The sequence below is a fragment of the Pleurodeles waltl genome, chromosome 2_2, assembly GCF_031143425.1.
Source record: "Pleurodeles waltl isolate 20211129_DDA chromosome 2_2, aPleWal1.hap1.20221129, whole genome shotgun sequence".
Taxonomy (NCBI): domain Eukaryota; kingdom Metazoa; phylum Chordata; class Amphibia; order Caudata; family Salamandridae; genus Pleurodeles; species Pleurodeles waltl.
The window spans coordinates 86,790,054-86,862,142 of NC_090439.1; positions in this window are offsets into that span (position 1 = coordinate 86,790,054).

A 72,089-nucleotide genomic window follows, 5' to 3' on the forward strand; every position below is an offset into this window, starting at 1 on the left:
TTCAAGCCCTTGGAGATTCTTTACAAGCAGGAATGCACAACAAAGTCCAGTCTTTGTATCCGTTCACAGGCAGAAACAGCAACTACAGGATAGCTCCACAAAGCACAGTCACAGGCAGGGCAGCACTTTTCCTCAGCTCTTAAGTTCTTCTCCTTGGCAGAGGTTCCTCTTGATTCCAGAAATGATCTAATTTTCAGGTGCCTGGGTGCTCTTCTTATACCCCTTTCTGCCTTTGAAGTAGTCCTACTTCAAAGGAAAGTCTCCCTTGTTTGTGAGATCCTGCCTTGCCCAGGCCAGGCCCAAGACACACACCAGGGGGTTGGAGACTGCATCATGTGAGGGAAGGCACAGCCCTTTTAGGTGTAAGTCACCACTCCTACCCTTCCTCCTAGCACAGGTGGCTCATCAGGATATGCAGGCTACACCCGAGCTCCCTTTGTGTCACTTTCTAGAGAGAGGTGCAAACAGCCCAACTGTCAAACTAACCCAGACATGGGATCCACAAACAGGCAGAGTCACAGAATGGTTTAAGCAAGAAAATGCCTACTTTCTAAAAGTGGCACTTTCAAACACACAATCTCAAAACCAACTTCACTGAAAGATGTGCTTTTAAATTGTGAGCTCAGAGACCCCAAACTCCATACTTCCATCTACTCCCAAAGAGAACCTGCGCTTTAATAATATTTAAATGCAGCCCCCATGCTAACCTATTAGAGAGATAGGCCTTGCACAGTGAAAACCGAATTTGGCAGTATTTCACTGTCAGGACATATAAAACACATTAGTAAATGTCCTACCTTAAACATACACTGCACCCTGCCCATGGGGCTACCTAGGGCCTACCTTAGGGGTGCCTTACATGTAAGAAAAGGGAAGGTTTAGGCCTGGCAAGTGGGTACAATTGCCAAGTCGAATTGGCATGTTAAAACTGCACACACAGACACTGCAGTGGCAGGTCTGAGCCATGTTTGCAGGGCTATTAATGTGGGTGGCACAACCAGTGCTGCAGGCCCACTAGTAGAATTTGATTTAGAGGCCCTAGGCACCTCTAGTGCACTGTACTAGGGACTTACTAGTAAATCAAATATGCAAAGCGGGGAAAGACAATTACACAATTATATTACATAGGAGCACTTGCACTTTAGCACTGGATAGCAGTGGTAAAGTGCCCAGAGTAACAAAAACAGCAAAAACAGAGTCCAGCACACATCAACAACCTGGGAAACAGAGGCAAAAAGTTAGGGGAGAACATACCAAGGATGCCAAGTCTAACAGGGTCCTGCTATGGGTGTGGGGTACCTTGAAACTCTAGACACCTCATAATACAGCTTAATCAAAATGCCCACTTTTACAAGACTGGAGTTGGTGCTAAATCTCAACTTCAAGAGACACACTGTCCCCACATAAAGGTACCTCCCGCTCAATAGTTGAGTTCTAGATCAATACAAAACAAAAGGCTTGTATTTCAAAATTCAAAAGTAAGGTGATACAGAGTCCATGACATGAAGGCTCTTAATGGAAAAGCAATACAAAATCAGGAATTATTTTAAGCTCCAAGTGGGCCGCAAAATCAGTAACGGACACTATCTCTAGAGGAATATGAAAGTCTTCTGGCTCAACCTCAAATTCAAGGTTTTTTATACATCATTTTGCATATTGAGTGGCCATAAACTGCAAAATCACTGTAGTGTGAGCAAATGTATAATTTCATCAGCAAATCAGAGCACATGAAAAATACATGTTTTGTTCTCTTAGCACCACCCCACTACATGAATAGTACTTCTGCACCTTCTATGCTAATGCTGTCTAGAGATAATGGAACAAACTAGATTAATGAACAATCATTTGTTATATGAAAGAGTAGGGTACAGTGAATCAGCAGAAAGACCTTGGGGTTAAAGCTTCAGTTTGTGACTGAGCCAGGGAAAGTTCATCAAGAGCAACATAAACAATGACAGTGGAAAGAAACAAGTACATTTCAGCTCAACTGAATGCTGCAGAAATTGGAAAGGAAGACATTGAGTAGGAGTTAAGACATTAGTGAGAAGGGTGACATCCATTCCAATAAGATGGCGCTAAGAGAGCAAGATTTGGCTGTGCCATTATGTCGCATAAATGTGAAATAAAGGAGTAGTTATTTTCCTATACAAATGTGTAAAATGGCTTTTCATATAACGTGGTGCACTGAAATGCTTACAAGTAAAGTGCATGTTATTTATCATTTTGCAAGTATGTTTTTGTTGAAGTATATTAGAAATGGTATTTCCATAATCATTTTATATTCACCATGAGAAACGTGTGGAAATCATTTAAACTAAAAGTGGATTCATGCTCATTTTAGCTTGGCCAAAGTGAAGGCCTGAGTTATTTTTGTATTTCTAACCTTCAACATGAAAGCTTGTTTTATTGCATATTTTCCTAAGCTGCAGGTGCCATGATATGAGTCTCAACGTTAATAAGGAGCCTATTGTGCGCAAGAGATTAGGGACCCTGAGAAGAAGCGTTACAAGGACGGAAGGAGTATCCTGAATTGGCAGCTGTAACTCTTCTGAAATTCCTCAGTGTGAGGGTGCACCAAGGTTGAATGCAGACATGAAAGGACTAAGATGTCAATTAAAAATTTTGAATAGTAACTTGGATTTTCAGTGGAAAGTTTTTATGATGATGTCAGCCCCTGAAAAAATAGAGATGTAAGTGTGGCTTAGTTAGTGGTAGAGTTAGATTCCCCTTTCCCCTTGATCAGAGCAGACCTTGAGTTACAAACCTCACACTTTATTTCCTGAGAAGCCTCATGCTACTCTAACCTCTCTTGACAGGGACTTTTCCAGAAGTTCTGATAGGCTGACCTTTTCTCTGTAATCCGTTTAGTTTCTAAAATAGTTAGGAATCTAGATTCAGTGGTAAGGCAGGAGTACTTGATTTTGGATTCAAGCTTCAGACGCTTTTTCTGATTTTCTGCTTTATCACTATTGAAATATTGATTCTGCACACGCTTATTAAATTCAATGTTGTGAGAAGCTTTCATTCTCTATTGGTGATTTTGTATCTATACAATGGTTTTGAGACTCATTTAAGTAAGCTTGACTTTGAGTCCGTCATAAAGCCCTCTGAACTTTAATTTCATTTCTCTGGGATTCTATGTCTGGCTCATTGAGTTATACTGTAATTAATTTGTACTGAGAAATTTTAATGTGTGTCTCCTTACCCCTCGGAACTGAGAAAGGAAAAGACTCATCAAAGTCAGATTTGGAAATAGTGCCTAGGGCCGGATCTTATACCTAAATTGAGGCCCTAGTTAACAAAGATCAGGAAAATACACTTCTCCGAGAATTCGTCCCAAATGCAACAGCACTATATCAGTGCATACATGTGTCAAACAAGCATGAAAATACATTCTGCATATTATTGCCACAAAAATATAAATATATAAAAATATTTAACACTACAATTCATGTTTTCTGACATAAAGGCCTGCCTACTAAAATTGATAGGCCTCTCCACGAAAAAATAACGCCTCCTAGATGCAGGCATTAACAAGAAATGCTTCCATTTTTCTTAACATAACAATTTGCATGTACGCTGCTCTACAGAGCACACATCCAATGCGTGCAAAGTTAGTCTAAGCATGGTATTTATTACTAGAAGTCTATCATTACAGTAGGAAACCTCTGCTACACGTCATGCACACATCATGTAAAAGGGTGCCTGGCGTGTGGCAGCCTGGTTGTGTGTCAGCAGTATGCCATATCTTCATAGCTCTCGCCCCCCTTCCAAAATCAGCGCCAGTTTATAGTAAATGTGTCCCTTCGCCTAAAAAGTAAAGCATTCTACATTAGCGGCAGAAAAACCTTTACCCACCTGCATGTTAAGGCAGACTGAAGCACCTTTTCCCTAAATATCCGACTTTCTGATGGAAATCTCGTTGAAATTTCTACAAACAACAATTCCTTTCGGCATTGAAATGTCTTCCGTCTTGTGCCTGTGAAGTGGCTTGAGGTGTCAATTTATTGGCAAGAAAAAGAACATTCCAACAGTGTCAATCTCGTATTAACTAAAAAGTTTGCAATAAAAAGTAGACAGTTTAGAGAGTCTGGCTGTAAAGTTAGAGCAGCAGTGGCAACGCTAATTAAAGATCTTTGTCCTTGAAGTACAGTTTTTCTAGTTTGCGTCTCCGAGCTAAGAATGCCATAAAGCAAATGTAATCTATATGTTCTCACTTTAAAAACCGGCAGGATGCGGTCTTCGTGTCCTTCCTCTTTTTTAAATTCTCTTGGGCTAATTCTGCTATTCATCCTGAAGCAAACTCGCGAGTCTTTCTCGGGTCAATGTCTGCTCCCTTGTGGGTTTCCCAGGAAAACCTCAAGGAAGGAGTACAATAAGTTTTGTGACACATGAAATGTAAAACCTTCAGGCCCGTATTTATACTTTTTGACGCTAAACTGCGCTAACGCAGTTTAGCGTCAAAAAATTTTGCGCCGGCTAACGCCATTCTGAAGCGCCATGCGGGCGCCGTATTTATTGAATGGCGTTAGCCGGCGCAAGCAGACCGGCGCTGCCTGGTGTGCGTGGAAAAAAACCACGTACACCAGGCAGCGCCGGTGTAGGGAAAAATGGCGCTAGGGCGTCTTAAAAATGGTGCAAGTCAGGTAGACGCAAAAAATCACCTCCACCCGATTTGCGCCATTTTTAACGACGCCCAGACGCCATTTACATGACTCCTGTCTTAGTAAAGACAGGAGTCATGCCCCCTTGCCCAATGGCCATGCCCAGGGGACTTATGTCCCCTGGGCATGGTCATTTGGCATTGAGGCATGTAGGGGGGCACAAATCAGGCCCCCCTATGCCACAAAAAAATATTTTAAAAAAAAATATTTATACTTACCTGAACTTACCTGAATGTCCCTGGGGTGGGTCCCTCCATCCTTGGGTGTCCTCCTGGGGTGGGCAAGGGTGGCAGGGGGGGTCCCTGGGGGCATGGGAGGGCAGCTGTGGGCTCATTTTGAGCCCACAGGTCCCTTAACGCCTGCCCTGACCCAGGCGTTAAAAAGTGGCGCAAATGCGGGGTTTTCTGCCACCGCCAACTCCCGGGCGTGATTTTTGCCCAGGAGTATAAATACGACGCATTTGCGTCGCAGTAATTTTTTTGGACGGGAACGCCTACCTTGCATCTCATTAACGCAAGGAAGGCGTTCACGCAAAAAAATGACGCTCTTTACTCATACTTTGGCGCTAGACGCGTCTAGCGCCAAAGTATAAATATGGCGTTAGTTTTGCGCCGAATTTGCGTCGAAAAAAACGACGCTAATTCGGCGCAAACGGAGTATAAATATGCCCCTCAATGTTTAATATACCGTTACCATATTCGTTAAATATTAATGAGGAAGCTATATGCTTTTCAGGAGTTCTGCTGCTGCAACTCAACAATAGGTCGCCAGAGCTTGACAAATAGCAGGTCATTTGAAAGGGCAAATTACAAAAGAGTGTCAAAAGGATGTTTCCCACTGCACTGGAATGATGCTGTAGAATACAAAGTATTTTCACCGCCTTTTGAGAGTAACTACTGCAAAGTTAGGAGTAAACAACTTATCCAGATTCGCAGATCTGGTTTTACGCAATTGCCTAAGCAAAATGGTTGCAAATAAACATTTCTATGATATTATTATTGATGTAAACATTCAGATGGTGATCTCAAGGCTGTCTTCTTTGACCAATTGGCATGTATTTTTCTTTGGCTTGTCCTTTCTCACTTACCTGCATCCTGTATTAAGTTACAGCGCTGCTGAAATATGTTATGAGATGTTGCCATCAAGCAGGGATGATGTAAGTGGATATATTTCGCTGTCTATTTATTTAAAGCACCACAAGTCGTCTATTGCCTACTTCGCACGGTTTGAATGCAAGTTAAGGGCAGACAGAAGCCAGTTGATTGAAAAGGATGTCACCTTTCAAACATGCCCTTTTAGGTCTCTGTCCTTGAGCCAAGCCCTCGGTCAGTAGGCTCCCAGAAGAATTCAGTTTTAACAAGTCGCCTGAACCCTAAAGGGTCGCATCACATAAACTAGGAAATGTTTACATTTTTGGGCTGATGTCTGTCTTAAAAAAGCTGAATAGTTGCAATAGTGCTATCTTGCCACCACAGACAGTAGTAAATGACTCACACAAAACGTGACGTGGCACAACACAACAAAACATTTAAAACAAACAGCACACAAAAATTAAATAACAAATGGGAATCAACACAATACAATATTATAGCACCAAACACAGTACATCACCACTACAGCAAACGCAACACAACATTCTTGTCTTATATTACCACCTGCACAAATCTGCTTTTAATTTTTGTTATAAAAGATGTTTGCACCAAGTCCCACCTTACGTATAAGCTAGGATATATAATAGCATCAGTCACATGTTCTTTGGTTTATCTTGATGATTATGATGGTTATGTTTTCTCAGGACGTAAGCAATAAGGCCCATATTTATACTTTTTGACACACAACAGTGTGCACAGTTTTGCCTCAAAAAGTATAGTGCCAGCTTGCGCCACTCCAGGATGCCAGCCGGGCACCAAATTTATGGAATGGTGCAATCCAGCACAAAGGATGGGCTAGCGTAAAAAAAAAATGATGTTAGCCGGGTGGGGGTGGCAGTATGGGAGAAGGGGGTTTTGCACAAAAAAATGAAGATAGGCTGGTTAGAGTAAAAAAGATGACTCTGACCCGCTTAGCGCCATTTTCTGTTGCAAAACCATCCATACCGCATAACTCCTGCCTTAGAAAAGACAGGAGAAATGCCCACCACCCCAATGGCCAGCACAGAGGACTGGTGTCCCCTGGGCATGGCCATTTTACCCTGTACCATGTAGGGGGCTCCAGGTTGGGCCCCTGATGGCACTTTAATAAAAAAAAAATACTTACCTATACTTACCCTACTTACCTGGGATGGCATCTCCTATTCTCCAATGTGTCTCTGGTGTGGGTGTGGGTGTTCCTGGGGCTTGAGGAGGGCACCTGTGGACCCATTCCATGGTGTTCAAATGTTGGAAATGGGTCCACAGGTCCCCTAACGCCTGGTCTGACCCAGGTGTTAAATAATGGTGCAATGCAAGCTTTGCACCATTATTTGGCCCCTTCTCCTACCTGTGCGTCATTTTAGCATGAGGGGATACATTTGGGGATTTAGAGGGGAAAGCCTACCTTGCATCTCAATGACACAAGGTAGGTTCATGCATCTAAAAAATGGTGCACACTCCAGTATTTTGGCGTTAGACGTGCCTAACATCAAAATATAAATATGGAGTTTGTATTGCACCGAATTTGAGTAAAAAGAAATGACGCAAATTTGGCGCAAATGGGGTATAAATATGCCTAAAGTGTCTATAGGAAAGTACCATCTTTCTTGGCATGTTACCCCCTATTTCTGCCTGTTTGTCAGGATGTTTTGTCTGTCTCACTGGGATCCTGCTAGCCAGGATCCCAGTGCTCATAGTTTGCGTCCTATATGTGTTGTCAGTATGATTTACTGTGTCACCGAAGTTCTGGTAACCAGAACTCCAGTGCTTATGCTCTCTCTACTTACCAAATTTGTCACTATACATTAGTGAATCCATATTCCAATTCTGATTGATACACTGGACCCCACTTGTAAGTATATGGTACCTAGGTACCCAGGGCATTGGGGTTCCAGGAGACCCTTATGGGCTGCAGCATTTCTTTTGTCACCCATAAGGAGCTCAAGCAAACCTTTCATCAGAACTGCCACTGCAGCCTGAGAGAAATAGTGCACACACTAGTTCATAGCAATTTTACACTGCACTAAGGGCCAGATGTACCAAAGGATTTTACCCATTCTGTGTCTATGGGAAATAGCTTTCGTACATATGGCCCTAAGTAACTTATAAGTCACCTATATCTCTAACCTTCCTTTACTGAAGGCTAGGTGCAAAGTTACTGTGTGTGAGGGCACCCTTGCCCTAGCAGAGGTGCCCCCACGTTGTCCAAGGATAATTCACCGGACTTCATGAGTGCGGGGACACCATTATAAGCGTGCACTACATATATGTGAAAACATATATGTAGCTTCACAATCGTAACTAAGGCCATGTGAGGAGTCTAAGATCATGGAATTGACCCCTCAACCTAAATCTGGCATTGGAGGACTAAACCCATGCACCCTGGGGGCTCCCCCATGGACCCCCAGTACTGCCAAACTAACTCTCCGAGGTTTCCACTGCAGCCCCAGCTGCTGCCACCTCACAAACAGGATTCTGCCCTCCGGGGGATTGAACAGCTCAATCCCAGGAAGGCAGAACAATGCATTTCCTTTAGGAGAGGGGTGTTACACCCTCTTTCATTGGAAATATCTGTTACAGGCATGGGAGGGGTATCCTCCCAGAGCCTCTGGAAATGTTTTGAAGGGCACAAACGGTGCCCTGCTTACATTATCCAGTCTACACCGGTACAGGGACCCCCAGTCCCTTCTCTGGCACAAAACTGGACAAAGTAAAGGGGATTGACCAGTCCCCTGTCAATCACCAACCTAGGGGTGGTGCCCAGAGCTCCTCCAGAGTGTCCCTGACATTAGCCATCTTGGATTCCAAGGTGTGGGGACCCTCTGACGACCTCTGAGTGGCCAGTGCCAGCAGGTGATGTCAGAGACCCCCTCCAGATAGGTGCATACCTGGGTAAGTAGCCAATCTCCCTCTCACAGCTACTTAGGGTCTCTCCTCTCGGTGTTTCCTCAGATTCGGTTTGCAAGATTCCTCCAGGACTCCTCTGCATCCTCTGCTTCAGCTTCTGGACGTCGGATCAACCACAGACTGCTCCAACCACAACAAAGTATCCAGGATGACTCCTGTTTCCTGCAACTTCAGCTCCAGCCAGCATTTGGAACAGTTTCCAAGGTGTGCACGCTCTGAGGATTGCCCGTCTTCACCCTGCACCAGAAGAACCGAAGGAATCTCCTGTGGAGTAACAGAGTCACTTTCCTGCTTCTGCAGGCACCCTTTTGTGATGGCAGCCAGTACTCTGGGCCTCCTCTCCTGACAACGAGTGTGCTTCCTGGAACACAGGTGGTGGACTGAAGTGACCCAGACTGTTTTAAGGTCCAGCTGTCCAAATTTGGAGGAGGTAAGAGCTTGCCTCCCTGTGCTGTGACAGTACCCCTGTGCACTGCGTTTTGCATGTTGTCCTGTGTTCTGAAACTCCCGTGGGTGGTGCCTGGTCTTCTGAGGGCTCTCTGAAGTGGTGAGAGCCCCCTCTGTCTCCTCAGTCCGAGTTGAGACCCCCAGGTCCCTCCTGGGTCCAGGCAGCTCCATTTTGATGCTAAACGCATACTTGCTTGAACCTAGGCTTGTTGGTGGAATCCAGCGACCCAAGCAGCCTGCATCCAACAACTCCACGTGGTACATTTCTTGCACCATGCAGGAACCCACAGCCATCTTCTTTGGTGCACTTCTGTACCTTTCTTCTGACCGGAGAATCCACTTTTGCAACTTCTTCTAGGTTGGCTAGGGCTTCTGTCCTTCATGGAATCTTCTTCGACTTCTGGACTTGGTCTCCTCTCTCCACAGGTCTTCAGGTCCAGGAATCCATTGTTTGTTGCTAGCAGTCTTGCTTGGTTCGTGCAAAATCCTTTATCACGATTTGTATTGTGTCCTGAGGAAACTTGCTGTACTTTACTCCTGTTGTCCTGGGCTCTGGGGTGGTGTACTTTACTTACCTTTTGTGTTTTTTTACACTCCCAGCACCCCTCTCCACACTATACTTACCTAGGGGGGGAAATTCGACATTCGCAGTCCACTATTTTAGTATATGCTTTGTGTTGCCCCTAGGCCCTTTGCAATCTATTATATTTTCTACTGTTTGCACTATTCTATGACTGTTTACTTACCTGATTTTGGTTACTAGTGTATATATTGTGTATAATACTTACCTCCAGAAGGAGTATTGCCTCCAAGATATTTTTGGCCTTGTGTCACTAAAATAAAGTACCTTTATTTTTGGTAACATTAAGTATTGTCTTTTATTGTTTATAAGTACAGTGTAACTATAGTGGTATTGAAGGAGCTTTGCATCTCTTCTAGTTCAGCCTAAGCTGCTCTGCTACAGCTACCTCTAGAAAGCCTAAGCTGCTGGACCACTGCCTACATTTCACATAAAACTGGACCTAGTATAAGGTGTAAGTACCTCAGGTACCCACTACAAACAAGGCCAGCCTCCTACATTAGTGGTGCAGAGATGGGATAAGTACTTGCAATTGCTTTACCACTTTGTTACTGGTGCTTTTCACAAGAAAAGTGTTCTCCAATACTTAGAGCTATATGCAATTAAACCTAGAAGTCATTTTTCACTTTCAAAACGTTCTTTCAAACTTTCTAAAAGTTTTTCAAAGTTCTGAAAAGTTTTTCTTTTCCTCTAAAAACTTAGGTTAAACAGTTTGACAATTTCTTACTCTTCTCCCCATCTTTTTTTTTCACTATCTTTATTGTTGATGCTGCCCCCAGGGTTGTTAAGACCAGTTATGAAAGTCTGAATTTCAAAAGTCTGAGGGGTCTCTGCTTGGAAAGAAGCTACGGGATTGGGAAGAACGTTAACAAGGAATTTCTCTTGAATCTCCTCATGCAAGATGACCAGGAGCATCCTAATGGTCAGGTAAAATCAGAAGGGGAGGTAGAGGGAGAGTCCACCCAGGAAGATTCAGGAGATGGTCCTGACCATGCATGGGAGGGTCCTTCCACAGATCTTTCCCTTAACAAACCCCTTAATGTAGCTGGTAGTGGGAAGGGGTCACACACAGGTAGAGCACCCGCCACACCTACAGTCCAGGTCACTAGAGAAACTCAAGTTATGGAAAGGTCTACCTCTGCACATTCCCATGTCACTTCTATATCAGAAGTGTCCCACACATCCAACCCTGAGGATAAATCCCTAGATAGGGAACTCAGAAAGCTGAGGTTGGAGGAGGCCAATCTGAGGCTGCAGCAGCAACGGTTGGTTTTAGATAGGGAATCCGTAGCTGTGGAAAGGGAAAGAGAGGGGTTTGGGTTAATTCCCCATGGTGGCAGCAGCAGCAGTAGTTTCAGAAGTTCCAGCGTTAGAGAAAAACATTTTATTCTAGAAACCTACACAAGATTGTTCCCCCGTACAAGGAGAAGGATGATATTTGTAAGTGGTTTGCTGCACTTGAGAGGGCCTGTAAAGTTCAGATGGTCCCCAAGGTGCAGTGGGCTGCTATCCTGGGGTTGTCTTTCTATGGAAAGGGGAGAGATAGACTCCTTACTGTTAGAGAAGATTACTCAGATATCTACAATGTTCTAAAAACTGCACTCTTGGATTGATTTGGCTTAACCACTGAACAATATAGAATCAAGTTCAGAGAAACCAGAAAAGAGTCTTCACAGGATTGTATAGATAAGGCCTTAGAAGGTTGGTTGCATGGCAGCAAGGTGTCTGACTATGAAAGCTTATATAATCTGATCTTGAGAGAGCATATCCTTAACAATTGTGTGTCTGATTTGTTGAACCAATATCTTGTGGACTCAGATCTGGCCTCTCCCCAAGAATTGGGAAAGAAGGCAGACAAATGGGTCAGAACAAGGGTGAGAAGAAATGCTCATACAGGGGGTGACAAGGACAGCAAGAAGAAAGATGGTAAGTCCCATGACAAGGGTGGGGATAAAGATATAAAATCATCATAGTCTTCATCAGGTCCACATAAATCCTCTGGGGTGGTGGGTCCAAATCCTCTTCTAATCATCAGAAAAAAGCTTTGGTGTTATTTATGTTACAACCAAGGCCATTGGGCAAGTGACCTCACTTGTCCCAAGAGAAACACCAAGCCTCCCACTACCGCAACCCCCACTGCTTCCACTAGTGTCTCTAGTAATAGCAGTGGTGGTGGGAAAAACTCTACAAATAGCCAAACAAAGGGTGTAGCTGGGCTCACTTTTGGTAATGTAGTGGGGGTTGGTCTAGTTAAGGACACCACTGAGGCTGTTTTATTCTCTGATGGTGACATTGACCTTGCCACCTTAGTTGCTTGTCCCCTTAATATGGATAAGTACAAGCTACTAGCCCTAATAAATGGTGTTCAGGTTGAGGTCTACAGGGACATAGGTGCCAGTGTCACTATGGTGATGGAGAAACTGGTTGCCCCTTAACAACAACTACTTGGTCATCAGTACAAAGTTACTGATGCCCATAACAACACAGTTAGCCACCCCATGGCTGTTGTGAATCTCAACTGGGGAAGGGGGGTTACTGGTCCTAAAAAGGTTGTGGTATCCACTGACTAACCTGTGGCGTGTCAATTGGGCAATGATGTGGAAATTCCAGGGCACATCTTTGCTCTAACCAAGGCTCAGGCCAAGAAGCAAAGAGGACAGGAAAACTTGGATCCTGGATGTTAGTCCTGACAGCCTTAGGGTGGTCACCCCTAACTTTTTGCCTGCCTCGCTCCACTTTTTGGACACTGTTTTTGCTGGTTTTTAGACTCTGCACACTACCACTGCTAACCAGTGCTAAAGTGCATATGCTCTCTCCCTTTAAACATGGTAACATTGGATCATACCCAATTGGACTATTTAATTTACTTATAAATCCCTAGTAGTGTGCACTCTATGTGCCCATGGTCTGTAGAATAAATGCTACTAGTGGGCCTGCAGCACTGATTGTGTCACCAACTTAAGTAGCCCCTTAACCTTGTCTCAGGCCTGCCATTGCAAGACCTGTGTGTGCAGTTTCACTGTCAATTCGACTTGGCATTTAAAAATACTTACCAAGCCTAAAACTCCCCTTTTTCTACATATAAGACACCCCTAAGGTATGCCCTAGGTCAGGGTTCTGCAAAGTTGGTCCTGGAAAGCTGGGTCCATGCCAGGTTTTTAGCATATCCACATTTAGAAAAAAGATGTTTCAGAAATCTACACTTTTCTAAATGTGGATATGCTAAAAATCTGGCATGGACCTGGCTCTCCAGGACTGACTTTGCAGAACCCTGCCCTAAGTAACCCATAGAGCAGGGTGCTGTGTAGGCAAAAGGCAGGACAAGTACCTATGTAGTTTATATGTCATGGTAGTGTAAAACTCCTAAATTCGTTTTTACACTGCTGTGAGGCCTGCTCCCTTCATAGGCTAACATTGGGGCTGCCCTCATACTTTCTTTGAGTGGTAGCTGCTGATCTGAAAGGAGTAGGAAGTTCATATTTAGTATGGCCAGAATGGTGACATAAAATCCTGCTGACTGGTGAAGCTGGATTTAATATTACTACTTTAGAAATGCCACTTTTAGAAAGTGAGCATTTCTCTGCATTTAAATCTTTCTGTGCCTTACAATCCACGTATGGCTGGGTTTAGTTGACAGCTCCTTGTGCATTCACTCAGACACACCACAAACACAGGATACTCGGCCTCACTTGCATTCATCTGCATTTTGAATGGGTCTTCCTGGGAGGGTGGAGGGCCTGCTCTCACACAAAGGACAACCACACCCCGTACTGGGACCCTGGCAGACAGGATTGAACTGAAAGGAGAACTGGTGCACTTGTAAGCCACTCTTTGAAGTCTCCCCCACTTCAAAGGCACATTTGGGTATATAAACAGGGCCTCTGCCACTTCCAACTCAGACACTTCCTGTAGAAGAAATTTGTAACCAGAACCTGCATACTGCCAAGAAGAACTGCCTGGCTGCCCAAAGGACTCACCTGGACCGGAAACGACGCAGCCCGACTTTGCAATGAGAAGATCGATGCAGCGCGAGTGTAGCGACCGGAAATTCAACGCACGGCCCACTGGATCAACGCATAGCCGAGCTGGAACGATGCAGCCCAACTTCCAGAGAGGAATCGATGCAGCCCCTGCCTTGCAGTAGACAATCCGACGCACCGCCCAACGATTGATGCAGCTCCTGTGACTTAGTCCTTCCAGGGCAGGAAATCTACGCACTGTCCCCCGGGCGTCTAAAAACCCCGCAACCCAAAGAGGATCCACGACCGAGTGTCGGAAATCGATGCACAGCCGTCCCTGTGTGAAAACTAAACAACACATCGTCATGTGCGGCCAGAGAAATCGACGCACACAACTTTGTTTCCACACATCTCCTCCTCTGCGGTTCTTTGCAGAGATGTTTCACGCGAACCAGGTACTTGGTGCTTAAAAGAGACTTTGTTTGCTTTTAAAAGACTAAAGACACTTGATATCACTTTTCAGTAATATTTCTACATTTACTTATTGCATCTTTGATTGTTTTGACCTGCATTTATCCAGATAAATATTATATATTTTTCTAAACACTATGGCCCTCATTCTGACCCTGGCGGTCAAAGACCGCCAGGGCGGAGGACCGCGGGAGCACCGCCGACAGGCCGGCGGTGCTCCAATGGGGATTCCGACCGCGGCGGTAAAGCCGCGGTCGGACCGGCACCACTGGCGGGCTCCCGCCAGTGTACCGCCGCCCCATTGAATCCTCCACGGCGGCGCAGCTTGCTGCACCGCCGCGGGGATTCCGACCCCCCCTACCGCCATCCAGATCCCGGCGGTCCGACCGCCGGGATCCGGATGGCGGTAGGGGGGGTCGCGGGGCCCCTGGGGGCCCCTGCAGTGCCCATGCCACTGGCATGGGCATTGCAGGGGCCCCCGTAAGAGGGCCCCTACATGTATTTCACTGTCTGCTGCGCAGACAGTGAAATACGCGACGGGTGCAACTGCACCCGTCGCACAGCTTCCACTCCGCCGGCTCGATTCTGAGCCGGCTTCATCGTGGAAGCCTCTTTCCCGCTGGGCTGGCGGGCGGTCTGAAGGCGACCGCCCGCCAGCCCAGCGGGAAAGTCAGAATTACCGCCGCGGTCTTTCGACCGCGGAACGGTAACCTGACGGCGGGACTTTGGCGGGCGGCCTATGTGGTGTATTTCTGTGGTGCTATATGGTGGTATTATATGATTTATTGCACAAATACTTTACACATTGCCTTCTAAGTTAAGCCTGACTGCTCAGTGCCAAGCTACTAGAGGGTGGGCACAGAATAATTTGGATTGTGTGTGATTTACCCTGACTGGAGTGAGGGTCCTTGCTGGACCAGGGAGTAACCTGACTGCCAACCAAAGACACCATTTATAACACTGGAACAATGGGCCAAGTGCTCCCAAAAACTAGGCGTAGAAAGGGCAAACCCTTGTCCACCATCCCTCCCTCTCCAGAAGATTCCCATTTTGATGAGGAGGAGTCAACTCTTTGTGCAGAACCTACACCAGAGGAGCTTCAAGCTGACACATCTGAGCTCTTGGTTGCAGGTTGGGCTGCCAGAGAGGAACTGAGTGTAGCACAGCCGACCTGTCCCACTCTAGAGGGTCTAAGACAGTAAGCTGTCAAACAGCAAAATGGGGATATCGGTGACTCACACAGAGGTTACGGGGAGAACAATCTCCTTTATACCGAGGGAAGGGACCACAAACCTGCCAGCAGACTGGTCATTCCCTTGCAGTATAGGGAATTCCTCCTATTTCTGGCACATGATATTCCCTTCGCTGGACATCTCGGGTGAAGCAAAACCTAGGACAGACTTGTCCCTCACTTTCACTGGCCTCATATTTCAGAAGACATAAAAGAGTCTTGTCGCTCTTGTGTGACTTGCCAAGCCAGTGGCAAGACTGGTGGCACCACAAAGGCCCCCTTAATCCCACTTCTAGTGGTTGGGATGCCCTTTAAAACGGTAGGGGTTGACATTGTTGGCCCCCTTGACCCTCCAAATGCTTCTGATAATAGGTTCATCTTGGTTTTAGTGGACCATGCCACAAGAAATCCAGAAGCCATCCCCTTAAGGACCACTACAGCACCTGCAGTTGCAAAGGCCCTCCTGGGAATATTTTCCAGGTTGGGCTTTCCTAAAGAGGTAGTATCAGAGAGGGGTAGTAACTTCATGTCTGCATACTTAAAAGCTATTTGGAAGGAGTGTGATGTAACCTAAAAATTCACCACACCCTGTCATCCACAAGCAAATGGACTGGTTGAGAGATTTAACAAACCTCTCAAAGGCATGATCATGGGACTCTTTGAAAAACACAAAGGAGATGGGATGTCCTCCTGCCATGCCTCCTTTTTGCCGATAGGGAGGTACCCCACAAAGGAGTGGGCTCCAGCCCCTGTGATCTCCTCTTTGGTCACCCTGTTAGGGGTCCCCTTGCTCTCGTGGGAGCAACCATTGAAGCTCCCTAAGCAAGCCATTGCGGACTATGTACTTGGCCTAAGATCAGGATGGCCGAGCATATGAAAAAGGCCACTAAGAACCTCCAGGACAGCCAAGAGCTTCAAAAGCATGTCATGACCAGAAGGCTTACCTGACTGAGTACCACCCAGGACAGAAGGTGAGGGTCTTGGAGCCTGTGGCACCAAGAGCACTCCAAGACAAATGGAATGGACCACATATTATTGTGGAGAAAAAGGGTGAGGTCACCGGTTTGGTAGACCTTGGCACTGCCAGAAGAACCTTAGGAATAAGGTTTCATGTCAACCACCTTAAACCCTACTATGATAGTGCAGATTTAACTCTACTCATGGCCACAGATGAGGGGCAGGAGGAAGAGAGTGACCCTCTCCCTGACCTCTTCTCCAACTCTGAAGCTGATAGCTTAGTGGAAGAAGTTGCACTTGTAGACTGTCTCACAGCAGAGTAGAGGGAGGACTGTAAGAATTTACTAGGCCACTTTTCTAACCTCTTTTCACTCACACCTGGTACCACTACTTGGTGTGAACATACCATTGATACTGAAGACAGTTTGCCTGACAAAAGTAGGATTTGTAGGCAGCCTCACCATGTCAGAGTCTATATTAGGTCTGAGGTTCAGAAAATGTTGGACCTAGGTGTTATTGAGCACTCGGATAGCCCATGGGCCAGCTCAGTGGTGCTTGTCCCCAAGCCTCATAGCAAAGAAGGAAAGAGAGAAATTTAATTTTGTGTGGACTATAGAGGGGTCAATACTGTAACTAAAACAGATGCTCATCCTCTTCCCAGGGCAGATGAGCTCATAGATACACTGGCCTCTGCCAAGTAGCTAAGCACCTTTGATTTGACTGAAGGGTATTGGCCGACCAAGTTATCAGAGAATGCTAAGCCAAAGACTGCATTATAAACAATTGGAGGGCATTATGAGTTTACAGTTATAGCCTTTGGTTTGAAAAATGCACCTGCCACTTTCCAGAGGCTGGTGAACACAGTCCTCCAAGGTCTGGAAGCTTCCGGTGCCGCATACTTAGATGATATTGCTGTATTTAGCTCCACCGGGGATGACCACCTGGTCCATCTGTGAAAAGTTTTGGAGGACCTGCAAAAGGCAGGCTTCACTATCAAAGCTTCAAAATGCCAGATAGGGCAGGGGAAAGTAGTTTATCTGGGCCACCTGGTAGGTGAGGAACAGATTGAACCACTACAGGGGAAGGTACAGACTATTTTAGACTGGGTTCCCCCTACTACTCAGACCCAGGGGATAGCCTTTCTTGGTCTCACTGGGTATTACAGGAGGTTCATTAAGAACTATAGCTCCATTGGTGTCCCCCTTAATGGCCTCACCTCTAAAAAGATGCCTAAAACGGTATTGTGGATAGCCAGCTGTCAAAGAGCTTTTGAGGACCTTAAGCAGGCTATGTTGTAGTGTGGTTGGTTTTACGTATCCTTTGCGCGTTAGCTTCAGGCTTTAGGCCTTTGTGCACTTTGCCCTGGATGTATTTATTCATTTGCTGGCAGCTTAGAGCCTCTGTGCACTTTGCTCTAAATGCTTTCTATTAGGCTTCGTACTGTTATTTTTCAAATAGCCAGTTCTACGGTTTTGTTTTTTATTCATATCACACTGTTTTGCCTACTTCAACACTGGAGTTCTCCATAACACATTCACTCTGTGCTTCAGTCAAGGATACAGTCTGGTACATTGCCGATAGACGTGGTAGGAGTTTAGACTTGGCATTCCTGCGTAGGGACATTTTGTGATCACGCTGACATGTTAGTTATAAAATCACTTCCTTGTCCCAATACACGGGAGAGGGAGATTCCGACCAGGGAACCACAACTAGACGCTGACTGCCTCGTTGCAGATGCTGAACCAAGATCACAGGCCTTTGCTCAGGTATGAGGGCTGATGTCTCCCCAGTGATACAGACAGGCAAGCTAGAAGCTTAACATGCTGTGCTCGAAATAGAACAAGCAGAGGGAGAGTAGTAACTATTATACACAATGATCGCTTTGTTCTTATGTTTTACTCTCCTGGTAACTATTTCAATCCTACTGTGTTGTATGGTTCTGGTTATCGCGGCTCATGCCTTATTATCGAAAATACAGTCATTTTATTAAATCATTATATAAAACTTATACTGTCTTTGTCATTTGTATATGAGATCATATTGTAAATGAGAGAGTTGGTTTGGATCTGAGTGACCACGACTTCCCTGAGAAGTTCCAAAGATGTCATGCGCTTGGCTGCCCAATCATCTCTTCCCCGTGGGAGAAATGAGGCACTGCTAGTTAGCCGGAGCAAAAAACTGATTTAGGGTGACAGAGTTCCTTACACGTGGGTCAGCCTCAGTCCCCCACACCGTTATCAATCCTGCTGCCTAGAAATCCAGTAGTCTCATTTGGGATAATGAGAGCCCACGCGACATGGCACCGCCAACGATTGGTCTGGCTCTAATATTTAGGTCCGACTGACTCTCTCGGTCTCATATATATTTTGACTCCTCGGTTCCGTAAGCGGAGAAGTCCGTGGGGCTGAGGGTTTCCGCCACCACGGTATAGGTACATCCTGTTACTTAGTGGTTGGTTGTTCAAGCTTGAACTTTGAAAGGGAAAAACCCAGATATTGGTGTGCCTTCTCTGACCTGGTGCTGTTTTTACAAATGGCGAATCCTATTGTAGTGAATATAGCAGTTCATATGCGACACCCGCTCACATGGCATCTGATAGCACATGGACTGACGGTCCAGGGGGGTCCGGTCACTTTTGTGGTGGACGCCCATGCAGCCTATAGAACAGAACTTTTTTATTCTTGGATCGTATTTCCAGCAGTTGACGGGGGTACAAACACTTTTCACGAATACACTGTTGCGAATGTCCCTGGACAATACAGGGCTTATGCATACTTAGAGATACCTTTATCTTATCAAGAACACCATAATTGGCTTGATGACGCCCTCCCATACACAGTAGCACAAGTTAGGTTAGGTCCACTGAGTAATGATGGTCCTACCTGGCCGTTATTGGCTACATATACACCTCATCCTGCGGCTGCCTCAATTGACAGTGGTTGAAGTTCGTCGTTTATATACAGACTTAACGGCTACATATAGACGATTAGTTCAGTTTGTGATGCAGACTCTGAATACAAACGCAGCTCGTGCTGCTCCGGCGCACCCACAGGCGGTGGTTCCGGGTATCAATCCGGCCACTGTACACTCAGTTATGGGTAAGGTACCGGCTAAACGTGAGGAAACTCAATTTTGGCTGGTGCAAAAAATTAATACGCTGGAAGCAGTAATTCCCCATACGGACCTCAGGATAAACATAGAATATTGACGATGTGTTTGCCATATGGGATGGTTCCTCCGGTGGACCTTTGTAATACCTGGGGCACGGTGTTTGACGCGCTCTACACTACGGCACACGGTACACCGACATTAGCTAATTTACCGGAAGTGCTTAAACAAATTCAAGATGAATATGGGGCTGCCCCTGCCTTAGATTTGGGCATGCAGTTAATGGGCAATTTTGCAGCAGTTTCTTCTATTATTTTGAGTAATCTCAAGGGAGAGGCAGTAGCACTAGCAGTGCAAATGCGTCTTCGGGACGTTCCGCAGATTAATCAGGAGCGGGAACTTCAGAGAATAATAGCAGAGACATAGTCCAGTATTGGTCGCGATAGCCTAGGGGCTAGACTGCAAAAACCCCAATTACAGGGTAAAAATAATAAAGACAATGCTAAACAACAGCAACATGAGGGTACTAAAAAGCGCTGGGAAAAGAAACAGCAAACACCTAAGAAAGATGGGGGACAGTCTCCGCAACCGGAGACCCCGCAGAATAGGTATAATCTCAGGAATAGGGATAATTTGAAGACGCCTGATAGATATCAATATACTGATACACGCAATCTCGTTCCTTTCAGGACTCCTCAGAGAAGAGAAGTGAGAGAGGTGGGCAGTCAGAGCGGAGAACCGAGTACGTGAAACCAAGACAGGATTCACAACGCTCAACGGAGGTTTCTATTAAACAAGAAGAGAAACCGCTGCAACAAAAACAGCAATTTAAAAAGAAGAAAGTGGCAGCAGTCTCAGTTAGACATGCCGCTCAAGAAGAGAGTTCTCTTGGCGAACAAGACATGGGCGTTGGCACTGTTAGACAGCGCGGCAGAGGTCACAATACTTCACCGGAGTCTTCTAGAGCATCTGGAGGTGAAAGCAACTGATGACTTGATACAAGTCGAAACGGCGGATATGCGAGTCTCTGATCCTGATAGAGTATATAAAGTGACTCTGCGATTAGAAGGGGACATTGACCGCATTGTACACGACATATTTTGGGACCATGTGGTATAATCATATGATGTTCTGCTGGCCGAACAGGATTGGCCACCTGACTTTGTCCGCGACTGTCCGGTTGGGGAGGAGGTTATTACACCTTCCTTCTCACCACTTGTTCCGAGAGAACTTTCGGAGTCCTATAGTAAAATATGGGCTCTAGCACAGGCTCCCGCCCTATATAGAAATAACGTGGGGTGGGATAGACAATCACCTTATCATGTAATTCCAATAAAGGGCGAACCTCAGCCACAGCCGCAGTATCCTATCAAATTTGAGGCAAGGGCATCGGTTAGGAAAATTCTTACACAATTGGAGTACCAGGGTGTAATTGAGCCCTGTGTCTCGCTGATGAATAATCCCTTTTTTCCGGTTGCTAAACCGGACCATTCATATAGGATTGTGGTGGATTACAGACATTTAAATGGTCATACACGCACATATACAATACAGAATTCACATAGCGCAGCGCTTATGAATAATATAGTGCGTAAGAAATACAAAACAACGTTAGATATCTCGAATGGATTTTTCTGCCAAAATATAGCGCCCGAAAGTCGGGACTATAGCAGCTTCAGTGCGTTTGGCTCTCAGAAAAAGTTTTTCGTTTGCCTCTGGGGTATAAGAATAGCCCAGGACTGTTTTCGGCTCGTGTGACTGAAATGCTGCACGAGTTGGAACCTGAAGCGTTATCATATGTTGATGACATATATCTGACAGACGAAGAGATTCTGCAACATCTAAGGCGTGTATAGCGCATTGTTGTGGGGTTTGCTGATATTGGCTATAAGTTTAATTTTAAGAAATCGAAGATTGCCTTCCTCAGCGTCATTTTCCTGGGATATGAGTTGTCGAGTGAGGGCAAGAGCTTAGCGCCACATTTTTTGGAGAAATGTGCTTTATTGCAGCCTCCGAATACGGTTAGGAAGCTCCAGTCATTGTTGGGGTTTCTGAATTTTGGCAGAACTTACATTCCTGATTATGCTACGCGTATAAAACCTTTATACGAGTTGATTCGTCCGAATTTTTCGAGTAGATTTTGGACGATTGAGCATACACATATACTACAAGATTTGCAAACTGATCTCTTAGCAGTTAAACATTTACACACACGGGACAATAAGACACATTTAGTCATCAGGGTGAAACCTTGGTCTGTTGGGTTTACATATGTCACCTTTAATGAGGGTGAGACAGTCCCGATTGCATACAAGTCCCACTTGGATTCTGCTACAGAACAACGATTTGCACAGACTGAAAAAATACTTACTGCAGTACAGATGGCTGTGATTAAAGAAAGACCGCTTGCCCAGGGACAACGCATAATTGTCGTTTCCCCGATTCCGGCCTTAGAGGCTGTTACAAAAGCGAGTGTTCCTAATTCGAAAGCTTTACACCCGTGATGGATTCAATGGGCTACGTCTTTGACAGCCACTGATGTAGATTACATATTTGACCCTAAACTGCAGACTCAAGAATTTCTTCAATATGAAATAGAGTACCCAGTCCCTGCTGGCACATTGTCTATTGACCAATATCAGGTGATCATGTATACCGATGGCTCTGCGCAACCAGCGGTTGGGACTAAACAGCAGTATTCTGCTGCATGTGCGGTGGTGAGCGGCACAATGGAGGGGGAAGTGTTCTGCCCCCGACATACTTATACTAAAACCTTGGGAGATTGCACAGCACAGCTGGCTGAGCTCAAAGCTCTATTGTTAGCGTTGGAGCACGCGGATCCGGCGATTTTAACCTTGCTGGTCTGTGACTCCTACTACTGTGTACAGTCTTTCAATGAATATCTACACTATTGGAAGTTGAATGGGTTCAGAGATTCTAAAGGCAACACCATTAAACACAAATTGTTGTGGGGTAAGGTTGCGGATCTGAAGGAGTCGCTTCCTAAGGTCCATGTTGTACATACACTTGGACACCAGCGCGTTGGAATACACGTTGCTGGGAATACTTTGGCTGATAAAGCCGCGAAATCAGCAGTGGCTGTCGCCACTGTGGCCGCAGTGACTCGTTCGAGTTCCAAACCAGACACAGAGATTTCGGCTGCCATAAAAGCTACGGCTGATGGCAAGCCATTTCCTAAAGGATTTCCTTCTAAATATAGTTACTGCTTGAGTAGTGCGCTAAATGCTGTTGTTAATATTCCAGGCATTGGTGTACGTGAACTACCCAATAAAATTGAGAGACCTCGATTAATTTCTGCAGCACATGAGGGGGTGGCATCTGCACATGCTGGTGTGGCTGCCACAATTTCACTTTTACAGGCTTGTTACTGGTGGCCTGGTCTCTATAAAGAGACAAAGCAATATGTCCTTTGTTGTGACGTTTGTCAACAGATTAAAGCTTCGTCGGCTAGACGCCTGCAGCAGACGACCCTTCTGGTTTCAAATAAACCTTTACAGTGTGTGTACTTGGATCATTGTGGTCCGCTGACACCAGATAGTGCATACAAATATATTTTGGTTGATGTAGATTCATGCTCCAGATTTGTGTTGGTCTGGCCACAATGCTCGGTTGACGCTCGGACTGTTATTAAAGATTTGCGCATCTTTGTCGATACATTTGCAGTTGCGGCTTTTCATTCGGACCAGGGCCCTGCTTTTGCCTCTAAGGCATTCAGGGACACCATGGCTTCGTTGGGGGTCCAACTCCAATTCTCATCTCCATTTCATCCCGAGGGAAATTCTGTCGTGGAGCGTTTAAATCGTGATTTAAAGCAATCCTTAACGGCCAGGGTTATAGGTACGGGTCGTAGTTGGCTAGCCCACCTGTATGGAGTACAGAGAGCACTTAATAACTTGCCTAGACGGTCACTGGGGGGGTCGTACTTCATATGAGTGCCTGTTTGGAACACGAATGTATGTTCCTGATCTAGATGGTCCTGGTGTGGAGGCGGCAGATACGCCCTTTGACATAAATGATCGTGTCACTGTTTTGCAGGATTTACAACAATTCTGTGAAGATAACTTTTCTGCAAGTGCTGCCTCCTCAGGAATTAAGGATGAGCCAGTAACACCTACTGGTTGGATACCCAGGATTGGGGATCTAGTGCGTGAAAAGGTCGCAGTAAAGAAAGAATTTGGTCCTTCTTATCGAGCACCTGTCCCTGTGTTAGGGATAAGCAGCACGAGAACTGTGATTTTACCGCCGCTGCAAGGGGCCAAAGGAAATTGCTTTGTTTCCATTGATAATGTCAAGTTACAACATGTGGCCGATTCTGCACAGCAGACCAAGAGGGACACCCAGTAGTTCCAGAATCCCTCTCACTACTGGGGAAGAAGTCCCGCTGCAGGTGATTTACACCGACGCTGTTTCCTCTCCGAGCTTGGGGAGGGTGGAAGATGATCTTGCGATTGTTCCACAGACGACGATTAATACGGAATCTTTTGATCAAATTGCTGTACGTTCTTCTGATGTTTCTGAACATGTGGTTTATAGCGTGCCTAGGCGAGAGCCTCCATCTGTTTCTTTGTTCACAGTTGCACCTTTTGCAAGAACTGCCTCTGGCTGCTTCAACGACACTGATGATGCAGTGTCCAGCTCCTCGTCCTCGATGTCTTCAGTCCGAGGTCCACGTAAGCTGCTGTGTTGGCTTAAACGCACATATTTTGTTTTTCCTTGGAACTATTTGTGGCTTTTTATGGCTGTAATGACTCTTTTTTTGTGGTTGGGATTTGTGGTTACTTTTTTTCTAGTAATACATGGTCATTTTCTTCCTGATCGATCTGACATTGAGCACGTGGAGACTGTGTTAAAACCACATTTTTCGTCTAATATGGTTCGAAGAGACTTGTCCAATGTAAACATTTCTGCAATACCGATTCCGGATGGGATTGTGTGGGATAAAGTAATGTTTGATATATATGGTCCCACTGAATTGATTCAAATACCGTATGTCCTCAAGTTATCAATGAATGATATTGTTATACCAGGCATTGTTTCTGATGATTGGGATGTGAAGACAGTAGATTCTATGCTGACAGATTTGCAATATAATACTGTCTATGACGATGAAGATGCTTACCAATTTAGAGATAATCATGGTGACATGTTTTGCTACAACTATTATGGACACCACTTTATTCATAAAGCTAGTAGCCCTAAGTCCATATTTAATTATGTACAATGGGAACATTGCTCGACTCCTCCACAAGGGAGTTCGAAAACGTGTTATGATAAATTTGCATATTTTTCTGGGCATAATCAACGAAATGCTAGGTCTTACTATTTTAAAGTTACTCCGTATTCTAATAAGCAAATGTTATTGACCGATACTAAATTACTGTATTCAAATTTGTTTGTATTTAAACTTTCGGTCGAGGGGTATGAATACTGGTTTAAGACTGTTGACTTGAAAAGTGTTTGGGGTACGAAAAATTGGCAGATGCAAGGCAGGGACACATTATTTAGAGCATGTATTATCCCTGTGCAGATGATTTTCCTCAATGACACAGTACAACAGACTAGCTGTTTGGGCTTGGCAACAATTAGAGAGTTAAATTTGCCTAGTATACCTGTCCCTTCCAAATTAAACAACTGGCAGCGCTATGTGAATGCTACTTTTAGTGAATTTACACATTGGGTCCAGAATGGTACGCTTAACACTTCATCGATACATCCGGGCGGGTGGTTATTATGGCCTGTAGACACTAATAAGTGTCATCAACGTTTTGTCACCTCTTCAGGGGGGTTCAGGACTAGTAGGGCAGACCCTCGTTACATTTCACCAGAACATGCTGATATTATAACTACATACAGCGTGGGGAAGCTTTGTCAGCAATGGTTGAAGTCATCCACGCTGGATGCAGTTAAGTCACATCTCACGTTACTGTCTAATGATACTGATCTACAAGATTTTTTGTCAGGTCCCAAGGTACCACGAAAGATAAGATTTTTATACGAAGTTTATAATGAGATTTGGAAGCTCTCACAACAGGAGGCTGCAGCCCGGTTGAGGCAGATTGATCAGGAAAACCTGATGCAGACTTTGTCTGTTGTTGATAATGGCATGCATACCCTTTCTGACCGTGTTTACACGATTGACAGCATTGTTTCCTCTGCTATTGACATTATTAAATCAGACATGTCTTCTTTATATCATGGGCAGAGTCAGACGCGGTCCATCATGCAGCTGGGTTGGACTCTTCAGACCTTGAAGGCAGGTCGCGTTCCATGGCAGCACATTCGTGCTGAATGGAGACAAAGGAGATCTTTGTCTCCTTTAATTTGACCACTCAACAACAGCTGATGGCTAAAAAGGAAGCGGCGTATGTCATGTTGAAAATTGAAAAATTGGAGAAACTGCCTTTCACGGTTGCTGAGATTCCGTCAGCTGAGTGGTTGATTCATGGGGTTATTAATCTGCCTATCTCCACTCTGCAATTTACTTCTTGTTTGAAGCACATTCCGGTGGGTAGATATGAACTATTGGGAGACAGTTACATACACGAGGTGTGGGAGCTTCCCTTTCAATACAGATGTGTTAATGGTTTGAGGAAGGTTTTTCTTAGCGGTAGTGAATGCAAAACTTCTGTCAGCCATTCTATGGTTTGTAAACAGCTGTCCTTGCACGGAGCGTGTAACGCTTCGATTGCTAACTTAGCTTGTTATCTGAAGGGAGTTCCAGTCCCGGTTATTAAAAACACTTTCCAGGTGCTTTCTAACAGCAGTTACATTGTTCTTAACAGCGAACGCTGCTGTGGCATGCGTGCCGGAATAGTTTACGTTGTCGTTGTCAACAAGGCTGTTACGTGCTGCGGGAATGTGTTGTTTCCCCCCACTCAAATTAGGGAGGTAGCGGACATCTGGCCTCATATTGCTACTTCCAAGGTTAATTTCGACAAGTTGAGTCGACTTAAAGCTTTATTGTTTCAAAAGCATGTGGCCCTTACATCTGCTAGCGAGACCTACGCACTTCAGGTGGCAAGGTCATCGGCGGAAATACAGTCCCTTTTGAATACTACCTTTCCAAGTCACTTCGGTGAACTTGTGGGACGTATATTTAATGCATCCAGCACTGCTGGTATGGCACATTTTTTCAAAGCTGTTGGTGTTGGTTTTGCTCACACCTTCTCTTCCATATTCGGTTTGATGCCTTCGGCTATACACTCTATTTTCGGAAGCGTTTTTGGGGGTTTCCCGATTACTTTGGCTTTATTGGCTGGAGTCTTGCTGTTGTTGCTATTTTTTCGCAATGGCTGTCCCGCCACGACGAGATCCTATATTGCTGCTCCTGTCAGCGCAGCTGTGTCGTGAACGCATGATGCAGCATTTTGGAGCAACACTCCTGGGCCATTGGAGTGTTACTGGTCTCTGTCATTCCGACCGGTTTTGGATTGTTTGCAACCCGTGTTTCGGTGCCTTTGGTGCTCGTTTGAACATGCACTGTCTCTCTGTCTCTCACTGCGGCGCCCTCCAGTGGTCGATCCTGATCTGTTGATGTTCCCGATTAGGGCTCATTCCCAGACTTGTGCACTACGGTTGTGTTTGCTTCGTGAGGCAGTTTATGAGATTCCCTTCCTGGAGGAAGATGGTTTTGTCTTATTTATAGGCCCTGCACGGGGTGCCGCCCTGAATGGTTTTGGGGCTTTGGAACACACCTGCTCCATGGTACTTTGTGGCGTGGATCTTCAGATATTGTCATATATCGAAGTGGAGGAGCTCCTACTCTCTATTGCTTCTGTTTAACAATTGGATTTTTTTCTTCTCCTGCAAAATTGACATTATATTGACTTTGGCTTTATTGTCACATGTTTTCTAAATTTATGACTTTGTTGTCTTCTGACCTTGTCGAAATATGTATATAATTTTAGGTATTGTTTCTATCTGGGCATATTTTTATATTATTGGAACCACTTGCTACCGACAAGGGGAGGGTGTAGTGTGGTTGGTTTTACGTATCCTTTGCATGTTAGCTTCAGGCTTTAGGCCTTTGTGCACTTTGCCCTGGATGTATTTTATTCATTTGCTGGCAGCTTAGAGCCTCTGTGCACTTTGCTCTAAATGCTTTCTATTAGGCTTCGTACTGTTATTTTTCAAATAGCCAGTTCTACGGTTTTGTTTTTTATTCATATCACACTGTTTTGCCTACTTCAACACTGGAGTTCTCCATAACACATTCACTCTGTGCTTTAGTCAAGGATACAGTCTGGTACATTGCCGATAGACGTGGTAGGAGTTTAGACTTGGCATTCCTGCGTAGGGACATTTTGTGATCACGCTGACATGTTAGTTATAAAATCACTTCCTTGTCCCAATACACGGGAGAGGGAGATTCCGACCAGGGAACCACAACTAGACGCTGACTGCCTCGTTGCAGATGCTGAACCAAGATCACAGGCCTTTGCTCAGGTATGAGGGCTGATGTCTCCCCAGTGATACAGACAGGCAAGCTAGAAGCTTAACATGCTGTGCTCGAAATAGAACAAGCAGAGGGAGAGTAAAAACTATTATACACGATGATCGCTTTGTTCTTATGTTTTACTCTCCTGGTAACTATTTCAATCCTACTGTGTTGTATGGTTCTGGTTATCGCGGCTCATGCCTTATTATCTAAAATACAGTCATTTTATTAAATCATTATATAAAACTTATACTGTCTTTGTCATTTGTATATGAGATCATATTGTAAATGAGAGAGTTGGTTTGGATCTGAGTGACCACGACTTCCCAGAGAAGTTCCAAAGATGTCATGCGCTCGGCTGCCCAATCATCTCTTCCCCGTGGGAGAAATGAGGCACTGCTAGTTAGCGGGAGCAAAAACCGGATTTAGGGTGACAGAGTTCCTTACACGTGGGTCAGACTCAGTCCCCCACACCGTTATCGATCCTGCTGCCTAGAAATCCAGTAGTCTCGTTTAGGATAATGAGAGCCCACGCGACAATGTGTACTGCACCTGTCCTAAAAAGCCCAAATTACTCGAAAAACTTAATTGTCCAGACAGATGCCTCTGAACTGGGGGTTGGGGCAGGCCTATCACAACTGAACTCAGAGTGCCAGGATCAACCTGTTGCTTTTATCAGTAGGAGGTTGACCCCTAGAGAAAAGCATTGACCAGCCATAGAGAGGGAGGCCTTTGCTGTGGTCTGGGCCCTGAAGAAGTTGAGACCATACTTTTTTGGGACTCACTTCATTGTTCAGACAGACCACAAACCTCTCTTATGGTTAAAACAGATGAAAGGAGAAAACCCTAAGGGAATGCTCTTTACAGTGGATCATAAACCTGGGAGTAACCACTCCAATGCAGAAGGACTCTCCAGATATTTCCACTTAGACAATGAAGACTCATCTGGGCAAGGTTAGCCTTCTTGTCCCTCTTTTGGGGTGGGGGGTTGTGTAGAGAAGTAACATCCTTCTTGGCATGTTACCCCCAATTTGTAGATTTGTCACTATATATTGCCTGTCTCACTGGAATCCTGTTAGCCAGGACCCCAGTGCTCATAGTTTGTGGCCTCTATGTGTTGTCAGTATGCTTGACTGTGTCACTGAAGTTCTGCTACCCAGAACTCAAGCGCTTATGCTCTCTCTACTTACCAAATTTGTCACTATACATTACTGACTTCATATTCCAATTCTGATTGGCACACTGTACCGACCTTGCAAGTCCCTAGTATATGGTACCTAGGTACCCATGGCATTAGGGTTCCAGGAGATCCTTATGGGCTGCAGCATTTCTTTTGCAACCCACAAGGAGCTCATACAAACCTTTCATCAAGACTGCCGCTGCAGCCTGAGGGAAATAGTGCCAACACTATTTCACAACCATTTTACACTGCACTAAGTAACTTATAAGTCACCTATAGGTCTAACCTTCATTTACTGGAGGCTAGTTGCAAATTTACTGTGTGTTAAGGTACCCTTGCACTTGCAAAGGTGCCCCACATTGTAAAAGGGCAATTCCCCGGGCTTCATGAGTGCGGGGGCGCCATTATATGCATGCAATACATATATGTCAATACATATATGTAGCTTCACAATGGTAACTCTGAATATGGCCATGTGAGGTGTTTAAGATCATGGAATTGACCCCCCAATCCAAATCTGGTATTGGAAGGCCAATCCCATGCACCCTGTGGGCTCCACAATGGACCCCCAGTACTGCCAAACCAGCTCTCTGAGTCTTCCAATGCTGCCCCAGCTGCTGCCACCTCACAGACAGGTTTCTGCCCTCCTGGGGATTGAGCAGCTCAATCCAAGGAAGGCAGAACCGTGCATTTCCTTTAGGAGAGGGGTGTTACACCCTCTCGCATTGGAAATAGGTGTTACAGACATGGGAGGGGTAGCCTCCCAGAGCCTCTGGAACTGCTTTGAAGGGTACAAACGGTGCACTCCTTGCATAATCCAGTCTACACTGGTACAGGGACCCCCCAGTACCTGCTCTGACATGAAACTGGACAATGGAAAGGGGAGTGACCACTCCTCTGTCCATCACCACCCCAGGGGTGGTGCCCAGAGCTCATGCAGAATGTCCCTGGTGTTAGCCATTTTGGATTCCAAGGTGTGGGGACCCTCTGGAGACCTCTGAGAGGCCAGTGCCAGCAGGTGACTTCAGAAACCCCTCCCGATAGATACATACCTGGGTAGGTAGCCAATACCGCTCTCAGTGCTATTTAAGGTCTCACCTCTGGGTGTTTCCTCAGTTTCGGTTTGCAAGATTCCTCCAGGACTCCTCTGCATCCCGTGCTTCAGCTTCTGACCATCAGATCAACCGCAGACTGCTCCAGGAACTGCAACAAGGTATCCAGGATGACTCCTGTGACCTGCAACTTAAGCTCCAGCCAGCATTTGCAACAGTTTCAAAGGTGTGCATGCTCTCTGAGGATTGCCTGTCTTCACCCTGCACCAGAAGAACCAAAGGAATCTCCCATGGAGTGACTGAGTTACTTCCCTGCTTCTGCAATCACCCTCTGCGATGACAACCAGTACTCTGGGACTCCTTTCCTGACGACGAGCCTGCTCCCTGGAACACAGGTGGTGGACTGAAGTGATCCAGACTGTCCAAAGGTCCAGCTGTCCAAATTTGGAGGTGGTAAAAGCTTGCCTCCCCGTTCTGCGACAGTACCCCTGTGCACCCCATGTTCTGCAGCTCCTTGGGCTCCTGTGCACTTCTTCCAAAAGTTCTTCATGCAAAGCGTAGCCCAGGTCCCTAGCACTGCATCCTGTGATGCACAGTTCCCTGAGTTGTTCTCCAGTGGCGTGGGACCTTCCAGTGTAGTGCTAAGACCACCGCGCTTTGCATCTTCTTTGTTCTCGTGTTCTGGGACTCCCCTGGGTGCTGCCTGGTCTTCTGAGGGCTCTCTGAAGTTGTGAGAGCCCCATCTGTCTCCACAGTCCAAGTTGAGATCCCCAGGCCTCTCCTGGCTCCAGGCAGCACCTTTTTTACGCAAACCACATGCTTGCTTGAACCAAGGCTTGTTGCCAGAATCCAGTGAAGCAAACAGCCTGCATCCAACAACTCAACCGGGACATCTCCTGAACCATGCAGGAACCCGCAGCCATCTTCCTTGGTGCCTTGTGTACTTTTCATCTGACTTGAGAATCCACTTTTGCACCTTCTTCTAGGTTGGCAGGGGCTCCTGTCATTCATGGACTCTTCTTTGACTTCTGGACTTGGTTTGCTCTCTCCACAAGTCTTCAGGTCCAGGAATCCATTATTTGTTGCTTGCGGTCTTGCTTGGTTATTGCACAATCCTTTATCATGACTTGTAGTTTGTCCTGAGAAAATTTGCTGTACTATACTCCTGTTTTCCTGGGCTCTGGGGTGGGGTACTTTAGTTACCTTTGGTGTTTTCTTACACTCCCAGCACCCCTCTACACACTACACTTGCCTAGGGGGGGATTTGGCATTCTCATTCCACTATTTTAGTATATGGTTTGTGTTGCCCCTAGGCCTACCGCAATCTATTGTATTTTCTGCTGTTTGCACTATTCTATGACTGTTTCCTTACCTGATTTTGGTTACTAGTGTATATATTGTGTATAATGCTTACCACCAGAAGGAGTATTGCCTCTAAGATATTTTTGGCCTTGTTTTGCTAAAATAAAGTACCTTTATTTTTGTTAACACTAAGTATTGCCTTTTATTGTGTATAGGTACTGTGTAACTATAGTGGTATTGCAGGAGCTTTGCATGTCTCCTAGTTCAGCCTAAGCTGCTCTGCTACAGCTACCTCTAAACAGCCTAATCCACTAGCAAAATGCCTACATTTCACTCATAAGGGATAATTGGACCTATATAAGGTGTAAGTACCTTAGGTACCCACTACAAACCAGGCCAGCATCCTACAGTGTCCACCATTGTGGCATTTTTGAAGGCGGGTGCTTGCACTTCTAAGGGTTTAGTTGTTTGACTGGGAAAGTACCAGCACTTCTCAGTATTAAACAGGTACTTTGGGAGAACGAGTACCTGTGCTTCTGTGTTTCCATTTCCAGTACTGAGCACATGTATCCAAGAGTCAAGTGAGCACATGTGCCGCACTGGGTAAAGTGAGTGGGTAAGCCCACATACATTTTTAGTAACACAAAAGGATGATGGACAGAGTTCTGAAACTTTACAACTGCTCACATTCAGTCACAGATCTGGGTTTAATCCAACGTTCTTTTGCTCACCATGCCACCCCAGTTTGGACCCAACCATTTGTAAATGAGTCTTGACCCTGTTCCCCACGGGAACAGTCGAGCCCGAACTGCCAGACCAGGTTCTCTCTGGACAGTAAACAGGAATTCTGTGACCAATTTCAAGGTATCACCGTTCATCAGCCAGACTAGCTTGAATCCAGTGGTAGAGCGAGTAAGAAACTCATATCTGGGCTTACCCTTGCTACGTAGGGCAACTTCAGAAACACAAAAGGATGATGAACGGAATGCTGAAACATTTCAACCACTCAATCCCAGTCACAATTCTGGGTTTAATCCATCATTCTTTTGCTCAACATGCCACGCCAATTTGGACCCAGCCATATGCAAACCAGTCTTGAACCTGTTCCTCATGGGAAAAGTCCAGCCCATACTGCCACACCAGGTCCTATCTGGACCAGAAACAAGCATTCTGGGCCCAGTTTCAGGATCTCACCCTTCATCAGCAAGGCTAGCTTGAATCCAGTGGCACAGTGAGCAAGAGACCCAAGTCTGGGCGTACCCTTCCCACTTAGGACAACCTTAGCAACACAAAAGGAAGATGGACAGAGTGCTGAAACTTTTCAACCACTCACCCCAGTCACAGTTCTGGGTTTAATCCATCACTCTTTTGCTCACCATGCCACCCCAATTTGGACCCAGCCATTTGCAAATCAGTCTTGACCCTGTTCCCCAGGGGAACAGTCCAGCCCATACTGCCAGACCAGTTCCTATCTGGGCCAGAAGCAGGCATTCTGGGACCAGTTTCAGAATATCACCCTTCATCAGCCAGGCTAGCTTGAATCCAGTGGCACAGTGAGCAAGAGACCCACTTCTGGGCATACCCTTCCCATTTAGGGCAATCTTAGCAACACAAAAGGATGTTGGACGGAGTGCTGAAACTTTTCAACCGCTCACCCCCAGATGCATGAGTCCTGTCCAGAGAGGACCTGGCTTGGCAATTTGGGCCAAAGGTCAAGACTGATTTGCATATAGCTGTGTCTGAACTGGGGTGACATGGTAAGCAAAATAACGATGGATTAAAAGCAGATCTGTGACTGGGGTGAGTGTTTCAAAAGTTTCAACACTCCGTCCATCATTTTATTTTGTGATATTGCCTTGTGCGCCCTAAGTGGCTAGGGTATGACCAGACGTGGGTCCCTTGCTTGCTGTGCCATTGGATTCAATATAACCTGGTAGATGAAGGTGATATCCTGAAATAGGTCCCGGGATGCTTGAATCTTGTTTAGAGAGGACCAGGTTTGGTAGTTTGGGCTGAACCTTTTTCCATAGGGAGCAGGGTTAGGATGGATTTGCATATAGCCAGATCCAAACTGGGGTGATGTGGCAAATAAAATAACATTGGATTAATCTTAGATTTGTGACTGGGGGTGAGTGTTTGAAAAGTTTCAACACTCTGGACTTCTCCCATAGGAAACAGGGTCAAGATTGATTTGCATATAGCTGGGTCAGAACTGGGTTGACGTTGCAAGTAAAATAATGATGGATTAAACCCAGATGTGTGACTGGGGGTGAGTGTTTGAAAAGTTTCAACACTCCGTCCATCATTTCATTTTCTGATATTGCATTGTGCTCCATAAGTGGCTAGGGTATGCCCAGACGTGGGTCCCTTGATTCCTCCGCCACTGAATTCAAGCTAGCCTCGCTGATGAACAATGATGCTCTGAAAACAGTGGCAGGATGCTTGAGTCCTGTCCAGGAAGGAGCTGGTTTGGCAGTTCGGGCTGGACTGCTCCCATAAGGAGCAGGATCAAGGCTGATTTGCATATAGCTGGGTCCGAACTGTGGTGACGTAGCAAGTAATATAATGATGGATTAAACCCAGATCTATGACTGGGGGGGTGAGTGTTTGAAAAGTTTCAACACTCCGTCCATGATTTTATTTTGTGATATTACCTTGTGCGTCCTAAGGCCCATATTTATACTTTTTATGCGCCGCATTTGCGTAATTGTTTTACGCAAATGTAGCGCAAACTTAACTCCATATTTACATTTTGACATTAGACATGTCTAGTGTCAAAATATTGGAGTTTGCACCAGTTATTATTTTTTAAATGCATGAACCTATCATGCAAGGTAGGCGTTCCCATCTGAAAAATTGTGCTATCCCCATAGCCCCATATTTATCCACCGAGCTAAAATGACAAACAGGTGGGAGGAGGGGCCAAATAATGGTACAAAACTTGCTTTGCACCATTATTTAACGCCTGGGTCAGACCGAGCGTCAGGGGACCTGTGGACCCAGTTCCATGGATAAACACCATGGAATGGATCCACAGGTGCCCTACGCAAGCCCCAGGAACCACCCTCCACCCACCAGAGGGACACCGGAGGATGGGGTATCCCATCCCAGTAAGTAGGTTAAGTAGTGGTAAGTATTTTTAAAACTTTTTTAAAGTGCATTGGGGGCCCTGAAATGGGACCCCCTACTTAGCACTGATGCAATGGCCATGCCCAGGGGACCTTTGTCCCCGGTGCTGGCCACTGGGGTGGTGAGCATGACTTCTTTGTTCCGGCTTGTGGGATTCCATAAATTTGGTGCCCGGCTGGCACTCTGGAACGAGCCAGCGCTATACTTTTTGATGCAAAACTGCCAAAAAGTATAAATATGGGCCTAAGTGGCTAGGGTATGCCCAGAAGTGGGTCCTTGCTTGCTGTGCCACTGGATTCAAACTAGCCTGGCTGATGAAGGGTGATACCCTGAAACCAGTCCCAGGATGCTTGAGTCCTGTCCAGAGAGGACCTGGAGTGGCAGTTCGGGTTGGACTGCTCCCAAAGGGAGCAGGTTCAAGGCTGATTTGCTTATAGCTAGGTACAAACTCGGGTGATGTGGCAAGCAAAATAATGATGGATTAAACTCAGATCTGTGACTGGGGGTGAGTGAAAAGTTTCAATACTCTGTCCATCATTTTATTGTGTGATATTGCCCTAAGCACACATGCAACCTGTATAAAGGATACAAATGAGCCTGAGAAAAATATAGAGATGAGCACACGCACAACATGCTCAGTAAAGCAAAACACTGGCCACATGTACGTCCAGGAAACCTAACATGTGAACATCTGAACATTGATGTATCACCATGCAGGACTCAACACCCACTTTAAATGGTGCCTTTCTCTCTTTTTTGCTAACACATCACATGACTCATTTCAGAATTACCACTTGCCATACATTTGTCCAGATCTTTTAAATCAGGATGCTATTCGGGATGCTCCCTCAAATCCCTTTTTATTGGAAGATGCTTTGGATATACACACAATGCATACAAACCATCAAATAATCATGTTCCCTAGCACCTTGTGTGCTCCGTGGGGATCAGCTCCACATTACCTCTGAACACTGCTTTTGCAAGTTGAGTAAGAAATTAAAAGTTTTCCAAACATGGCCTCTCTGCATGATAGCTAGGACTCATGTGGTGGGTGTCTTTTGGGTGGCTTGGTATTTGAGGAAAGTTTGTTGATCCCCGTGATGTAAGCACTGGACAAGAAATAATTGCCCTGTGTATGGGTCAGGTTTCTCCATGAGGTTAGCCCACCCTTATCGCGCCATTCCATAAATAAGATGCCCAGCAGGTGTCTTGGAATGGCGGTAGCCAGAAGTATACTTTTTGATGCTAAACTGCGTGAGCGTAGTTTAGCGTCAAAAAGTATAAATCAGGGCCTAAGATTCTCATTAGCTACAGCACGCTGAGTGCCATTATTACTTGTGTATACGTTTAACCACCCAAGCAGGGAAGGCACAGGTGTGGGGTCTGCACCAGCAGGTCTGCCCACACCACAACCTGTAATGTTCTTCCGAAACCCGTGGCTCGCCCTACCACCACCTCCCAACTCCGCTCAGAGTATCCTGGCACCTAGCTATACAAATTTGTTTTTCCTTTAATAACTCAAAAACTACTGAACAGATTCACACGAAATAAAAAAGGATCTTTACTGACCAAGATCTACCTTTCTGTCAAATATGGTATAATTTTGTTCAGCGGTTCGGCTGTACTCATGTCTAAATTCCCTATGGAAAATGCGTGGCAAAAGTCGTTTTGGGAGCCCCTCCTTTTTCATGGCGCCTACTTGACAAATCACACTGAAACCTTCCAGACAACAGCTAAAGTGACGAGTACACTAGTTTTGAAAACTATTATTTCAAAGTCCATTTTTCATAGGGATTGTAGTTTCTGCAGTATACATTTTAAAAATATTCATAGCATGTTTCAAAATGCATTTCATCTCCCTCGATCGTGACAGTGTACATACATGCTTAACATGAAATAATTAACCTAGCTCAGTGGTAGAACATAACGTGAGAGGGCATTCATCCTTTTGAATTTCAGAATACGCTATTTGCATAATTTAGAGTTTCCTTTCATGCATGAAGCAAAGGAGTTCATGACGCGCTCTGATGCCCGCTACTTAATAATATTGACAGAGCAATAATACTGCTTCTCCGAAGGCCCTTTCAACGCCTGAACTACTACTGATTATTACAGTTTAAAAAGGTAAACGGAAAAAAGCAAAACTATCAAAAAAGAAGTAGGGCAACACATTTATAATCGCATAACTAATGGGGTGAAAACACATTCTCAGTGTCTCATTTGCATTTCAAAATAAGGCGCGGAACGGACCTACGGAAATAAAAGGTTTCAGCAGACGCTTGTTTATCATGTGTATGGGGAAGATTTCAGCTTTATTGCATGGCACACTAGCAAAGCCATACTTAGTCACTGTTTCTCTCTTGCCTTAAGCAACAGATGGACTTAATGCTTGACACCTTAAGCCTGTGCAAAGCTGTTGTCTCCCCCCAAGCACAATCAAGAGAACACAAGCAGGCCACCATCTAGGACACATTATTGTGCCCCCTAACTTGCGCCTGTGTTGTCAGTTCATGACAGGCCTGAGCCATTGCCTCATTTGAGCTCACAAGCTGTCTCCATATCCTCGTTACATCAGGAACAGATTTGTCAATGTCACGTTAAGAAGCCTCATGCTTCTGGCATTTTAGATATTTGTAATCATTTACTTTTGTGACACGTTACTTTCGTTTTAGCAAGCCGCATGAGTTTCCACTGATCAAATATCTCAGAGTAGCATGTTTCCATTCCTCCTTGTGTTTCTTTCATACTCTTTTTCCACCAATAGCGCCGCTAATGTGCCATGAGCCCCAGTGCAAGGGACGTAATGGACCCCTCGGCTGCTGTTTGAATAATAAAATACAACAATAATCATGCTTCACTGGATCACACAAGCGTCTTGGCCTCGGTGCCACTGCACCTGCTGCATCAATGGAAGCCACACCCCGGTTTTCCACTTCCCAGACAATAAGAGAGTCACCCAAGGAAATCAAGGAAGTTGATTGTTTACCTGATCTTCAAATCACAAAAATTATGCACGCCAATGCACAATTGATGCCCGACCTATTATGGGACAGTGAAAACTTGAATTTGTCTTACAGCCATAGCTGAATTGATAAACGTTAAGAGGATGTCACAAACCTCATCCAAGACGTATGAAGGAATTGGTTTGCCTTTACTTAATACAAGTAAAATTCCCTGCTCTGCAAACTAAATAGGCTGTCCCGATATAACAGATGCCCCTTACTTGTGGAGACTCCATGTCCATGTAGGATAATGTTGGTAAATAAAGACTTCAGAATTATAAACTGTTGCCACAAGGGGGAGACATTTAGCACGACGGCTGACCAGTTAACTGACAATGGTTAGATGGGCATCCACTGTCTTCATGATTATCCCTTGCAAACCTCAATGTTTAGAGCCAGGTGTGTTCCACTATGAGTAACGGTGTATGCTAGAAGATGCAGAGGACCTCAGACACAGCCATTCTGCTGGACATGGTGTCTGTTCTGTAGGGGTGCTCTTCAGGTGGACGCAGGGATAGCACATTCTAAACCAGGTATTGAATGAGTCACAAACGTTCACTAAATATACTAATGATTGCTGCAACGAAGGTATCAATTTCCTTGTTATATATTTTTAAGCTGGTAGGTGTTTACATAACAAGCATTGTACAATTTATAGTTTATGTATGATGCAATACTTCATAGTATTGTATATGCTGCTGTAGGAAGTACATAAAAGGGGTGACTCTGAGGTGTTTTCAAATTGTAATCATTGATAACAAAATGTGTTTATTTGTTGCACTGCTAGACAGTATAGGTGTCTCAATAAGGACTGGTTTTCCTTGTGGGAAGTATCTGTGTCACCTCTAAATTAATTCTAGAATGATTGCGAAAGCTACATTCCTTAGTAGCAGAATTTAAAATGGTTTCTTTCAACAGGTTTACATCCCCAAATTGCATGCAAAAATATAAAAACTGCCATGGTCCTTAAAGTCCTAAGTGCCAAATTGACCTCCAATGAAACTTTTAGTCACTTCCATCTCTTATTTTTTTTATAGAGCTCTGCTTTGATTCTACCTTCTGCCTGCCTCTTCTGTATATCAATTACTCTAAATATTATGCTTATCCATTGAAGGTCTTTTTTGGAAACCATGACAATATCTATTAATTCCAGGAAGCAATTTCTCCTCACATAGCCCCCCTAATGATCACACTTATGTCAATAATTTACCACAAGTGAATGCATGGAATGAGCATGCAAAACTGATCCCACTAACTTTGGACTCCCGGGTACCCTGCTTCTCACCATAAAGTGCTTCAATGTCTCATCAGGGGTAATGAGTGCTAAATAAATGCAACTTAAATTTAAACTGCCCTGCTTTATCATAGGCCTAAATCTGCCTTTTTCAATGACCTCTCTTTAAAAGAATGAAAAACATTTTCACTTATTACATTAGGAACTAACTAACAATTTTAAGGCAGTTTCTAAGAACCTACATTGAGTGAAAATCACTACTGATGCATTTTGTAAGTTAACCTACCACCTTACCTGATTACTATTCCTACACCAATATGAAAATCAAGCCTACTAAATTGTATGGTGTGAAAGTACCCTTCACCCTAAATTTCTCATAGAAAATAATTGTTTCTTATTAGTCAATACATTTTCAGTAAGACCAGCACTCCTATTTTTGATAGTCGTTTGTCATAACCTATTTGGGGAGCCTCATGACAAGCAGGGGCTAATAAGCCAAAGTCATGGGGCTGGCGTCATTTGCCTCTAGTGCCCAGGGTCAACCTTACTATGACTCTGCAAACTAGGCCAAGTATAACACTTTCAGCTCTAGACTCTGAGTGGGTGTGATGGCATGTTAAATAGGCTCAGAAGCCAACAGACACCCAGCAAGGCAATAACATGATTGTCCAGCCCAGTGCTTCTCTTTAGAAGAAAAACACAATACTATACCTATGCTCCAAAAGTACTAGTTAAACATTATAAAAGCCATTTAGATCTAGAAATGCTGGCCTTCTTTTACTCTACTGCTCCTTCATATCCCTTTCTTATTCTCAGGTCCAGTGGTTGCAGTTATCAGTGTAAGTGCAGTGGTTTCCTTCTTTTGAGATTAGTCAATCTTAAGCTATTATAGCGTTCACTCTCTCACCCACTCTCTGGGTTGAGGTAGGCCGCAAGTTGGGCCTCTGCTTACAGTATGTGTTCAATGGAGATGGACTGGCTACAATCAAGCATTGGAAACAGCAGTGGAAGGCGGCTATTTTTGGATGATGGCCCTTTTCTGGGGTTGAATGATCAACAGTAGAAATACCTTGCAGCTGCAACAGGCCTACCTCCTCTGATTAATTGAGTCTTGGGGGTGGTTGCTGGGGCTTCCCTTGGTTATAGCAGTGATGCAGTCCTCCTACTAGGGGCATGTTTGGGGAACAGAAACTTGGCAGACTCTAGTCACTTTTGGGAAATGACATCACCTTGGGCTTGCTGAGAGGGCCGTGAGCAGCCAATCAGTGTTTTGATATACATGGTCAAGGTTTCTCAGTGCATTAGCTCCTTTTTCTGGACAGCACAAAGTTCACAAGAGCTTGAACTCTATAAGTTTGTTTGGGACAGCGTGGGGCAGGTGCTGCAGCCTCACAGGGAACCTTCAGTGGCAGGAACTATTCAGACACAGGTCAACCAAAACTAAAGTTTGCATGCACAGCCAATGCAACCAGCTGCTGCTGTGCATCATCAGTCTCTTCCTCAATGGTGGTGGTCCAATCCAGCACACTTGTGAAAGTGCCACAACTGTGACAGTAGGGATGATAATGGGATTCTCTCTTTAGTCTCTGGTGGCCAGGGAAGAGCACTAGGTTCAACCGTTCATCTCAAAACTGGCTGCCATCTCCTCCTTCAGAGTTGCATCACTCCTTCATTCCTGTATCAAACAGGACTCTCCAAGTGCTCCCGGTGCAACAAAGGTACTTCATCCTGCAGATCAGACTCCAGATGAAGTCCCCTCACCTTTAGGAAGCTGGCTGTGAGGCAGATACAAGCTCAGATCGTGTAGTATTCAGGGCACTCCTTGGCCGGAGGGAACATGGAACTGTAACAACAAGTGGGTCAACACCTCTTGTTGTTTGCAAATACAGTAGGGAGGGGCATGTGTATTGTCTGTGTGTTCTTTCAGAACCAATTAGGGTAATTGCTTTATTCATGCGTCCTCATCAGGCTGCCTTGCCGACCTTTGTCTTGGGCAGTGCTCCCAACAGCAGGATCATCTTCAGGCTGGAGTGCTCATAACAGACAGCCAAACAGGTGTGAGTAGTCTGCACCTCACTATCAACAGTCACACCTCACAGTAATCAGGAAGAGAGATACAAGGTTGTCCCTTTTCTAAAGCCCCTTTACTCTCTGACAAGAGGAGCACTACTTAGGGAGACATATTGTCTCAAGGGGGAACCTAGATCATTTGAAACAAACCCATCAATTGCTCAATTTAACCAAAAAAACAAGTAAGCCTCAGACGTAGTGTTATGCGTGACAATGGACCCTTTGGATTTCCTAGTGACCTTAACATTTTTTCAGGCCTCCTAGGACTAGCGTATCCATTCTTATAGTTGTTGCTATTGACAGCCCTGTCCTCATCTGTTAATGCACTAGTAATATAACTTCCTCTGTCTTAGTTTTTAACTTATTGCTCAGGCTTGTTCGAGTGCACTTATTTGCCCAAGATGATATAGATAATATAGCTTCTCAATGACTACAGACATGCCATGACAATAGCTGTGCCATATTTCCATGGAATATCAGTTTATCAGAAGGTCTGGGCCTTTTGGTTTATGGGAGGTGTTGAAAAGCAGACACTGTTCCACTTCACTTCATGATCAAGAGACTCTGCATACCTAGAGAGGTTTTAATGCCCCTTGTAGAAATCATGCTCTGCAGGTAACATCTAACATTGATTTTCCTGTTCATTCATGGTACAATGCAGACATTAAATATATTGACTTGCTACACTTAAATAAGTATTATTATGACAACATCCTGATTCAACCCTGCCAGGATTGAAATCATTGGATTTCATTTATCAATAGAGATTTTCAGTACCTGTTGTGGTGTATCCTGCAGCCTAGATGTAATTTCACACTTAATCAACGGTTTCTATTACTGCTAAACTTAATGTATGATTTCTTACAATCACAAGTTTTAGAATCTAAACCTGCCTTACCTAGACAGACATATTTATCATGCTAGAATGTTTTACATATAGTTACAGTGCATTGTTGAAGACCTTCTCTAAATGAGTGGATTACTCCTTTTAAAGATAAAAACAAAAACTGACTCTAGCAGATGTTGGCCTATTAAACTGAAAATATTCATTTAGTATGTATTTCATAACAGCAGAATAAGTTTTGTACTGCTCATACGTATTGTGTCCGCCGAAAGAGACAACATCAGTTAACAAGAGAGTTTAGCAATATTTAATTATTGTAGGATTTAGAGAAGTTTGCATTCCAGTAGTGTCCCACTACCACTTACTTGTTAAATGTCCAGTATCCGAAGTGTCTCATAGAGTGTTCAGGCCCTATACAAAACATGCACAAATAACAAGCACACATAGAGCCACCCACTGTTACATGTAAGTCGAGAGGATGCCAAACAAAGGAGCAAGATAAATCATACAAGAACATTCGAGGGGACTGCACACTGAACAGCTGAAATGCCAACCACAGACACCCTAAGCTAGCTTACCCCATCTTAAAGTAAAACATGCCCACACTCCTTGAGATGATGCCAGCCTAGCCACTAACTCAGTATACTGTGTAACCATCCATTGATATACAGCTAATCTAGTTGTGAAACGGTGTCGTGTCCATGTTTGTCAACATACCATCAGTTTGGCAATTGACTAAGTATGCATGGCCGCATTCATAGAGATGTATTAGTCTAACCACTGGAACGTACAGCAGGTATTTCATTTGTTTTAATTAAGAATCTAATTTATAATTTGGCAGATGGGTTACTCCATCACAAATGTGACAGATATCATGTCCGTCTTATTACAAGTGCATTATATTCTTGCAATAAGACGGTAGGATATAGGCCACATTTGTGACAGCCTAAGCTGCCTGCCAAAAACTAAATCTGTCCCTAACGTTTTTCCTGTGCCACAGACAAAATCCAAGTGGCTGCAAGAGTGCTTTTCAGCCAGAGATAAGAAGGGTAATGTAGCGAAGTTTGGATTACAGGAGAATTATACAACATATTTTCAGTCGTGTAGCATTTCAAAAAGTAAAAATAGCTTATTAGTGCATGCAGTCAGATAAAAACACTAACTTCAAATGTAATTTTCCACAGCATAAGACTGTCCGTCTTACTGTGGACTACCTAATGTCTTGAACTGCGAGGGCTGCCTGCCACTTGTTTTGCTGTTCAGTGGCATATTATACATAATGCCCCTGGGGAGCAACTTTGTGTGCCTCCAGAGCACTATAGTATAAAAGAAGGCTGGAGATGTCTGTGCAAACCCTTCTATAAAACGGATAGTACTGGTACAAATGTAGTGCCAGGGCTATGGTGAGCACCCACATTTGCCTGGGTGTGGGGGGGGGGGGGTCCAATACAAATGAGGGAATAATTTTGCCACTATGACCATACCCCTATTGCAGACACAGGTGCAAAGTCAAACAGGTCCTTAGGAAGCTCAGTGATAGTGTGCCACAGAAGCCTGGCATGAGCACTCTTGAGGGCAAAAGGGGGTCCCATGGATGCCCTAGACATCCCCCTGCAGGCGTGAGCAGTCCCACACTGTACCTGCCCGCTCTGTCTCCTCTGTGAATGCGAGCCACTGCTACCTGCACTATGCAACATGCACTGGTTTGTAAGCAGCCTCTCCGTGTTTCACTAAATGCGCTGCCTATAGGATAGCACGACTTTGCTGCTGCCTGGGGGCAGAAAATCAATTGTCGTCACACTTGCTTAAAGGTGCACCGTAGCACAACAAGGGGCAGTGAGCCCATTACATTAAACAAGCCATGAATATAGAATAGTTTCAATAATATCAAGAGGATGATTCCAGCTTTGGAGTAGATAGGTCTTGTGACAGTGTGGTTTACTACTTCTGGAAAAGATTGCAAATTTAAAAAATAATATAAACCTTGTTGAAATATAAAAGTAGATGTCCATTTTTGTAGCTCAGTCCACTCATGAGCATTGCTTTCAATGGTACAGCCACAACCATGGCACCGGGACCAAGGTGCAGGAGGGACCCATCCTGCAGTGCACCAGCTGCTAATATTTTACAAGGTATCCAGTTGGCTTCTGGTGTGTCGGTGCCTGTTTGGTGTGAGGCTTCTTATCTGCTCCTCAAGGACCATGGGTCGATGTTGCATGAGCATTAGAAACATATGCAATCTTGCTATGGATTGGACTCAGCAAAAGGGACACTGACTGAGAGTATAAATTGCTGCTTCCTAACAGGAGCTGCCTTGCAATCGGATGTCTGTGGTTTTAGTCATACAATAACTAAGGCCCTGATTTATACTTTTTGGTGCAAAACTGCACTAAGGCAGTTTTGCACCAAAACGTTTAGCACCGTCTGGCACCATTTCAGTGCACCAGCAGGATACCATATTTATGGAATGGTGCAAGCCGGTGCAAAGGGTAGGCTAATGTAAAAAAAATGACGTTAGTCGGGTGGGGCTGGCGGTATGGAAGAAGGGGGTTTTGCACCCAAAAGTGACATTAGGCAGGTTAGAGTAAAAAAGAAAAAAATGACTCTAACCTCCCTAGAGTCATTTTCTGATGCAAAACCATCCATACCACCTAACTCCCATCTTAGCAAAGACAGAAGTCATGCCCACCACCCCAAACGCCAGCACAGGGTACCAGGGTCTCCTGGGCATGGGCATTGCACCATGTGCCAAGTATGGGGACTCATTTCAGTGCCCCCTATGGCACTTTAAAAAATACAATAAAATACTTACCTATCCTTACCTATACTTCCCTGGGATGGGGTCCCCCATCCTCCACTGTACCTCTGGTGTGGGTGTCCCTGGGGCCTGGGGCCTGGGGAGGGCACCTGTGGACTTATTCCATCGACTTCCACTATGGAAATAGGCCCATAGGTCCCATAACACCTGCCCTGACCCAGGAGTTAAAAAATGGGGCAAAGCAAGCTTTGCCCCATTTTTTGACCCCTCCTCCCTCCCGTGCACCATTTTTGCACACAAGTATAAATATGGCGTTAAGGCCATAGAGTCATTTTTGCACAGGAACGCCTACCCTGCATATTATTAAGGCAAGGTAGGTTTCCACATCCAAAAAATGACTTTAGCTCCATAAATTTGGCACTAGACGGGTTTAGTGCCAAAGTATAAATATGGAGTTAGTTTTGCACCAAATTAGAGTAAAATAAAATGACGTTAATTCAGTGCAAACAGAGTATAAATATCCCCCTAAATTACTCATTAAAAGTTACTCATTACTCACGACACGGATTTACATTGACTTCCAGCCACTTCAGACAATAAACAAGCATAGGGCAGCACAACATAACTGAACCATGAATGAGTAGTGATATTTTGGCCTTTTGTCCTGCAAAAAAAAGTGTTCATGCTGCAGTGTAGCAGTTATATGCAGCGGTTGGGAATCTGGTAGCCACATGAAGTAATGAAGCAGCTCTAAGGTGTGCTGCTGCAAGAGTATTTAAAAAGGTGTCAATGCTAGCTATGAAGGTTGCAGAGGCACTGAGCCCAGATGCTTGACTGACAACTAAACGCTGATTATTGCTGTATTTTGAGGCTCATACAGTAGTCAGAGGAAGCATATACCTTGTTTGCAGCTGTGCTCTAGGTACACTTCCTCCACAACTGTATCCACTGTTTCTCTACTCACATACTACACAATGCTGTTCATAAACCACAGGCAGAGAGGCCTCTTCCTCTCCTGCCGTTCATGTGTGGAGATCTCTGCCACAGTGGCAGAGATCGCCATATAAGTGTGCATATTTACTACTATTGACTTTAGTCTGCTGTATCCTGTTGCAAGAAGATTCAGTCCCTAATTTGCTGGGGTAGAAACATGGAAGTCCATACATAGGTGTAACACTGAGCTGGTCAATAATGAAAAGCAAAATGTTACGTTTGTCAATATAACTAGGTGTTGCAAGATATGTAGACATGAATAAATATACGCGAGTGTATTTAGCTTTGTGAATATGTCCTGCAGTTTTTTTATGTTAGATATGGAGGAGTTCTTCTTGTCCTCTCATGCTGAAGCTCTCAGTATATTATTCTAGTGCGTGAAGTTTAGAAAGCGAAAATGAAGCACAACCAGCAGTTAAAAATGCAAACCTGTTGACAAAACAGAGTTTCCTACCAAATGCAAATCTATAATGATGTGTCTTTTTTCAGCATTCAGAAAAAGGGCAGTTAGGTCCTCCTAGTGCTAATACATTTTACTTTCCACGGACACGCAAGTTAATGCAGCAACCAAAAAGTTACATTTCCTTGGACTGATTTTAATTGGATTGCAAACATTTTCCTTAGCTTCTCTAATTCATCGTTTAAATGGATCAGAGACTACTCTGGTACTCAGTAGCACGATATTAACTTAAACAAGACTTATGACTCCTCAGATGTACTTTGAAAACTGTAATTATCTGGGCAGTCCTCAGAATGTTTGAAACATCTCCACTCCCTGTGGGACACTGTCAGAATAAAGTGATTTAAATGCATAATTAATGAACTGCACTCTGTCTTCCCAATGAAAATTGCCAGAGTATAATTGTTTCAGTTTAGCATTCATTATTTGTTAACGAATTTCTTTGGCTGTCGGAATGGTCTATTTTTTCACTATTAGTAGGAAGTGAGGCATTAATGTGCATTTTAAAAGTAATACTCCACACACCTTTCAAGCAGCACAGGAGCAGCAGTCTCAATTGTGCAATAACTCTTTGGTTGCTGTAAAAGCGTAATTAAATATTCCATTATGGACGACTTAAAATATTACTTACGGACGCGTCAAGGGCCTCTTTGATCAATTGGTCAAATGCATGATACAGACTCGAGACCATGGGGTTGTGAAAACGAAAGTCACCAAATAGCAGCGTAAGAACAAAAACAGACTTTTATCCATCGAGGAAATAGGGATGAGAAAATCGATGCAACGTTCAGACCAACGAACAGACAAATATATTTAAATCACATCAAAGGCGATTTAAAGATATTTGCCAAACACATATAATATTATTAAGAATGCCTTATCAAACATCATGCCTCCACACAATAGACACCAACGCACAGACATGACTGATTGTACCAAGCACCTTTATATATTGGGGTGTTTATGAAGTACAAATGCAGATTTAAAGCAGCAAGTAATGCACATGAGAAGAGGGTGTAAGAAGTGTTTGTTACGTTGCACACATTTTATAAGCTTCTCCTTTCAGACGTCTCTGAAGGGGATGCCATTCGGTTACTAACTTCAGAAATAAGAGAAGATGAAGAGGACCATGAAGAGGCGACAGGCACTTTAGCTTCTTCCTGAAGAGAATGGATACTTGAACGGAAAAGCAATGCAACTAACAATGAACTGCAAACGAAAAAGTGGCAACACAGTAGCTCAGTACTCTCCAGGAGGAGCATAAGTGACATGAATGCCCACACACTCACCACGGAATACCAAGACGTGAAAAAGGCACAATACGTACACACGCACGCCGCCCCCCCCCCCCCCATGAAACAAGTGCACATATCAACCAAGTCATCAAATGGAAAGTTCGCTGCACAAACCAGCCCAATGTCGACGAGCACTGAAGGCAATGATACACTGAACGAGGAAAGTAGACATTGTGTTAGGTGCATAAAATGTACAGCCCAAAAATTGGGACAAATACCAGTACGGAGCACCGCCATCAGCCCTCAGAAAAGAAAATAACGTGAGGAACATCAGCCTCTGGTTATGAAATCTCCATCACAATAGAGAATGAAATCTCAATCTGATTCCAATCTCTTTGTCACAAATGCACTATCGCAGCCTTTTGACTTCGGTGCACCCCCACTGAACCATCCAATAGTGACCCCAGTCATTCATTTTTGGAAGGCAGGAAACCTTGGCCTAAACAATTTCTATGATTTAAAACTTAAAATAAAACACAAAAATATAAAACCACATATACACCAAAACACATGATCAAAAACTGTAAACGTTTTGTATAATTTACAATCAAATATCGAAAAATGTTTTCACATTTTCAAATGTGCTTCTTTACTTGTATACTTTATTAATTTTAATTTATGAATTTAAATATTACTTAATTTTGTAAAACAGTCGTAAGCAGGCCTATTAGACTCAGACCACGGGTTAAGAACCGCTGCACTATCATTTTGTTAACGAGGACGACTTCCCTGTTTCATTCAGGGTGGGCTTTTGGAGGTAGCTCTGCTGCACAAGGTTCGTTGAATACAGTGGTGACAATAGCTAAAGAACTTACGCTCTTTCAAAGTTCTTAATGCACTCCCATAAAAAAAAATCGTAGTTACTTGTGCATAGTGAGCCTCTGCATCTGACAGCCACAGATTATCTCGGGTACCGCAAACCTCCTGCACTCCTGCAGTGGCTGTTTCGTTATTGCAAAACTGCATTTGCTGCCGGTTATTGGCTGTTCTCCTGTGGTGTTCTCTCTGTACTCTAGGAAGATTTGAGCCGAGCTCATTATTATGTTATCACCATTGTTTACATCAGCATATTAAAGACAATAAGGAGAGTAGACAGGACTTAAACAAAATATATGTACTTTGATAAACTTTTCCAGAATGTGTGTTATTATAAGTAAATGTTAAGCTAATTTAACAAGTTTAGCCTGAATTTCTAAGAGTTATTTTCATTCATTGCTTCCACTGTTCTCTATGGTTGTGTGTTGCTTTACTTGTAGTTGACCATGTGCGATGTTTGACTTGCTGCAAACCTGGTGTGGAGCACCTTTACACATGTTTTAACACCATTAAGGTTACAGTGAAACATAATTGTGAATTGCAGTCGTACTCTTTTGTGGGTGGGTGTTTTGTATTATAATGCCCCTCCTCCTTACTTTTTCCTTAACCTAACCAATCTTTAGGTAATGATTCCTCATTTTCCCATCACTCCCCCTGTTTTCATCCACAAAAACATAAAAGTAATATATCTATGTGTGCTAAGATCTCTGCCGTTGAGATGGGACTTTCTGCAAAGAAAAGATATGAGAGGTGGAGGTCCCCAACCATAGTTACATTTTTAGTACTCAGTGGTATTATTTTACATACTACATAATGCAATGCGTCAATCGGGCCCATAATTTCAAAAAAATATAACTCTACTTAGTAGCGCTTTGCTACAATCACAAAACTCATATACTATTTCAACTGTTGTAGGTAATATTTATTTCAGCCTCAATTTTGTCACTGAGCATATGGTGGGTGAAAATATGTGCACCTCCGATGAGCCCTGAGTTGTTAATCTGTGTTACCTTTAGATGAAACAGTTTTTGAGTGTTCTTTGTTGACTAATCATTGCCTTCTATTTGTTGGCCTTGGCCCACCAGCTGTGTCTGATTTTTGCTAAACCCACTTTTGGGTAGAGCTGTTCACATTTTCCACTGACTTTATATTTGTTTTGTGCATGCTGCTTTCTTAGAATTATGTTTTAATCACCATTATCAATTTTATTGAAATATAATATATCGTAAAATAGTACATCTTAAGTAAAGAGTTAAATCAAATGCACATTATGAGGACCAAATGTTAGTTTGCTACTAGCATATTTCGGCCCATATTTATACTTTTTTAGTGCCGCATTTGCGACGCTTTTTGATGCAAAAACGGCGCAAACGTAGAAAATACAATTGTATTTTTCAAGTTTGCACCGCTTTTGTGTCAAAAAATTACGCAAATGCGGCATGCTAAAAAAGCATAAATATGGGCTGTCGTTTTTATTGAGTATTACAAAACACTCACCGACCCTTCCCTCACTACTTCCTAGACCTTCTGATATACTATCTGAACACTTAAACAGCATGCTTTTTTGCCAGTCTGTTTAGCCTTCCCTACCACCCGAGCCAAAGGAATTGAAAGTGGATTGAGGCTTCCCTTATTAACTATCCTTAATTTGCTGCTACAGAGAGGGGCAGACTGCATTGCCCATTAGCCTCGAGTGGCCACCGAGGAGGCATGGCTGCACATTCACCCAGATCGGACACTACATATTCTGGTTTCCCTGCCCATGGTGCAGGATGTGCCCTGGTGTGCACATAGGCAAACATTGGGCCAAGAGCGGGCCCATCTGATCCTGTTTGTGGCTGATCGAGGCTGGGCTCGACCACCCTCCTTGGCCTTTTACTCGGAAATTGTCTCCTGTGCTGCTATGGACAGCGCTTGGCAAGAGGAAATCTGCAGCTAAATGTGAATCAATTAAGGACTGTGTAGCATTCAATACTGTTACGAGCTTTTTATCCACCACCAAGTTTACTATAAACACAGAAATTGAGGGGCATATTTATACTCCGTTTGCGCCGAATTTGCGTCGTTTTTTTCGACGCAAATTCGACGCTAAACTAACGCCAACTAACGCCATATTTATACTATGGCGTTAGAGGCGAATAGCGCCAAAGTTCCCGGAATGTGCGTCATTTTTTAGCGTGAACCCCTTCCTTGCGTTAATGATATGCAAGGGAGGCGTTCCCGTCTAAAAAATGACTCCCAGGCCTTTACGTGGTATTTATACTCCCGGGCAAAAGAGACGCCCGGGAGTGGGCGTGGCTAAAAACGGCGCATTTGCGCCGCTTTTTAACGCCTGGGTCAGGCATGGCGTTAAGGGACAAGTGGGCTCAAAATGAGCCCACAGTGCCCTCCCCTGCCCCCAGGGACCCCCCCTGCCACCCTTGCCCACCCCAGGAGGACACCCAAGGCTGGAGGGACCCACCCCAGGGACATTCAGGTAAGTTCAGGTAAGTATTTTTTTTTTTTTTTTTAATAATTTTTTTTGGCATAGGGGGGCCTGATTTGTGCCCCCCTACATGCCACTATGCCCAATGACCATGCCCAGGGGACAGAAGTCCCCTGGGCATGGCCATTGGGCAAGGGGGCATGACTCCTATCTTTACAATGATAGGAGTCATGTTGATGGGGGATGGGCGTCGAAAATAAATGGCGCAAGTCGGGTTAAGACGATTTTTTCGACGTAACCTGACTTGCCCCATTTTAAGACGCCCATACGCCATTTTCCCCCTACGCCGGCGCTGTCTGGTCTACGTGGTTTTTTCCCACGCAAACCAGGCAGCGCCGGTCTGATTGCGCCGTCTAACGCCATTCCATAAATACGGCGCCCGCATGGCGCTTCAGAATGGCGTTAGACGGCGCAAAACTTTTTGACGCTAAACTGCGTTAGCGCAGTTTAGCGTCAAAAAGTATAAATATGGGCCTGAATGTGTAGAGTAGAGAGTGGGAGTGAGCAAGAGGGCCTTGTTGTTTGCCTTTGCTAGAGACTCTACCCCAGAAACTTTGTCAGGACTCAGTCCCCAGACACCCAGGTGCCGGGAAGTTCTATCACGCTTCTCCTAAGCTAAAGACTGCGGGAAGTGCTGTTGCACTCCCACGTGAGAAGGCGGGAGTGCCCGGACCCTGTCTTCAGGCCCGGGTAGAAGAAGGAGAGGAAGGGAGCACCACTGCACTCCCACACGTGGCCGGTTTGTGCCACTCTCTTTGCCTGTGACTAGGGTGAGTGGGAGGTCACCCACAGACACACGCACCCACCTGCAGGTGCGGGCAGGCCAGCAGAGTGCTGCCGGCTCATGCAGCAGCACGCTGGAGTGCTGTCAGTGTGGGGATCAGGCGAGGATAGCTGTGGGTGGGTTCCCTGAGCTGCCTGCCAACGAGGGAAACGAGTGGGACTGGGCACCCCTAAGGAGTAAAGAACATGGCACAAGTTCACCAAAATAGTAAAAAAATAAAAAGGAAACCTGTCCTGGGTCTCCCAGGAGGGCGGCAGCTTTAAATTTCACTGCACCGCAAAGATCGCCTCAAAATGCCTTTTGGGATATGCACGTTTTTGGCAATGTTATTTCAATTTGATGCCCTTTTGGGGCTGTTTTTAAAAGTGCAGTTTGGTATCACATGTATAAGAAAAACACCAACACAGGATTTATGGATGACAAATGTTTCATTGGTTTACCATAATGGCTTAAAATGCTTAATTGAGACATAATGACTGTTCCCAAAAAGGGAGGAAGGAGACTGCACAGTCATAAGTCTTTGTGATTCTCTGTTGGTGTGTTCTGATTGTTCACAGATTGTCTGGCTTAGCTCTTACAAAAATGTTTTTTTAATTAGAAGGGACTGTGTACTTGCAGGTACATGGAAATTCAATAGGCATTACTTTTGCCCCAAGCTTCACTTGTCTTTATGCCCATTATTTTGAACCATTAAAATATAATGACACCTTACAATCCCTTCAAACACCACATAGAACTTTAGAAGAAGTACATCAATGATGACCTAATGATATAAAAGGTGAATATGAATTCAGTTAACACATTTTCAAATTCAATTAACTAAGAGAATGCATTTCTCGAATTCACACACTTTGTGAGTAGACAGACCTGGTGTTCTTAGATGTAAAAATCTTTCATGCCAACAGAACTGCTGCACAGACAATCATCAGAAACCAGCAAAATGGAACAGGTTCCTACTATCACTATCAGCTGAGAGAAAATTCACCATACAGACAATTTTAAGAGTATGCTGGAACTGCAGCCAGACAGCGTATTATGATAGACAAGCAACAGTAGCCAGTAATAAATTGAAACAGGGGACTATCTGAAATTGTTTATTCAGAAGTCACTAAAAAGGGTGAAAAATAACAGCAAGTATGCACTAATTGAGCACATCCCCCACAAAGCAATGAAAGAACAGTTGGTTTGTGTTACCAAATACTATACTATCTTCAACCAAGTTTAAAAAACAATAAGCTGGAGGAACTTAGGTAGAGGGAATCTTGAATTTGAAAAAATCCTGTTTGCCCATAAAAGGGGAATGAACTTTAGAGCTATATTGGTGCATATTAGAAACAAAGAGGCATATTTACAAACAATTGGTGTAGGGCAGCGCTGCAAGGGCCTCATTTATAAGGCCTTTGAGCCACAGTTTTTTTTTAAAGCAACAGTGGTGCAAGAAATGCTCTACCCTGCTCCACATTTACAACTGATGCATTGGGCCCAATGCCTTACCTCCTATTATACTTATGACAAGAATAATTTATCCAAGGAAGGCGTACCCACAAGAAAAGCCACATAGAACTGACCCAGTAAAATTTACATTTCACTGCGTCATTCTGTGTCTTCTTCTACCAGCTGCACAGAGCAGGCGTTAAACTGATGCAGGACTTTTCTCACGGGGGCCAACTAGCATTGAGGGACTAGTGTCATTTTTTTGATGCTAGTCCAGCAATGTGTGAATTTCATAGAGCTCTGTATTGTAAATACAACCCATCCATGGTTACATTAGGGGGTCGTAGGGCAGCACAAGAAATCTGATGCATCGGAGCTAATGCATCAGATTCTTGTAAATGAAGCCCCAAGTATTTCTGCTGTGCTGCCCTATGTCAATTTTAAAGGGCAGGAATGCACTTTATTTCTGAGCTGTAGTGCATTCCTGTCCTTTCAGCCAGTGTACAATTTGATGCCAACGCAGGCACCCTTGCACCATGAACACCTCCTGCCCAAAACAATCAATGGAGGCCTTTTCCTCTTTCTACATGTGCTGCAGAACGCAGCACACAAAGAAAGAGGGAAAAACGAGGAGAAATAGAGATGTGTCTCTTTGTTATTTATCCTCTGGGAGGAGAACAGTTTTGACACATTCCCAGGTTCCCAGATTCTTGAGAATCTGTGAATGTGTCAAAACCCATGGGTGTTTCATGGGAAAACTCAATGCAATGCCCATGGAACAAATGTATGTTGGAACAACGCATGCTGGAACAACGCATGCCTGAACAACGAGGTAGGAACAACAACAGTGTTGTTACCACTAATGCCTTTACCACGAATGCCTTAACTATGATTTTTCATTGTAAAGGCATTCCTTGTAAAGGCATTAGTGATAGGCATGCATGGTTCCAGCATACGTTCCCCCTGGCCCCCCACCCCACCCCTAAAAATTACCGCGACCCCAACCCCCACCTCGTCCCTAAAACTACTGCGACCCCCCACCCTGCCCCAAAAACCTAAAACAACCCCAACCCCCACCCAATCCCTGAAACTTAAAGTACCCCAACCCCCACCCCTAAAACCTAAAACCACCCTGCCCCTAAAACTACCCGAGCCCCCCACCCCACCCCTAAACCCTACCCCCTCAACCACCCACCCGCCCCTAAAATTACCCGACCCCCCAACCCACACCTAAAACCACCCCAACCTCCACCCCTAAAATTACCGCAACCCCTCACCCTGCCCCTAAAACCTAAAACCACCCCAATACCCCCGCTCCTAAAACTACCAAGAGCCCCCACCCCGCCCCTAAAAAATAAACCCCCAGCCTCCCCACCCGCCCTTAAAATTACCCGACTCCCCAACCCACGCCTAAAACCTAAAACCACACCAACCCCCACCCCTAAAACAACCCCAACCCCCACCACATCCCTAAAACCTAAAGTACCCCAACCCCACCCATAAAACCTAAAGCCACCCCAATACCGCGCCCCTAAAACTACCACGAGCCCCCCAGCCCGCCCTTAAAACCAAAACCCCCAACCTCCCGCCCGCCCCTAAAATTACCCGACACCCCAACCCACCCCTAAAACCTAAAACCACCCCATCCTCCACCCCTAAAATTACCGCAACCCCTTACCACGCCCCTAAAACCTAAAACCACCCCAACCCCCACCCCTAAAACCTAAACCACCTCAATCCCCCAACCCACCCCTAAAAACCTAAACCACCCCGACCCCCACCCCCAAATACTAAAAATACCCGACCCCCCCACTCCGCCCTTACCTTAAAACTAAAAATACCCCTCCCCAAACCTAAACCGCCCGACCCCCACCCCAAAACGAAAAATACACCTACCCCCACCCTTGCCCCTAAAACTAAAAATACCTCTCCTCCCAAACCTAAACCGCCCGACCCCCCACCCCTAAAACTAAAAATACCTCGACCCGCCACCCCGCCCCTAAAACTGAAAATACCCCCGGCCCTAAATCTAAACCACCCGACGCCCCTCCCCTAAAAATACCTCAACCCCCCATCTCCACCCCTAAAACTAAAAATACCTCGACCCCCCACCCCGCCCCTAAAACTGAAAATACCCCTCCCCGTCCCTAAACCTAAACCACCCCGACGCCTCTCCCCTAAAGCTAAAAATACCTCTACCCCCACCTCCATCCATAAAACTAAAAATACCCTGACCCCTTTCCCATACCCCTAAACTTAAACCGCCCCTAAAACAAAACATAACCTGACCTCCCTCCCCTAAACCACCCTGACCCCCAAAACAAAAAATACCCCAACCCCCCACCCCGTCCCTAAAACTAAAAATACCCCGACCCCCCCAGCCCCTAAAACAGCCCCACTTACCTGACTCATCGTGTCGTCCTCCTCAGCCGACTCCCTTCTTCTGTGCCTTAACCACGAATGTGTGTGACTCAGCACATGCGTGGTTAAGGCACAAAACAACAAAGTCGTGGTTAACGAAAGCATTGTTCTGCTTTCCTTGTCCATGACTTCGTTGTTACGGAGTCGTGGTTCAGGGCATTTCCCCCATGGAACGCCCCCTAGTGCAGTGTACGGCAATGCAGCAACTTGCGCTGTGTTGTTTACACCATATCTGTGAGTCCATGAAAAGCCACGTAAAATGTGGTTTTACGTGGCCTTGTTGATATGAGTCCGCACTCTGCACTGCCGGATCATCAAATGAAATGACGCACTGGCGGCGCAAGGGACTTGTAAGCATGTCCCAAAGACTAAAACAGAAAATACACAATAATGTATGAACTCCCATCAGTGGTGTGGCATTACTCATGAGGGAAACTGCAGCGTCTGCCACATAGCTACAGCATCTAAAATAATTTGAGTAAAGGATGGAGAAGGAATGCATCCAGTGATAACATATCAACTGCAATTCAGCTAATGTGGTGTACATCATTACTTGTCTATGCAACCTACGCTGCTTGGGCATGACATGCAGAAAGGTGAATATATGGATCAGTGAAGACCATGGTGATTGGAGGTGCAAATGCATTACAAGAAGGATGGCAAACCGTTATATCAATACTGGCCACATTGAAAACGATTTTGGAAGGAGAGTGCTAGGTAAAATGTACACAATATCTACCACAAAATCTCCTGACAAAATATTGATGGAGTAGTAACAGAGATGAGCTTATGAGCTATTAACAAATACAAAGGTTTTAAATGATTAAATCCTGTAGTGAAGTTTATGGTAGGCCCCAATATCTGTAAACACACAATATTGCTGCACCTTGCACCATGATATTATCTTTCAGGGCATTAATAAACCCAACTTACCTTAATTGCCACAAGTATAGCAATCATTAGTAGTATATATATTTTAGGTTTCACACTCAAGGCCTGATCATAAGTACAGCAGTCCTAGGACGGCCTTACATACAGTGGCAGTCCAACCACAGCTTTCTTGGTGATCCGACTGCCAGATTATGAAGATGGCAGTCGGAGTGCCACAAGACCGCCACAACCACCAGGATCACTGATCCTGTGGTTCCGGGAATGCGGGAAGCCATGGTCAATCACAGCAGTGCTGCTGTCGGCACAGCCATGCTAAACACAACTAGCCTTTCCATTGTCCTTTTCATGGTGGGGTCACTGCCACAAAAAGGATGGCAGAAAGGCAGAGAAGAGACCTAAGGGGAGGCCCTGCAACGCCCATGCCCTTGTTGTTGGTAGTGCCCCTCCTTGTCAGCATAGCCAGAATGGCAACAGTGTGCATTCCGACTGTGCCAGGGGCGCAGACAGTACGGCTTAATTGGACTTGGCTCGCTCGTAGAGCCGAGGCCAATGCCTCTGCACTGTCTGTGCCGTCCAGCCCTGCAAGAATATCATAATATGGCAGTCGGGAGGCCACCAGCTTGGCGGCATCCTCCGAAGGTCTGACCACCAACATCATAATTGGCCCCTTAATCATGAACACTTTTGTAATCATGGGTTCAGTTTAAGGTAACTGGTGACAGACACCATTGTGGCACCATAAACCCTGGTAGAATATGTGGGAGTGTTAATAGGCCCTAACTTCCTGGACTGCCAAAAGTATCTGTTGTACAAATCCAACATATCTGAATCACATCAGGTACACCACAAAACCAAAAATGTATAACTATTACCACTGCCTGAATTGTATGAGGCAATGTTAGAAATGGGGTTTCTTGTTGGCTAGGGTATGCATCTCAACCAGGCAGAACCTACCCACTCTAGTCAGGGCAAGGGACTTACATGTCCAAGATAACCCCTGCTCACCTCCTTGGTAGCTTGGCAGGAGCAGTCAGGCCTATCCCAGAGGCAATGTGTAAAGTGTTTGCACAACACACACAACACATGTTGTAGTGTGGTCAGTTTTACGTATCCTTTGCGCATTAGCTTCAGGCTTTAGGCCTTTGTGCATTTTGCCCTGGATGTATTTTATTCCTTTGTTCGCAGCTTAGAGCCTCTTTGCACTTTGCTCTAAATGCTTTTATGCGGCTTCGTACTGTTATTTTTCAAATAACCAGTTCTACGGTCTTGTTTTATTTTTTATATCACACTGTTTAGCCTACTTCAGCACTGGAGTTCTCCATAACACATTCCTGTCCACTCTGTGCTTCAGTCAAGGATACAGTCTGGTACATTGCCGATAGACGTGGTAGGAGTTTAGTCTTTGGCATTCCTGCGTAGGGACATTTTGTGATCACGCTGACATGTTAGTTATAAAAACACTTCCTTGTCCCAATACACGCAAGAGGGAGATTCCGACCAGGGAACCACAACTAGACGCGGACTGCCTCGTTGCAGATGCTGAACCAGATCACAGGCCTTTGCTCAGATATGAGGGCTGATGTCTCCCCAGGGATTCAGAAAGGCAAGTTAGAAGCTTAACATGCAGTGCTCGAAATAGAACTAGCTGAGAGAGAGTAGAAATTGTTAAACACCATGATAGCGTTGTTCTTATGTTTCACTCTCCTCGTGACTATTTCAATCCTACTGTGTTGTATGGTTCTAGTTATTGCGGCTCACGCCTTAATATCTAAAATGCAGTCGTTTTATTAAAACATTATATAAAACTTATACTGCCTTTGTCATTTGTATATGAGATCATATTGTAAATGAGAGAGTTGGCTTGGATCTGAGTGACCACGACTTCCCTGAGAAGATCCAAAGATGTCATGCGCTCGGCTGCCCAATCATCTCTTCCCCTTGGGAGAAATGAGGCACTGCTAGTTAGCCAGGGCAAAACCGGGTTTAGGGTGACAGAGGTCCTTCCAAGTGGGTCCGACTCAGTCCCCCACATCGTGAACGACCCTGCTGCCTAGAAATCCAGTAGTCTCATTTAGGATAATGAGAGCCCACGCGACATGGCGCCCAACGTGGGGCCTGGCTCTAATTTTTGGGTCCGGCTGACTCTCTCGGTCTTATATATATATTGACTCCTCGGTTCTGTAAGCGGAGACGTCCGTGGGGCTGAGGATTTCCGCCACCACGGGATAGGGGCATCCTATTACTTAGTGGTCGGTTGTTCAAGCTTGAACTTTGAAAGGAAAACCCAGATATTGGTGTGCCTTCTCTGTCCTAGTGCTATTTGTATAAATGGCGAGTCCTCAAGTAGTGAACATAGCGCTTAATATGCGCCAACCGCTCATGGGACATCTGATAGCACATGGTTTAACGAACCAGGGGGGTCCGGTCACTTTTGTGATGGACGCCCATGCAGCCTATAGAACAGAACTTTTTTATTCTTGGGTCGTATTTCCAGCAGTTGATGGGGGTACAAACACTTTTCACGACTACACTGTTGCGAATGTCTCTGGACAGTACAGGGCTTATGCATACTTAGAGATACCTTTATCTTATCAAGAACATCATAATTGGCTTGATGGCGCCCTCCCACACACAGTAACACAAGTTAGGTTAGGTCCACTGAGTAATGATGGTCCGACCTGGCCTTTATTGGCTACATACACACCATATCCTGCGGTTGCTAACTTGGCGGTGGCTGACGTTCGTCGTTTATATATAGACTTAGCTACTACATACAGAAGACTGGTTCAGTTTGTAATGCAGACCTTAAATACTAATGCAGCGCGTGCTGCTCTGGCGCACCCACAGGCAGTGGTTCTGGATATCAATCCGGCCACTGTACACTCAGTTATGGGTAAGGTACCGGCTAAACGTGAGGAAACTCCATTTTGGCTGGTGCAAAAAATTAATATGCTGGAAGCAGTATTTCCCCATACGGGACCTCAGGATAAACATAGAATATTGACGATGTGTTTGCCGTATGGAATGGTTCCTACTGTGGACCATTGTAATACCTGGGGCACGGTGTTTGCCGCGCTCTACACTACAGCACACGGTACGCCAGCATTGGGTAATCTGCCAGAAGTGCTTAAACAAATTCAAGATGAAGATGGGGCTGCCCCAGCCTTAGATTTAGGGATGCAGCTGATGGGCAATTTTGCCGCAGTTTCTTCTATTATTTTGAGTAATCTCAAGGGAGAGGCAGCGGCGCTGGCCGTGCGTATGCGTCATCGAGACGTTCCGCAACTTAATCAGGAGCGGGAACTGCTGAGAATAATAGCAGAAACATATTCCAGTATCGGTCGTGGTAGCCTTGGGGCTAGACCGCAGAAACCCCAGTTACAGGGTAAAAATAGTAAAGAAAATGCTAAACAACAGCAGCCTGAGGGTACTAAGAAGCGCTGGGAGAAAAAACAACAGACACCTAAGAAAGATGGGGGGCAGTCTCCGCAGCCGGAGACCCCGCAGAATAAGTATAATCTCAGGAATAGGGATAATTTGAAAACGCCTGATAGATATCAATATACTGATACACGCCAATCTCGTTCCTTTCAGGACTCTTCGGACAAGAGAAGTGAGAGAGGTGGGCGGTCAGAGTGGAGAACTGAGTACGTGAAACCAAGACAGGAATCACAACGCTCAACTGAGGTTTCTATTAAACAGGAAGAGAAACCGCTCCAACAAAAGCAACAATTTAAAAAGAAAAAAGTGGCAGCAGTCTCAATTAGACATGCCGCTCAAGAAGAGAGTTCTCTTGAAGAACAAGAAATGGGCGTTAGCACTGTTAGACAGCGCGGCAGAGGTCACAATAGTTTGCCGGAGTCTTCTAGAGCATCTGGAGGTGAAAGCGACTGATGACTTCATACAAGTCGAAACGGCAGATATGCGTGTCTCTGATCCCGATAGAATATATAAAGTAACTTTGCAATTAGAAGGGGACATTGACAGCATTGTACACGCCATCTTTTGGGACCATATGGTAAAATTGTATGACGTTCTGCTAGCCGAACAAGATTGGCCGCCTGACTTTGTTCGCGACTGTCCAGTTGGGGAAGAGGTTATAACACCTTCATTCTCACCAATTGTCCACGGAGTCCTATGGTAAATCATGGGCTCTGGCTCAGGCCCCCGCCCTACATAGAAATCAAGTGGGGTGGGATAGACAATCACCTTACCATGTAATTCTGATAAAAGGCGAACCTCAGCCGCAGCCACAGTATCCTATAAAATTTGAGGCAAGGGCATCGGTAAGGAAAATTCTTACACAGTTAGAGTACCAGGGAGTAATTGAACCCTGTGTCTCGCCGATGAATAATCCCTTATTTCCAGTTGCTAACCCGGACTATTCATATAGGATAGTGGTGGATTACAGATATTTAAATGGACATACACGCACAAATGCAATACAGAATTCACACAGCGCAGCGCTTATGAATAATATTGTGCGTAAGAAATATAAAACAACATTAGATCTCTCGAATGGATTCTTCTGCCAAAATATAGCGCCCGAGAGTCGGGACTAAACCAGTTTCAGTGCGTTTGGCTCACAAAAAAAGTTTTGTTGTCTGCCTCAGGGGTATAAGAATAGCCCAGGACTATTTTCGGCTCGTGTAACTGAAATTCTGCACAAATTGGACCCTGAAGCGTTATCATATGTTGATGACATATATTTGACGGACGTTGAGATTCTGCAACATCTGAGGCCTGTAGCACGCATTGTTGTGGGGTTTGTTGAAATTGGCTATAAGTTTAATTTAAAAAAATCGAAGATTGCCTTCCTCAGCATCATTTTCCTGGGATATGAGTTGTCTAAGCAAGAGCTTAGCGCCACATTTTTTGGAGAAATGTGCTCAAATGCAGCCTCCTAATACGGTTCGGAAGCTCCAGTCATTATTGGGGTTTCTGAATTTTGGCAGAACTTACATTCCTGATTATGCAACACGTACAAAACCCTTATACGAGTTGATTCGGCCGAATTTTTCAAGTAGATTTTGGACACTTGAGCATACACATATTCTTCGAGATCTACAAACTGATCTCTTAGCTGTTAAACATTTACACACTCGGGACAATAAAACGCATCTGGTCATCAGGGTAATACCTGGTGCCGTTGGGTTTACATATGCCACCTTTAATGAGGGTGAGACAGTCCTGATAGCATACAAGTCACACTTGCATTCTGCTGCAGAACAATGATTTGCGCAAACTAAGAAAATACTCACTGCTGTACAGATGGCTGTGATTAAAGAAAGACCTCTTGCCCAGGGCCAACACATTATTGTCGTCTCCCCAATTCCAGCCTTAGAGGCTGTTACAAAAGCGAGTGTTCCTAATTCGAAAGCTTTACACCCGCGATGGATACAATGGGCTACGTCTTTGACAGCCACTGATGTAGATTACATATTTGACCCTAAGCTGCAGACTCAAGAATTTCTTCAATATGAAATGGAATACCCAGTTCCCGCTGGCACGTTGTCTATTGACCAATATCAGATGGTCATGTATACAGATGGCTCTGCGCAGCCAGCGGTTGGGACTAAACAATAGTATTCTGCTGCATGTGCGGTGGTGAGCGGCACTATGGAGGGGGATGTGTTCTGCCCCGACATACTTATACGAAGACCTTGGGAGATTGTACGGCACAGTTGGCTGAGCTCAAGGCTCTATTGTTAGCCTTAGAACATGCGGATCCGGCAATACTTACCTTGCTGGTCTGTGACTCCTACTACTGTGTTCAGTCTTTCAATGAATATTTGTACTACTGGAGGTTGAATGGGTTCAGGGATTCCAAAGGCAACACCATTAATCACAAATTGCTGTGGGGGAAGGTTGCGAATCTGAATAAAATGCTTCCTAAAGTCCATGTTGTACATACACTTGGACACCAGCGCGTTGGAATGCACGTTGCTGGAAATACTTTGGCTGATGAAGCCGCAAAATCGGCAGTGGCAGTTGCCACTGCGGCCGCAGTAACTCGTTCGAGTTCCAAACCAGACACAGAGATTTCGTCTGCCATAAAAGCTACGGCTGATGGCACGCCATTTCCTAAAGGATTCCCTTCTAAATATAGTTACTGCATGGGTAGTATGCTAAACGCTGTAGTTAAAATTCCAGGCATTGGTGTACGTGAAATGCCCAATAAAGTTGAGCGACCTCGATTAATATCTGCAGCACATGAGGGGGCGGCATCTGTACATGCTGGTGTGGCTGCCACGATTTCACTCTTACAGGCTCGTTACTGGTGGCCTGGTCTCTATAAAGAGACAAAGCAGTATGTCCTTTGTTGTGACATCTGTCAACAAATTAAAGTTTCCACGGCTAGATGCCCGCAGCAGATGCCCCTTCTGATTTCAAATAAACCTTTACAGTGTGTGTACTTGGATCATTGTGGTCCACTGATGCCACATAGTGCATACAAATATATATTGGTTGCTGTAGATTCGTGCTCCAGATTTGTGTGGGTCTGGCCACAGCGCTCAGCTGACGCTTGGACTGTTATTAAAGATTTGCGCATCTTTGTCGATACATTTGCAGTTGCGGCTTTTCATTCAGACCAGGTCCCTGCTTTTGCCTCAAAGGCATTCAGGGACACCATGGCTTTGTTGGGGGTCCAACTCCAGTTCTCGTCTCCATTTCATCCCGAGGGAAATTCTGTCGTGGAGCGTTTAAATCGTGATTTAAAGCAATCCTTAACGGCCAGAGTTATAGGTACGGGTCTAGTTGGCTAGCCCACCTGTATGGAGTACAGAGAGCACTTAATAACTTGCCTAGAAGGTCCCTGGGGGGTCGTACTTCATATGAGTGCCTGTTTGGAACACAAATTCATGTTCCTGATCTAGATGGTCCTGGTGTGGAGATGGCAGATACGCCCTTTGACATAAATGATCGTGTCACTGTTTTACAGGATTTACAACAATTCCGTGAAGATAACTCTTCTGCAAGTGCTGCCTCCACAGGAATTAAGGATGAGCCAGTAACGCCTACTGGTTGGATTCCCAGGATTGGGGATCTTGTGCGTGAAAAGGTCGCAGTAAAGAAAGAATTTGGTCCTTCTAACTGGGTGCCTGTCCCTGTGTTAGGGATTAGCGGCACGAGAACTATAATTTTACCGCCGCTGCACGGGGCCAAATGAAATCGCTTTGTTTCTATTGATAATGTCAAGTTACAACATGTGGCCGATTCTGCACAGCAGACCGAGAGGGACACCCAGTAGTTCCGGAATCCATCTCACTACTGGGGAAGAAGTCCCGCTGCAGGTGATTTGCACCGATGCTATTTCCTCTCCAAGCTTGGGGATGGTGGAAGCTGATCTTGCGATTGTTCCACAGACGGCGAATAATTTGGAATCTTTTGATCAAGTTGCTGTACGCTCTAATGATAATACTGAACATGTGGTTCATAGCGTGCCGAGGCGAGAGCCACCATCTGCTTCTTTGTTTTCGGTTGCACCTTTTGCAAGAACTGCCTCTGGCTGCTTTAACGACACTGATGATACCGTGTCAGACTCCACGTCCTCTTTATCTTCAGCCCGGAGTCCACGTGAGCTGCTGTGTTGGCTTAAACACACATATTTTGTTTTTCCTTGGAACTATCTGTGGCTTTTTATGACTGTAATGACTATTTTCTTGTGGTTGGGATTTGTGGTTACTTTTTTTTTGGTAATACATGGTCATTTTCTTCCTGAACGATCTGACATTGAGCACGTGGAGACGGTTTTGAAACCACATTTTTCGTCTCATATGGTTCGAAGATACTTGTCCTATGTGAACATTTCTGCAGTACCGATTCTGGATGGGATTGTGTGGGATAAAGTGATGTATGATATATATGGTCCCACTGAATTGATTCAAATACCGTATGTTCTCAAGTTATCAATGAATGATATCATTATACCTGGCATTGTTTCTGATGATTGGGATGTGAAGACAGTAGATTCTATGCTGACAGAATTGCAATATTATACTGTCTATGACGATGAAGATGCTTACCTATTTAGAGATAATCATGGTGACATGTTTTGCTACAATTATTATGGACACCACTTTATTCATAAAGCTAGTAGCCCTAAGTCGATATTTGAATATGTGCAATGGGAACATTGCCCGACTCCACCACAGAGGAGTTCTAAAACATATTATGATAAATTTGCATATTTTTCTGGGCATAATCAACAGGATGCTAAGTCTTACTATTTTAAAGTTACTCTGCATGCTAATAAGCAGATGTTATTAACCAATACTAAATTACTGTATTCAAATTTGTTTGTATCTCAACTTTCAGTTGAGGGGTATGAATATTAGTCCAAGACTGTTGACTTGAAAAGTGTCTGGGGAATGAAAAATTGGCAAATGCTAGGCAGGGACACTTTATTTAGGGCGTGTATTATTCCTGTCCAAATGATTTTCCTCAATGACACTGTGCAACAGACTAGCTGTTTGGGCTTAGCAATGATTGGTAATTTGAATTTGCCTAGTATACCTGTCCCTTCCAAGTTGAACAACTGGCAACGATATGTTAATGCCACGTTTAGTGAGCTTCCACACTGGGTCCAGAATGGTACGCTTAACACTTCATTGATACATCCGGGCGGGTGGTTATTATGGCCCATAGACACTAATGGGTGTCATCAGCGTTTTGTCACCTCTTCGGGGGGGTTCAGGACTAGTAGGGCAGACCCTTGCTACATATCACCAGAACATGCTGATATAATTACTACATACAGCGTGAGGAATGTTTGTCAGCAATGGTTGAAGTCATCCACGCTGGATGCAGTTAAGTCACATCTCACGTTACTGTCTAATGATACTGACTTACAAGATTTTTTGTCAGGACCAAGAAAGCCGCAGAAGAAACGTTTTCTATATGAAGTATATAATGAGATTTGGAAGCTTTCACAACAAGAGGCAGCGGCCCGGTTGAGACAAATTGATCAGGAAAATTTGATACAGGCTTTGTCTGTTGTGGATAATGGGATGCATACCCTTTCAGACCGTGTTTACACAATAGACGACATCGTTTCCTCTGCTATAGACATTATTAAATCGGATATGTCCTCTTTATATCATGGGCAGAGTCAAACGCGGTCCATCATGCAGCTGGGTTGGACTCTACAGACATTGAAGGCAGGTCGCGTTCCGTGGCAGCACATTCGTGCCAGGGAGATATTTATTTCCTTTAATTTGACTCGTCAACAACAGCTGATGGCTAAGAAGGAAGCAACATATGTTATGTTAAATATTGAAAAGTTGGAGAAGTTGACTTTTACTGTTGCCGCGATTCCATCAGCAGAGTGGTTGATTCATGGGGTTATTAATTTGCCTATCTCCACTTTGCAGTTTACTTCTTGTTTGAAACACATTCCGGTGGGTAGATACGAACGGTTGGGTGACAGTTACATACACGAGGTGTGGGAGCTTCCCTTTCTATACAGATGTATTAATGGCTTGAGGGAGGTTTTTCTTAGCGGTAGCGGATGCGAAACTTCTGTCAGCCATTCCATGGTTTGTAAACAGCTGTCCTTGCACGGGGCGTGTAATGCCTCGATTGCTAACTTAGCTTGTTATCTTAAGGGAGTTCCAGTCCCAGTAATTAAAAACACTTTCCAGGTGCTTTCAAACAGCAGTTATGTCCTTCTTAACAGTGAACCCTGTTGTGGCATGCGTGCCGGAATAGTTTACGTAGTCGTTGTCACCAAGGCCGTTACGTGCTGCGGGAATGTGTTGTTTCCCCCCACTCAAATTAGGGAGGTAGCGGACATCTGGCCTCATAGTGCTACTTCCAAGGTAAATTTCGACAAGTTGAGGCGACTAAAGGCTCTATTGTTTCAAAAGCATGTGGCCCTTACATCTGCTAGCGAGACCTACGCACTTCAGGTGGCAAGGTCATCGGCGGAAATACAGTCCCTTTTGAATACTAACTTTCTGAGTCACTTTGGTGAACTCGTGGGGCGTATATTTAATGCGTCCAGCACTGCTGGAATTACACATTTTTCTTAAAGCCGTTGGTGTTGGTTTTGCTCACACCTTCTCTTACATATTCGGTTTAATACCTTCGGCTATTCACTCTATTTTCGGAAGCATTTTTGGGGGATTCCTGATTACTTTGGCTTTGTTGGCTGGGGTTTTGCTGTTGCTGCTGTTCATCCGCAATGGCTGTCCCACTGCGACAAGATCCAATATTAACGCTCCTGTCACCGCAGCTGTGTCGTGAATGCATGATGCAGCATTTTGGAGCAACACTCCTGGGACATTTGGAGTATGGCTGGTCTCTATCATTCCGACCGGTTTTGGATTGTGTGCAACCCGTGTTTCGGTGCCTTTGGTGCTCGTTTGAACATGCACTGGTTCTCTGTCTCTCACTGCAGCGCCCCCCAGTGGTCGATGCTGATCTGTTGATGTTCCCGATTAGGGCTCATTCCCAGACTTGTGCACTACAGTTGCGTTTGCTTCGTGAGGCAGTTTATGAGATTCCCTTCCTGGAGGAAGATGGTATTGTCTCATTCATAGGCCCTGCACGGGGTGCCGCCCTGGATGGTTTTGGGGCTTTGGAACACACCTGCTCCATGATACTTTTTGGCGTAGATATTCCGATATTGACTTATATCGAAGTGGAGGAACTCCTGCTTTCCATGGCTTCTGTCTGACAATTGTATTTTGTTTTTTTTAAAACGAAAATTGACATTATATTGAATTTGGCTTTATCGTCACATGGTTCCCAAATTTATGACTTTGTTGTCCTCTGACCTTGTCGAAATATATATTTTGATGTATTGTTTATATCTGGGGCATATTTTTATATTATTGGAACCACTTGCTACCGACAATGGGAGGGTGTAGAGTGGTCAGTTTTACGTATCCTTTGCGCATTAGCTTCAGGCTTTAGGCCTTTGTGCATTTTGCCCTGGATGTATTTTATTCCTTTGCTCGCAGCTTAGAGCCTCTGTGCACTTTGCTCTAAATGCTTTTATTCGGCTTCGTACTGTTATTTTTCAAATAACCAGTTCTACGGTCTTGTTTTATTTTTTATATCACACTGTTTAGCCTACTTCATCACTGGAGTTCTCCAAAACACATTCCTGTTCGCTCTGTGCTTCAGTCAAGGATACAGTCTGGTACATTGCCGATAGACGTGGTAGGGGTTTAGTCTTTGGCATTCCTGCGTAGGGACATTTTGTGATCACGCTGACATGTTAGTTATAAAACACTTCCTTGTCCCAATACACGCAAGAGGGAGATTCCGACCAGGGAACCACAACTAGACGCTGACTGCCTCGTTGCAGATGCTGAACCAGATCACAGGCCTTTGCACAGGTATGAGGGCTGATGTCTCCCCAGGGATTCAGAAAGGCAAGTTAGAAGCTTAACATGCTGTGCTCGAAATAGAACTAGCTGAGAGAGAGTAGAAATTGTTAAACACCATGATAGCGTTGTTCTTATGTTTCACTCTCCTCGTGACTATTTCAATCCTACTGTGTTGTATGGTTCTGTTTATTGCGGCTCACGCCTTAATATCTAAAATGCAGTCGTTTTATTAAAACATTATATAAACCTTATACTGCCTTTGTCATTTGTATATGAGATCATATTGTGAATGAGAGAGTTGGCTTGGATCTGAGTGACCACGACTTCCCTGAGAAGTTCCAAAGATGTCATGCGCTCGGCTGCCCAATCATCTCTTCCCCTTGGGAGAAATGAGGCACTGCTAGTTAGCCGGAGCAAAACCGGATTTAGGGTGAAAAAGGTCCTTCCATGTGGGTCCGACTCAGTCCCCCACACCGTGAGCGACCCTGCTGCCTAGAAATCCAGTAGTCTCATTTAGGATAATGAGAGCCCACGCGACAATGTGACACACTATCCCCACCACAAAGGAAACACAACACCAGGCTATATGAAAATATACTGTCTTATACACAACGCAATTATTAGACCAAACATCACATATCAGTATTATCCTGTTACCTTAGCAGTTGTCAGAACGTTACACATTAGTTAATCTGCAAACTAGCAGTAGTCACATATAACACACAGGTTAATCAGTATTCTGCAACATAAGCACTACTCAGGAAACACGTTACTACACCAAAGCACTTGTCATAAGAATATCATAAACGCCCATAGTAGGAACATTATACACCACATGGCAAGTCCTAGAAACATATTAGTATGGTATGCCCATAACAGAAACATTCACATACATATATACAAACATCAAAAACAGGTAGGCAATATATAAATTAGCAGAGTCTGTAAGAAGTCCTTAGAATATATATATTGTTCCTTTAGGGAGTACCTGGTTTAATGATGAAGGCACCTTCAGGTGGAAGACAAAAAATGGGCCCCCGGTGCTCCTCTGCGCAAAACAGGGGCCTCTGGTCCTTGATGCCAGAGGGGGGGCAGCACCACCTCCTCTGTGCAATAGACAGGCCCCTCCAGGGGTCTGCGATTACTTGGGGCCCCCTGGGCCTCAACCGGCCCTCCTTAGGGGGCCTAAGGTCCTCCAAAGTAGTGTAGGGAGAGGGGGCACCACACTCCCCCTCCGATTGGTGATGGGCCCCTCCTGGGGCCTGCGATTGCTCGGGTCCCCCCCCCCGGGCCTTCACTGGCCCTCCGAGTCAGGGCGGGACAACAACACTGGCACTGGCCCATGAGGGGCCAACAAGGGGTCTACGGCACGGGGAGTCTCCCGTGAGGCTGCCGCCCATCCTCAGATCAACAAAGAGCCCTCCGGGGCTCGCCAGGTGAAGGAGAGGCGTCCTCCTCTCCTTCATGCCTAGGATGACGTCCCGGCCCGAATCAGGTTCTTCTGGTGCCCCGGGGGTGCTCTTCAGAGCAGACCTCGCCCCAGGGGCACCAATAGGAGCACCCTTGCTCCGGTCCTTGGAAGAAAGGTTTTCTTCATGCCCTGTGGGCACCGTGAAGCGCGCTTCACTCGCCCTTGAGTTGAACAGCCTCCCCGGGCTGCGGTAGTGATCCTCAGGCACCATGACACGCTTTTCAAAGCGCTGGGGCTTTAAATTAAGCCCGGGTCCCGGCGGTGAATTTCAGGCCACAATCTGGCAGAGGGCTTTTCAAGTGCTGGTGGCATTACAGCAACAGCGCTCTCCACAGCACTACTCACAGAGGTATATTGAAGCACTCTTCATGGCTTGAAGATCGTTGCAGGAGTCAGGGGCCACAGCACCCTGTCCCTGGGGGACAAGAGTCCTAGAAAAAGGCCCACAATGGGAGGGGCCCAGCAACAGGCCAGCACAGAGGATGTAAGCTGGTGGCAAGTCCTTTACAATGACCAAGCAGGTCACAGGTCAGCACAACAGCAGCAGACCTTGGCGGTTCCTGGTGAGTCCTTCCAGTCCTTTGTGTCCAGTTCCAAGATGATTCCAAGAGTCTACAAATTGTGAGGAAAATTCCCATGTACTTATACTCAGTCCTTACAGTGTTTTACAATGGTGAGGAGAGGAGGTTCCAACCAGTTACAACTGGTTCTGGGAGTGCCCCCTCTCTCCTTCAGCACAGGCTCCAAATATCAGTGAGGGGTAAACAGCCCTATTGTGTGAGGCCAGGGCAAGCCTTTACAAATGTCGGTGTGCCCCACCTATCTCTTCTCTCAGTCCAGGAAGACTATTCAGTATACAGATGCTCCTCTGTGACACCTACCTCCACCCTCCATGTGTACAGGCTGTCTGAAAAGTTTGAACAAAGCCCCAACTGTCACTCTGCCCAGACATGGATTGGAGTCAAGCTGCAAAACACCAGAGTCATAAGCACAGAGAAATGTGCACTTTATAGAAGTGGCATTTCTGTCATAGTAATAATAAGTACACCTACACCAGTAAGCAGCATTTATTATCACCATCACAACCATATCAAACACGCCTACGCTACCCCTCATAAATCAGACAATACCCCTTACACATAAGGCAGGACATTTCTAATGCAATCCTATGAGAAGGTAGCACTCACATCAGTGAGACACCAAGGGGCATATTTATACTCCGTTTGCGCTGATTGTGCGTCAAAAAATTTGACGCACAATCAGCGCAAACGTTGCCCCATATTTAAACTCTGACGCCCGAGCCCGTGGACGACAAAATTCCGCTGTGTGCGTCATTTCTTGGATGCGGCAACCCGCCCTGCGTTAATGATATGCAGGGTAGGCGTTCCCGTCTAAAAAACGACGCAAACGGCTGTGCGTCGTATTTATGCTTCCGGGCAAAAATGACTCTCGGTCGGGAGGCGGAGCAAAAAGATGACGCACAGCCCGATGTGCGTCAAAATTTAACGCCTGGGTCAGGGCAGGCGTTAAAATGGGGCAAACACACCTGTATTTAATCAGAATACACAGAACAAACAGCAGAGCAGCAGAGCAGCAACAGGGAGACATGGAGGTGATTCTTATCCAGCGTGCACGTAGACGCAGAGCCCAGCAGCAACAACAGCAGCTACCACAACACCAGCAGGGACCCCAAAGGCAGCGTAGAAGGCAGGAGAGGATATTCCGCCCAAGAACAACCCTGCATGGCCTCAGGGAACACAACATCATACAGAGGTACCGGTTGAACTGGCAGGCCATTCAGCAGCTGCTGCGCAACATTGAACCGCAGTTGGCCCCCATTTTAGTGACACCCGCACCATCCCAACAGAAACAAAGCTGCTTGCCGTACTTCACCTGCTGGCAAGTGGCTCATTTCAAACAACTGGTGCCCTGGTTGGCGGAATATCACAACCATCATTCTCTGCATTTCTGCCAAAAGTACTGGATGCCATCATTCGCCTGACACCCCTCCACATCTGCTTCCCTAACACACTGCAGAAGCAGCAGGAAACAAAACAGGGGTTCTACCTCATCAGTGGCTTCCCACACGTCCTTGGTGCAATCGACTGCACACACGTACGCCTTGTGCCACCTACTGCAACAGAACACCTCTACCGCAACAGGAAGCACACACATTCAATCAACGTGCAGGCCATAGTCGATCACCAGGGATTGATCACCAACATTGTGGCAAAATATCCTGGGAGTGTACATGACTCATTCATCTTCCGTCACTGCACCATCAACCAACACTTCCAGGATGGACGGTATGGCAATGGACTACTTGTTGGTAAGTTCAGAAACCTACTTATATACACACTGCACAGCAGCCCTCTAGGACACACAACACATACACCACAACAGCAACATCTAGACAGGAACACACTGAGGTCCTGACATCACTAGCCATGTTTCTTAACTCACCATTGAACCTGTCACACATCGGAATTTACTGTACAGCCTAATGTGAAGACATTAATGAGTGTGGTTGCCTAAATGTCACCTTGAAAATTGTAAGTGTCACAATGACCTTTACATTAATACATTGCATAAGTTTCAAGGTATGGGATGTACAGGGTACTTTGATATGAACGTGTTAACAACACTTACAATTGAAAATGTGCATGGAACTATCATCTCACCCTCAGTGAAGACACACGGACACCTGTATCACAAGTCACAATGCTAGGGAGGGCACACTGTACTGCAAATCCCAAAACATACTGCTGACAAACGGTTAGCAGACAAACACTTGCTCAGCCAAGGAAACAACACAATGCAGATGGTGTAGCCTACAAGTATAGGATGTCACATTAGTACACAAAAGAGTCACAGACAACACAAGACAACTACTGCCATTAAAGGTCTTTTCAATAGTGCCAGCTACATCTACATGATCCCATTCTGTGTTTTTCTTTCAGCTGATCAGGGGTATGGCATCCAGCCATGGCTAATGACACCATTTGGGAACACGAGTACTGCTGCAGAGCGGGCATACAACGATGCCCATAAGAGGTCACGCAGCATTGTCGAGCGGACCTTTGGGATCCTCAAGTCAAGGTTCCGCTGCCTTGACATCACTGGCGGTAGCCTACTATATTCCCCCAAGATGGTCTGTAGGATCATACTCACATGTGCAATATTGCACAACATTTGTGTAAAAAGGAACATTCCCCTC